Source organism: Ochotona princeps, chromosome 5, assembly GCF_030435755.1.
Source record: "Ochotona princeps isolate mOchPri1 chromosome 5, mOchPri1.hap1, whole genome shotgun sequence".
Classification (NCBI taxonomy): Eukaryota; Metazoa; Chordata; class Mammalia; order Lagomorpha; family Ochotonidae; genus Ochotona; species Ochotona princeps.
Genome location: NC_080836.1, coordinates 59,475,335 through 59,547,423, shown reverse-complemented (window position 1 = coordinate 59,547,423; position 72,089 = coordinate 59,475,335).

Below are 72,089 nucleotides of genomic sequence, written 5' to 3'. Positions count from 1 at the left end.
TTATTTATTTAAAGGAAAGAGAGAGAAGATAGAGTAGCAGAGAAAGAGGAGAGAGAGCTTTTCCACTGGCTGATTCCCAAATGCCTGAAATGGCCAGGGGGTGGGGCCAGGTCATTATGAAGCCAGGCATCTGGAACACAATTCAGATATTCCATGTGGGTAGGAGGTACTCAAGTACGTGCGTTATCATCTGCCTCTCAGGGTATGAATTTTCCGGAAGCAAGAATAAGAACTCAAGTCAGGACCCAAATTCAGGCATTCCAATATGGGATGTTGGCATCTCAAGCAGTGCCAAATGTCTTCTCCCCTTTTTTTAAATCACATTTCTATTGACTTTATTGAAATCATGATTTAAAATAGACACTAATATATTTTATGAAATAATCAAGAATTAAGAACTCCATATATTTGACAATACTAAGGACTTATTCTTATTTAAGAGTAACTTTGGTGAGCCCGGCGGCGTGGCCTAGCGGCTAAAGTCCTCGCCTTGAAAGCCCCGGGATCCCATATGGGCGCCAGTTCTAATCCCGGCAGCTCCACTTCCCATCCAGCTCCCTGCTTGTGGCCTGGGAAAGCAGTTGAGGACGGCCCAATGCATTGGGACACTGCACCCGCGTGGGAGACCCGGAGGAGGTTCCAGGTTCCCGGCTTCGGATCGGCGCGCATCGGCCCGTTGCGGCTCACTTGGGGAGTGAATCATCGGACGGAAGATCTTCCTCTCTGTCTCTCCTCCTCTGTGTATATCTGGCTGTAATAAAATGAATAAATCTTTAAAAAAAAAGAGTAACATTGGTATTGAATATTACATTTTTCTGAAGTTACTTAGTTTTTAAACATAAATACTGAAACACCTGTAGATGAAATAATCTGTTATACAGTTTGGGGATGGAAGGTTGTGAAGATATAAATAAAGCATGATCAGGGTGTACTGTTACTTGTAGTAGATAGGTAGTGTGTGAACAGAAACACCACGATCTTTAATTTTGAAATGCTTAAAATTTTTCAAAATGTTACATTTTTAAAGAAGTTAAAATGGTTATATAACAAAAAAAGGCATGACTCAAATTTGTAATAAAGGGAGTATATAAACTAATGCATACAAGATTAAAAATGTGTACTATGTCTGTTACTGCTGTCCAAAAAATTGGAGTTCAGATGGAAGTGATAATCCTATCCAAACTTTTTTTCTAGAACTATTTGGGGAGAAATAGAGTCATATAAATATTATCATTAAAATTGCATTGTGTTAATTTTATCAAACATTCGAGACATAACTAATCCGTATTCTGCATAAACCATTTTAATGAATAAACAGAAGGAAGCTTTCAGATTCATTTCGCACAATTTCTGTAATCTTAACAATAATTCCAGACCAGGACAGATTACATAAAAAAAGTTCTGAGTCAATTTCACTTTCATATCAATTTTAATATCGCAAAAAAGTCTATCATAATAAAGTGAAACTTATCCTAAATAATCCTAGGAAGTTTTGCCATTTAAACATGTATTATGTGACATACTCATTTTAAAATGATGGAGACATCATCCATATATTTTTTTTTAAAGATTTATTTTATTATTTTATTACAAAGTCAGATATACAGAGAGGAGGAGAGACAGAGAGGAAGATCTTCCGTCCTATGTTTCACTCCCCAAGTGAGCCGCAACGGCCGGTGTGCGCCGATCCGAAGCTGGGAACCTGGAATCTCCTCCGGGTCTCCCACGCGGGTGCAGGGTCCCAGTGCATTTGGCCGTCCTCGACTGCTTTCCCAGGCCACAAGCAGGGAGCTGGATGGGAAGTGGAGCTGCCGGGATTAGAACCGGTGCCTACATGGGATCCGGGGCTTTCAAGGTGAGGACTTTAGCCGCTAGGCCACGCCACCGGGCCCCATCCATATATTTTTTACCTGATTTGGAAAATAGCATTTGATAAAAGTCAACATTCATTCACCATTTAAAAGAGCAGTTGATTAAAAGAGGAGCCGGTGTTGTGCCACATTAGGTGAAGCTACCACCTGCCATGGTTGGCATCCCACACAGGCATTGGTTCATGTCTTGGTTACACCCCCTCTGATCCAGCTCCTTGCCAATGTCCTGGAAAAGCAGTGAAGGAGGTGCATGTGCCTGGGCCCTTGCACGCATGTGGGAGACCACAACGTTTCAGCCTTGCTTAGCGCTGGCCACTTTAGCTATCTGGGGAGTGACCCAGCACATGGAAGATTCCCTTTCTCTTTCTCTAAGTTTGCCTTGCAAAAAATGAATAAACTATTTAAACAAAAAAACAAAAAGGAGTTTCATCTCAAGTTTTGTTTATCCAAAGCTTATTGCAAATAAATTTTTAAATATTCCTACTAAAATGAGACAAAGTTTTCTGCCACATTTTAGGACTGCACTGAAAGTCATGGTTAAGTGAACACAGCAAGTGAATGAAGCAGAACTTCTAGTACAACCTATAAAAGTCAACACTATTCCTCTATATCAGTGATAACCAGAATTGTAGTAGAACAAAGTTCACATTCACAATAGGAAGAAATATCTTTCCGGTTATCTCTATATGCATTCAAATGCACACACAGAGCATGCATCCCATTTAGTAAATGGGATCTATTGCTAATACATGTATCTATTTATTTACTTATTTATTCACTGATCATCAAGTCATAAAGATCTTGAAACATTAGCAAATATAATCACCAATTTTAATGATCTCATAGCATTACATCATAAAGCTTACCAGCCACCACAGCTTCTTCTTATTTAATGTTTAGTTATTTCCCAGATTATCAAAATCTTCAATAGTTGAATACTATTGAATTCAACTATTGAATGTTGAATACTCATAGCATCTATAACCTTTTTTGATTGTCAGAAATCACTTTGAGGTAAATATCTGGATTCAGCAGCAACACTTTTCGTGATCTCATTACACACTTATAGCCATATATCTTTAAATGTTTCGAATTAATTGCCCCTTGGTCCATCACTCTACTAGAAAAAAAGCCTAGTGTCTCTATGCTAAGGCATTCTTTTTAAAATTTTCTAGCATGTTAAGAACCCAGAGATTTTTTCAGTCTTGCTTAATAAATGTTAGGCTTCCACATAACTGAAACTTTTGGTAAAAGCCATTAGCACCTTCTAACCTTTAACTAGTTCTGCCAATCTCTCCCTACTCTTTCTCCATGTACAGTGTCACTGGTGTTCTCAGTTCCTGGAACAAACTGAAGACTCTCATGCCACACAGCATCTGCCATTGCCCCTCGCCATGTCTCATTGTATGGCTAACTCCTAGTTCTCCACTGTTCTCCATTCTCCCCTCACCACATCTCATTGTATGGCTAACTCCTAGTTATTCTTCACACTTTACACCTTAGCCTTTCCCCACCCCCCTTTGGAAAGGCAGATTTACAGAGAGAAGGAGTCATTGGTCCATTCCCCAAGTGGTCACAAATGCTATAACTGAGCTGATACAAAGCCCAGAGCCAGGAGCTTCTTCCAGGTCTCCCACACAGGCGCAAGGTTGCAAGGTTTTGGGCCATCCACAACAGATTTCCCAGGCCACAAACAGGGTGTTGAATGGGAGATGGAGCAGTCAGGACATGAACTGGTGCCCATTTGGCATCCTAGCGAATGCAAGGTTAGGATTTTGGCTTCTGAGCCATTGTGCTGGGTCCCCACACCTTAGTCTTACAATATCTTTCTAAGGGGAGAGTTTGTATGCATTCTCTAGCTTTACAACTTTTAGGTAGAAACAAGCGATCCTGTCCTTCTTGATATGTAAGAGAGCTCTTTATACCACATAGAAAATCTCCTTCCACATACAACTGAAATAATCAGGAATCCATGGGCACTTGGAATTTTATCCTTCCCGCAGCATGTCACTCATAATCCGTATAAAGTCTGACGAATGAAGATCAAAGGAAACAGAAAATGTTCTTGAAATGATAAAGTTCATTTATATCTTGCAATTCTTCCTTGCCAAATTCCTCCTCTCTGATTGAATGTGAGAGTATCCTTTCCCAGAAGAGCAGCATCCACAATTTCAGTTTCCCTCTGTTCCAATTTATTGTTTGGATGTACTCATGAGTTAGCCCTACATATACACTTGCATAAGTTACAAATGGTAGTTAATGATCATTAAACAATGTTGAATAGTTCACATTCATTTTATTTTGCAAACACAGACATTTAAAAAGTAAGCTACAGATTTAAATGTTGGTAATTGGATGGATCCTGAATAGTCTCGAAAAACTTCTGTATGTGATGATATTTAGACACAATCATATGACTACATCAGTAGTGTGGCTAATCAAAATCTGAACCAAAGAGATATACACTATTATGCAACCAAGGTCCTTTACCATTAGTGCTTAATTCTCCAGCTCCTTCTTCTCTTGTTGAAAAGATTGAGGAAGTTTGGTCACATTTGTTTTGCATCTTAAGATGGTGCAGCATACATAAATATTTTAAATCTTCAAGGACAACCCATATTCTTAATTTTTCAAGACCGGGAAATACTTTTTATACTTCAGAGTAAAAAATAACTTGCACTGGGGATGTTTAAAATATACATTATTGTGGATGGTCTTCTTTATGAATTAAAAATAAGTTATAGCAAAGTCAATATGTGATGTGAAGAAAAATACTAAGTAGCTCTAACATGCAGAATAGTGGCTGGCATTGTGACCACAGCTGCCACCTCCATCCCTTGCATACCATATGCATGCTGGCTTCAGACCCGGCTCCTCCCTAGTAAAATTTAGAAGAAGTAGGGAAGATGGCCCAAGCGCTTAGGGCCCCTTTGTACCTGTGGGAGACCCAGAAGAAGCTCTTGACTCCTGCCTTCAGCCTGTCCAGCCATGGCCTTTGTGGATATTCAGGGGGAAAACCAGTGGATCAAAGACATCTCTCTGGTTCTCCCCTTCTCTCTGTACCTCTGCCTTTCAAATAAATAAAGAAATCTTTTAAAAAGTAAATAAATCAAGATAGTTCAAATATATGCATGCACACACATACTTAAAATGTTGCACTCTTAACAGTTTCAATGACATATGCACAGAATTTTTATAATAATCTATAGTCAGTTGCATTAGATTGCAAAGGCTGCTGGGATCAAACACTACATACAGACTAGGTGGCTTTAACAACAGAAATTTGTTGTTTCATATTTAAGAAGCTGGATGTCCTAAATCAAGGTATTGACACACTTGGATCCTCCTGAAGAAAGGCTCTGTTCTTGGCCTTCTCCCCACTTTTCCTGTCTTCTTCCTCTAGCATGTTGCTATGTCTAAACTTTTCCTTTTAATGAAAATCCAGTCACACTGGATTAAAGATATCCCAAGGTAGTGGGTTTACGGCTTCAACATACATATTTTGAGGGGACAAAAATTCAACAAATGGCATTATTCTTTCTATGCATTTATTTATTGAATCAATAATTTGTGCAGAGCCCACTATGCAACAGATACCAAGTTAGAAGTGCAGAACACAATGGTAAAAGCATGCAATTATAGGATGGGTTTTTAGGCACATTGAGTAAGCTGCCACTTGGGGTCCCTACATCTTGTATTAGAGCACCCATTTAGATCCTTGTTTCTACATTTACAAGTCAGTTTACTTCCTATGAGCTTGGGAAGGCAACTCTGGTATTTAGGTTCCTGCTATCCCTTTTGGATAGCCTGGTGATGCTATCGGTTCCCGGTTCTGGTTTGACTCAGGACTACATGTTGGGAGGATAAAGTTGTGGGTAAACCAGTGGCTGGAAGATCTCTTTTTTGCATGCTCTCTCCTTATCACTTCATTATTCTGCATTTTAAATAAGCATATACAATACATACATAATCTTTATAGGTATTTATAGATATGGTATTTGACAATATGTGGTCAAGCAAGATAGATATTAATTAGAAAATAGCACCAACAAATGTAAATTTTTATCAAAAATATTGGGATCAGGAGAGGTTTTCTTGAGAAAAAATACTGGAACTGAGATGTGGAGGACCTCCATAAGAGAGAAAACATTTTCCAGGTAACATTAGCAACATGTGTACATGTTTTGAGATTATTTGGAATACACTGAGTTCAAAGGACTTTTGAGCACCATGTGCAGAAGAAAATGAGACTGGTTATGATGTGAGACAATACCAAAGATAAGGCGGGGGAGAGGAAGACAGTACAATTCCTTATTTGTCACTTTATCCCAGATCTTCGACACCTGCCATCTAGAAAGACTTTTTCTGTTTTCAGTGCCAACAGCTATAAGGGAGGATATGATAAGACCTCAGTCAAGCTGATTGTATTGATCTAGATGACAGTTGTTCTGGCCAAGACTAGATTGATGGCAGTAGAATGGAAATAGAGAGACATTCTGAAACTACAATCAATAGGATTTTGTTGCTTTATTGGAAAGAAATATAAGTAAAAAGTAATGAACTGACATGGCTAATTAGTGTTGTCATTCTCTGGCTTTGGAGAACATATCATCAAGTTAATTTTGAATTTGTTGAATATAAGCTGATTATGATAACTTAAGAAAAGATGCCAAATGGAGAATTGGATATATGACTACAGATTTCAGAGAAATGCATATCATAAGAATGAGGAAAAAAGATAGCCCAGGACTGAAGTTTTACGGACTTAAAATTTTAACGATCTGGAGGAAATCAAGTTGATCTTTTTTTTCCTTAAGGAGAGCAAAGGGAAGAAAAAGCTTCAAGATATAGGGGTTGGAGTAGGGGAAGAGTCAAAATCTTCATGTTACTGGCCCTAGTTCAAAAATGTAGGTGTCACAAACGTGATTTGTTTTGTTCTCTGATAAGTCCCCAAGTGTATATTCCTAGAACATAAGTGGGTACCAATTAAATTAATTATTATGTTGTGATGGTTTTTATGTGTCATTTAGATAGGATGAGGCATGTCCACATATCTTGGTGTGTATGTGAGTGTGTTTCTGGAAGATATTAGCATTTGAATCGGTAGCTGAGTAAAGTCATCAGTGTCAGTTTTTGAGGACTGTTTTATTGAGCACGCTGAATTCTGGTGTTCCCCCAAAAGAAAGCATCTCTCATTTTGATCTGGGACTTCGTCTGGTTTTGCTCGTGAGCAAGGGGGTTTTAGATCCTCAGTGCATTCAACTCCAGAACTCACACAACTGCCCTCTTTAATCTCACCCTGCCCTGGTTCTCAGGTCTCGTATCTCTGGAAGTTATGCCATCAGAATATCTGCCTCTCATGGATTCATGGGTTTACAACACAGGGTTGCATAGCAGTCCAGCTTGCATATTGTGGGACTTTTTGACTTCCACCATTGTGTGGATAAATTCCCTTAATAACCGCCTCCCCCCTCCCCCCGCCGCCCCATCTCTCTCTACCTGCCTCTCCTCTCCCTTCATTTGGCTCCTTTCTCCCTTTCTCCCTCCTGATCCCCAAACTTACTGTTTCTGTTTCTCTGGATAACTCTAATACAAATATTGGATAAAGTAATATGAAGTTCCCTTTGGATTAAACTTTGTGGAGGTTATCAGTAAATTTAGATGTTGCTTTTTGATGAGGCGATGGATTGGAGTCAAGGGAAGGTTTTGAGTTTTGCTTAGTAGTATTTTTATTTCCAGGAAGATAGCCAACAATTTGAAGGAAAACATTAATTGGAGAGTGAGAGTTCAATATTTGATGAAAAGAAGGGAAATCATTCCTGTGGATTCTTCTGAAAATGTAATAGAAAAGATCCAAGTACAGAGGGAAGCATTGGTCTTTGGTAGCTTGAGGAAAGATCTTCAATCGCCAGGAGGTAAGAAACAGAAGAGGTTTTACTTTAGGTAGAATGCATGCTTAAAAATAACTGCATGAGGGTGGGAATTGTCTTAGTAGTTGACATACCAGTTAAGATGCCTGCATTCCATACTGGGGTACCTAGGTTTGAGTACTCAATCAAGCTCTAGATTCCAGCTGCCTGCTCCTGGGATCATGATAAGCACTGGTGGTGGCTCAAAGAGCTGGGTTCCTACCACCCATTTGGGAGATCTAACTGGGCTCCTGGTTAAGAGTGTCTGACCCAGCATGGCTGCGGCCAGTGTGAGCATTTGGGAGTGAAGTAGCCCATCGGATTTTCTCAGTCTGGATCAGTCTCTGCCTTTCAACTTAAAAAAGAGAAAGTAAAAGATAATAAGGGGATGCTACTGATCAAATGTCTCTTTTTCCTCAGTAAACCAGGAGTGAGCTTATTTGTTAAGACAAACAGAGGTGACAGAGGGAGACAAGATGGGTGTTTGAGGAAAATGTGATCAGTTCAATAGTTATTATTAGGAGCAGTGTTGTGGCACAGCCTATGAAGCTACTGCCTGCAACACTGGCATCCAAATATGGGTACTGGCTCGTGTCCTGGTCACCTCAGTACTGATTCAGCTTCCTGCTAATGGCGTGGGAAAAGATGTGGAAGATAGCTCAAGTATTTGAGCCACTACTACCCATGTGGGAGACCCTGATTAAGTCCTGGCCCCTGCCTATGTCCTGCCATTGTGAATATCACAGGAGTAAATCAGCAGATAGAAGAGACCCCACTCTGTCTTTGCCTTTCTTTGTAACTTTGAGTTTTAGAACAAATAAATATTTTTTAAAAGTTATTAAAAGAAAAAAAATGTAACTAAGGATATTGAAATTATCCAAAGCTTTGAGGATTCATGTGAGATTAGCCATTATAAATTTGTAGAAATATGTTTGTTATGTTTTGTAAGGGCAAGAATGGGGCCATCATAAGGGTGTTTACTCCCTCTTCTCTCTCCATTTCCCCCAGATACCAGAAGAAACAAGAAGACTGGAGGCAGTTGTCTCATCCACTTGCCCCATGCTTTCACCCCTTCCACCCCAACTGATGATCCACATGGGCATGCATCCCCCTCAACTGTGTAAATATCATCAAAATAAAACTAATTTCTCATTTAAAAAGTTTACTGTATAGCTACAAGACAAACCCAATGGAAAACACCAGATAAACCATTTTTTTCCTGAGTATAAAAAGAATAGACTTGTTTGCTTGTATTTCCTTAGAGACTTAGCATGTTTCCCAAGGCAAAAAAGGCAATTTATTTCATTTGAGAAGGAATTTTAAGTGTTCAAAGGCCTCTTAAAACTTATTTATAGTACATGTATATATGTATATGTTTATTATCGTCATGATATTTGGAAAATTGCATTTTATTTGACCATATGTTTGTGTGAGTTTTATTTTATTGGTGCTAAAAGTAAATATGAATTCAAAAGAACAAAATGCTTTTGTTCTTGTCAATATAACCTTTCTTTATTAAGTGTTTATATTCCAATATGATGAAGTGGAATTGATTTGGAAAACTGACATATTAAAGATTAAGTTACTACTAATCAATCTGTGGTCTTTAAACAAAACTTAGATCCACAGTGGACAAAAAAATCACACTAGTTATTCATTATTTGTTATCTGATAGGTAATAATCACTTCAATTAACTTATCACCTTTTACTTTTGAGCAAGGTAACTGACAATGCTCAGCTACATCTGCAAAATAATGGTTAACATAATGGAACAATTGTTTGATTTTTTTTGTTATTTGTATATTGATTATTTAAAAAACAAATCTTTTTCTTTTATTATTTATTTATTTATTTATTGGAAAGGCAGATATACAAACAGGAGGAGAGACAGGGAAAAGGATCTTCCCTCCGATGGTTCATTCCCCAAGTGGCCACAACGGCTGGAGCTGAGCCAATCCCGAAGCCAGGAGCCAGGAGCTTCCTCCAGGTTACCCATGTGGGTGCAGGGTCCCAAGGCTTTGGGCCATCCTCAATTGCCTTCCAGGCCACAAGCAGGGAGCTGGATGGGAATTGGGGCTGCCGGGATTAGAACCGGCGCCTATATGGTATCCTGGCACATTCAAGGAGAGTATTTTAACAGCTATGCTATTGCGCCGGGCCCCCAAAATAAATCTTGAGCACTATAATATTTTGATTATAAAGCAACATGAAATATTGAAATAATATAATCATAATCATAATTATATGATTATAATAATACAATCATAATCAATTTTTTACATAGCTGATTTTTACATTTTGAAGTCACCTTTGGATTCATTAAATGTTAAGAAATAAATGTGTTTTAAAAAGGGAAATTATATTTAAATTACGCTTTTTATTCTTCAAGGAAATATCTCTTCCAGGGGAATTTTTTCCAGTAACAATTAGATTGAAGGTAATTAACAAATGTTTACTGATTAAATAATTTCTAATAAGTACTAATTAAATAATTGACAAGTTGGGTCATTATTAGATTTAATGAGATCTCCTAATTATTATTTATGTGTGTGGTAGTTTTGGGGGATTTTAAATACTATATAAGCAAGAATAAATTAAGAAATAAATAATATGATAACAATGTGGAAGTAGCCATAATTTAGCTTATGTCTGTAGTTGTTTTCCTTAATTATTCACTTATTATTCAATGCTAATGATTAGATGTCACAAGATAATGGCCAATCATGATAAAATTTCAACTTATAGCATGTTATGCTAGGAGGGAGTGAGGGGGGTGATAATTTTAGAGACTTATTGGTTAGACAGTACTGATCCAGTTAGCATTCAGGGTTCAAAAATCATATGAAATGAGTAAGTTGCTCATTTTAAAAAAAGTAAATATTTCTTCTTGAAGAAATAAGGAATATTGTTAGTCCCGAAAACTGTATGCTGCTACACTGCAAGTACAGAAGAAGGTGACCATGACACTTGGCGTGAATACTTACTGCTGAAGTTGTGAGTGTAAGAAACAGGAAACACAAAACCATACAATCATTACAATGATACAAAGTTTCATTAAAGAACAAAAGGTAACGGCCAAAACAATGCTCTAAATGCAAGCATCATCAACTTAAAAGCCTTCATGATTTTACCCATTACAGTAACATTGTGTAAGAACATCCAGGCTCTCTTCCTCCCTACTCTAGTATGTAGAGTGCCCATTCTCCCCCAACCAGGATAGAAGTGGAATTTTCTCTGCTTCTTCACACTGATTCTAATCTATGCATGTTCCTCTCCATCTCATACCTAAATGCTTACCAGGCAATAAGTTATTCTCTTTGAAATATGTTTCCTTACTCACCTCCTACATTAGCACATTGCTCCTGACTCCTGTTTTCCTGCCTTCCTGGTTTTTTATTCCTTTACTTTTGAGAATTTGCCAATGTATTTTTTTTCTTTGTAGCAACACCCTTCACCATTGCTTTCATATCAGGCTCTCTCACTTCCATAAGTATCTGTGCTCAACTTTATTACAGCAGTTCACTTCGTCTTGTAGTTGTTTACTAAAACATTCTGTCATTGCATTATGGACTTACAGATAACAATAATTCTTCCCTGTTTTTTCTTTCCAGTCCCAGGGTTTTCCATGTTGCCTCTCTGCATATTAATATCTTTTTCTACATAAGAGATATCTGTGATAAAGAATGCAAAGACACCTTAATCATTCATTAGAATGCTTTGTATACTAAAAATATTGTCCCCAATCTTTCATTCATCTTTTACCTATTTTATGGTGCCTTTTGCTGTACTGAAAATGTCAATATTCATGAAGTCAAATGAATCAATATTTTCCATATTGGATTTTGTCTTATTTCCCATTCCGAAAGTGGGCTCTATATGAAATTTAAGAAAATGTTTTTTGGCACCTTTTTTTCAAGACTTTTTTTTCTTAAGAAAATCTTCTGAGAACCACACATTCAGTCAGTGTCTTTTTCAATTAAACTAATATGGGGAATTTTATAGTTATTTTATAGTTACTACTATTTAGCAACTACTTGAGGGAAGAGAAGCTAGAAACTGTTGTGGGTTTTTGGTGAGTTAGAGCTTCCTGAGGAATGAGAGCTTAGTGAATGGATAAGGCTATATGACATGGACTACTCTTGAATTGTGAAATATTTCCCCAAAATGTAGGATCCTAACAGTCAAAAACATAGAGTTCTTATACAGGAAATAATATTTAATATTTTTATCACTGGGTTTTAATGACTTTTAGTATTATTGAAATGCTCTTGCTTTAAAATTTATAACTTCTAGTTGTTTCTGGTTTGTAGGATGTATTTGTTTTTGCTACGACTGCCTTAACTCAGCTACAGACTATGTCCTGAAAGCAGACAACTGATTTTTCCTTAACTCTGGTGGCTAAAAGTCTTAACATCAAGGTGTTAGAAGACTGATTTCTTTTTAGACCTTTCTCCCTCCTTGGCTATAGTAGACTAACTTCTCACTATTTTCTTTATGTGATGTCCTATCATCTTTATCTTTTTATAAAGATACCTTGTCATATTGTATCACTTATGCCAATGACCCAATTTTAAGTTAATTATATCTTTAAGGATCCTATTTCCAAGTACAGTCATTTGTGGGAATGGACATTAGGGCTTCAACAGGGAAATCTGAGAGAACTAAATCAACTAATTACGTATGAATATGGAAGTGAGTTTGTTACACTTATTAAATTCTAGCTCCATTCTGCTTTTCCAGTGCTTTTCTAGCTGGCTTTCTTGCTGTCTTTTCTGAAATGCTTAATACTTGGACAGTTGTTTAGAGGAAGAAATAACTGAGAATTAGACTTGTTGCTCTGTCTTCCATCTCATGTGCATCCAAGCCCTGTAATCATGGAATCTTCACCTCTGACATTTGTCTCTGAAGTCCTGTGAGACTGCATCCTGCTTGCATTTCCATCTCTTCACCATGGCCTCATTCTTGAATCCACAGTTACTGAATTGGAGCCAACTTTTTCAGGGTGGTTATATGGCTCTTTTTTGGAAATCATAGTTTTGCAATTTGTGGTGCCTACAGACTCTACATACATTTATGAAATCTGAATAAGCTGGTGATTTTGCACAAAAGCATTTTACCCCCATTCAATTCTAGTTTGAAGCTAAATCTTCTATAAGTGATCCCATTTAACTCTAAAAACTTTCTACTGTTTAAAATATCACCTCTCAATTACCCTAAAAACATCAACTTCCCAACGCTTGTAGGACAAGAAACTAAGATTCACATACTTGAATAACTGTCAGCTCAAACATATTATTCTTAAGAGATTTTTTTTGTTTGCATCATTGTAGGGAAACATGAGACTCTTATCTGATTTAAAAGGAAATCAGAAATTCCTGTTCTTAAATAATTATTTAATATATTTTTTAGACTTTATTTTATTATGCTATGATAGAGTTCCACAGGTTTTAGAATTTCCCTTCCTCACTCACCAAATCCCTGCTGCCCACCCTCGACTAATTTCCTCTGTGTCATTATAATAGGATAGTCCTTCACAATCAGTCCTAAATCCATCATTCTGCTATTTAAGTGTATCCTGACATTGTAGGCATGGACAATGACAGAGAGTATGCATCCCATTGTCAAGATACATTCAACAGTTTCATTGGGGGGTCCATCTTTGATTTGGAAATAATTTTTTTGAACAAAAGGTATAAAGAGGAAGCAAAATTAAGACCTTTTCCCTGCAAATAGGAAAATATGTAGAATACAATTAAATAATTTCTGTAATAATGTCCATTTATAATAAGTGCCATAAAGTTTTTAGGCGAGGGTATTAACTATATCCAGAACAAATTTAGTTATAACACTCAGCCCTTTTATCATCATATAATGAGCCTAATAAGATTTAAAAAACTATGCCTATTATGCCTAAAAGAGTTTTTCAATGTAATGTTTGACATAATCTTTACTGAGTAACAGAAGACACCAATTTTGTTTGCTTATTAATAGGAGTCACCAATTTCATTTTACTAGCCATTATTGACACTGATTAATGATGATTATTAACATAATTGAATTTATGTGTGAAACTAAGTTTCCCAGCAACATTTGGCCTTTGGCCAGTCACATCACATAATTTTGAGGTTAACCAGTCACATTTATATCGGTAAATTACCATATTTGAAATCAGACAAGTAGGCAACATTTATTTGAAATGGTCTATTTTATACTAAGTACATATTTTCTTTTTATTTTCTTCCTTAAAAATGTTTTTTAACAGGTGAGATTAAATTGAGCTAAGAAGCTTCCATACTGTAACAGAAACAGTCAATAGTGGACAGCCAACCACCAGAATGGGAGAAAATATTCACAAATTATACAGCAGATGGAGGACTAGAATCCAAATTTACAAAGAACTCCTGAAACTTAACAGCAGTAAAACAAGCAACACAGTTTCAAAACAGGCAAAGAACATAAACAGATATTTTCCAAATGATGAAATTCAAAGGGTTAAAAGACTCATGAGAAAACTCCCAGGTTCTCAACTATCAGGGAAATGCAAATAAAAACTACCATGAGGTTCCACCTGACTCTAGTGAGAATGTCCTACATAGAGAAATCAACAAACAGTAAGTGCTCAAGAGGATGCAGTGCGGAGTGGGGCGTGGTGGAAAAGATACCTTAATCGTTTGTTGGTAGGGATGTAACCTAGGGCAACCACTATAGAAGTCACTACAGAGACTCCTCAGATAACTAAAAATACATCTACCATATGACTCACTCATAGAACTCCTGGGAATATATCCAAACAAAATGAAATCTGCATACGAGATAGAGGTACCTGCAACCCTATGTTTGCAGCAGCTCAAGTCACAATATCTAATAGATGGAAACAGCTCAGATGCTTATGTACAGAGGTGAATGAAAACAAAGTGTGGTACATATGCTCCATGGAATAGTAGTCAACCATAAAAAGAATGAAATCTTATTGTTTGCAACAAAATGGACTCAGTTGGAAACCATTATGCTCAATGAAATAAGCCAGTCCTATGAGAAATATTATATGTGCCATAAATATAAGTCAACTTATATACAGAACACACACACACACACACACACACACACACACAATGTGAACTCTGCAATGGAGATTAGCATACTGGGAAATAATAGATGTATACCACATGTGCTTTTACTCCCAAATGATAGTGGGATTCCCATTATTATTTTAAGATTGATTTATTTTTATGCAAAGTCAGATATACAGAGAGGAGGAGGGACAGAGAGGAAGATCTTCTATCTGCTGGTTCACTCTCCAAGCAGCCACAATGGCCGGAGCTGAGCCAATCTGAAGCCAGAAGCCTAGAGCCTCTTCTGGGTCTCCAACACAGGTGCAGGGTCCCAAGGCTTTGGGCTATCCTCGACTGCTTTACCAGGCCACAAGAAGGGAGCTGTATGGGAAGCGGGGCTGCTGGGGTTAGAATCGGTGCCATATGGGATCCCGGTGCATTCAAGGTGAGGATTTTAGCCACTAGGCCACCACGCCAGCCCCCCCCATTATTATTTTATTTATATTTGTATGCTGTTACTTTATGTTCTTTCTTTCCCTATAGTTGTCACAATACATTTCAATATCAGAAAGTCAAGTTTATAACGGTGAAATATGACTGTGCCATTGTAATAACTTGGGGACAAATAATAGGAGGGGGTACAAGGAGGGAGGAAGGGGAGAGATGATGCCTTATGCACATAAGTCAGTATTATGGTAAATAAACAATAAATGTTTGATATTTGACTTGGGCAAGTTACTTCACATTTCTGTCTCAGTTACTTGGTCTATGAGATTAAGGTATAAACATTACTCATTACTACTCAATGGCTTGTGTGATCTAGTACCCCCTTGGCATTTCAAGTAGTGCCTGGTATCTAGTAAACTCATTATAATGGCTAGCTACTACAGTTCTTTTATGGATGAGATTAAATTAAAGCTTCCTGGTATAGTCTGAAAAGTGAGATCACTCTCTTGAGAGGAGATTAGAATCCTGGACTTAGATGTGGAAATGAATTTCACTTAGACTAGATCATTTGGCCTAATATTTAACCACCTTAGTAAGTTCACAGAGCTAATATATGGGTACTTCAAAAACTCATATAATAATCAAAACATGATACACAGTGTCCATAAACATTTAAAAATCATTTATGTTTTTGACAAATGGTTCCGTATTCCCTTACATTTCTTGTTATCTGTGTCGTACTGTTCCAAATAACATTTTACCATCTCCTATCCCTGTTCCCCTATCTTCCATGAGTTGCTTACAGTCTCAATGTTTTCTTTAATTTAAAATTAAAGCAACCAAAAAGATATTTCTAGTAGCATCTTAGACATTATCCTCAATTAATACTTTTACAACCAAACTTAACCAAAATGTTGCCTCCTTGCCTGATCCCTCTCTCTCTCTCTCTCTCTCTCTTTCTCTTTCTCTCTCTCGCTCTCTCTCTCTCTCTCTCTCACACACACACACACACACACACGTCATGGTGAAAAACTTTAAGTCAGAATGGCAGAAAATGTATGAAATGACAGAGGAGGAGATAACGTGCATATTCCTAGAGCATCAGTTTTGCTCAGTGACATAATCAAAGCACTGTTCATGATGCTGTAGTAAAACAAATGCCTGTGTTATACAGTAGAGTGTGCATAGTTATGTGACTATTTTAGATTAAAAAAATTAAGAAAGTACCTGAAATTTCTTTTCCAGATCCCCAGAGGATCATACCTATTTTCCTTTTCTCTATGTGTTTTTTTCTCCCACTTTTAAAGATTCTATTCATTTACTGGAGAGTGAAAGAGCACTGCCGGTTCACTTTCCAAATGCCTGCAATTTGATCTTTAAACTATGTGGCAGGAAACCAATTAATTGAACCATTACCTGCTACCTCCCAGAGTTTGCAGTAGCAGAAACCTCATATTGGGAAATGGAGTTAGGAATCAAACCCAGGAGCTCTGATATGGGTCGTGTTTACCTTAATGGCCAGGCCAAATGCCTGGTCCCAGTGTTAACTTGTTTTGAATGACAGGCTTAGGGGCTGGGGAGAGATAAATGCATATGCTTTCAAGCTATTATGCCATAAATTTATCTTCATATTATTTCATTTTATCCCTCATAATTAACGTACATCTTTATACAATCCTACATATATTTGGTCAACAGCTATGTATTGAATTTACTGGCACAAGAGCTGTGCAAGATAGTAGTCTAAGAAGAGCTGGATCTTCATGAAATAACCTTACAGTTAAATTGTAACAATCACAATGTAAAAGTCCTCAAGAGAAACAATAATTTTATTAATAAAATTTCATTTGAATTGAGAACTGAAATACAAGAAGTAAACACGTTGAGAGCGAAGGAAGTACAAAACACTGTAGCCTGGGGAGAAGTAAATACACATGATCCATAATGCAGGAAGGAGAATGGCTTATGGATAGCCTGAATGAAATCTTCACTCAAATAGTGAGAAAGAGTCCACGTTAAGATCAAGTTGGAGAATTAAATAGGGAGATCATAAAAGATCTTGAACACATAGTAATAAGTATGTGCTCAAGAGGTCCTGCAAAAGTTATAAGCTAAAAGTTACTTATTAAGATTTGGTTCGCAGAAATAATTTAAGTTGTAGTGTGTAGAATGATTTGGAAGAAAGTAAAAATTGAAAATGGGAAATAATGTTTTGGTGACATCAGGTGGCCATTTCTCATCCCTGGGCACTGATGCACTTAGCATTCCAGGTGCGGCTTCTCCCACTCTCTCTCCTCTTCCCCCAGATAAAGAAAGAAGAAAAAGAAAATTGCAAACAATGGTCTCATCCACTTTCTCCTATTCCTCAACCCTTCCCATTCTAATCAGTGGTCCACATGGGCATGCATCCTTAACTATGTAAACATCATCAAAAATAAAATTTTTAAATTGCCAAAAAGTTTGATGAATCATCAAAAGGAAACTGGATATATTGAAGTGTTTTAAGAAATTAAAGTTAGATTATTGGACTGGATTGCTAATTGATTATGGCATATTGTAAGAGGTAGGCAGTCAAGACTCGTCCTATATTTAAGATTTTTCAGACTAGATATTGGCAACATCCATTAAAGTAGGGAATACAGACGGAGCCCATATAGTGAGAAAAAGTTATGATCAAAAGTTATAAGTTTTGATCTAGATAGTTTTACCTTGCTGAATGAAATACAGAGAAGGCACCTGAAACATTAGAACAGAATAAAGTTCTAGGTTCGAGGGCATAGATCACAGGATGATAATAAAAGCCGCAAGTATGGATTCTATTGCCTTCAAAGGGAGGAGAAAGTGAAGAGGAAAAAAGAATGACTGGTCTTTTTGGAAAAAGGCTCACAAAGAAAGCATGTAACTCAGCCAACGTTAGGGCTAGCTAAGAAGGAAACTGCCTTTAAATTTCCAGCCTCTACTACAGAGCCTGGAACAAAGTAAAATCTTGTAATTGAGCAACATTATAAATGGCAGTGAAAACTCACTGTACAAGTCTGCATATTCTCTGTCGTCTCTTTGCTTGCAAAGCATTATGATCATCAGCTTCTTTTCCTACCTGAATCCTATCAAAATATTATAAATAATTAAATAATGCAACTGTTATATTCTGTTAGAAACGGTTACATGTGTTTCGAATCCATTGCACCTTATTGGTATCTCTGCCATGATACTTATTTGTTAGTCTATTTTAGTAATACATGTGCATGTCTTGTATCTGTTTCTGTACTATAGATTCCTTGAAATCAAGAGCAAAGCGTTTTTATACTTTGTATTCCATAGAACATCTGTTTAGCACCAAGGCTGACATGTACTAGATTGCTGATCTCTGTTTATATAGCATGTGTCATCATGCTCAGACATCAGTTGCAGTAAAAATCCATTTGCAAAATCCTAGGTCTCAGGACAATAGCTCTGTCATATTCTGGGGGCAGTGATGCACAAACTTTGGCAAAAGCTCATGCTCCTTTGGGTGTCTGCAACTACACTGTCTATGATAGCCTATGACAATTTATACCTAAAAGATACATGCATGCACTGCCTTTCAAATTGGATTACCCTTAATTAGCATAAGCCCAAATCAGATTTTATTTTATTTAAATATTAAGCAAAACTAGAAGACAAAGAAACAATTAGAGCTGTTGTTTATTTTGTGGTCTCCAAAATATTCTGGGCTGTTATTTTTTGAGTATTATTTTGATGATATTCAAAGATACAAGCCCCACAATGTTCTGCAGGACATCATTTAATGCTTACCACTTTTTGATTAGTAAGTTCCTGATGCTGGAACTAATGCTCTTGATGTAATGTGATCAAATCCATGGAGAATGCATGAAATTGTCTATCAGCACTTTTCTTATATTTAAATTATTTGAAGACAAGGAAGTATGTAACTTCCAGTTAACTTATCTGAAGATTACATAGCTTCACATTTTCTCATCTGCATCTTATTTTCCATTTTATTAGTTAAAATGTCTACTGTTGATCATTTGCAGTTTTTGCCTATACACACCCATTTGCTTTAGGGTATTATTACAGTGAGTTAAATTAAACATACTTTATTATAGTGAGTTAAATGTTATATATAATCAGTACTATCTTGTGATTTCCTTTAAAATTTTCCAATAATATTCAATAAGTTACAAAATTTATAAATTATAAAAGACAATATTTTCTCTGCTAAAATGATTTTTGAATGCTTTCCCTTCTTTAGTCCAAAATAGATACATTAATGTGAAGGGAACTATTATACAAATACTACAATTTTTTTAAAACCTCTCAAATAACATCTATGGTAGGGGTTAATTAAAACTGCATTCTTTTCCCTTAGCTATCAACAACTAGTTTTGGCATAGATTATTGGATTTATAATTAGATGTAATTTGACTTAATTAGTTGGATATAGCTCTTAATTATGGTGTATACCTTTTCCCATTATGGCCCCTGTAACGGTAGCTTAGGATAAACATTGACGATCCCCCTTGCCAGTGGGAGCAACTTTATCCCTTGGGTTATTTGTGTGATAATGAGAATGGGATTTCAGGATCGTGCCAGACGGTCTAGGCATGAAAAACTGTTCTGGCACAGTTCCCTTCCCTGCTTTTTGAAAATGGCAGTTAATTCCACCAAAAGAAATTTTTCCGTGAAATATTATTGTTTTTGTTGCTTTTTTTTTAAAATTAGAAAGTGTCAAAGGACACTAGGGCAAAATTGAGAAGGCCAATTTTTTGTTAAAAATTTGTTGAGAACTTAGATGTGAACATAAGAGCTTCATGAATCTACTTTGCTGAATAAATTAAGTCACAGATACAATGAATCCCTTTGAGGCTTCCACAATGTTGTTTCATCTTTGCTTTCAAAATTTATTCTTAAAAGGGGTACTGTGAAATAATGTAGGATATCTTGAAGCTAAAAGAAAGCATTATTGTACAGTATTTCCCATGAATAAAGTGGAAACAATGCCAATTTTCAAAGAAAAATTATTTGAGGAGGTTAAATAAAAGTCCTTTGCAGGTGAACACCCGCATATGTTAGATACGGTGGCAATGACTCTACATGCCACAAAAATATTTTGGTGTTGAAAATAAATATACTTACCAAGATTATATTATGGTAATTTTGTATAGCTTTTTATTCCAAGTAATTCTTAGTCCATTTCATAATAGGCAATTACAGGTTACTTACAGGATGTGGATCATGCAAATCAGCTCATATTTCACTGCATGATTGTTTCTCATGTGTTTTGAGCTATTATCTTCATTACAGTGCAGCCCATGAATCCAACTCATCCGTACTGTAATTGCTATAAATCAAGCATTCGTTTGCCATTATTTATGGCTGACTATAAAGAGTTTTAATAATATTTAGAGGGCAGTGCAATAAAAGCAATCATTTATTGTGTCTGCTTACTGGGTCACTCAAGGTTTTCAACAAAACCCAATGTCATTTCCTAATCTTTTAATATTCATAAGGTAACATCACTCACAAATGATACATTGTGATTTATAAACATTTCCTGGCCAGGAACATAAAAGCATAATTATAATTCCTCCTACAAAAAGCTGTCAGATTCTGTGGGACAAATAGCAACCTAAAGTGCCAGAGCCCTGTGTTCTAAACCTAATCTTGTTCATTGTGTGCCTTGATCGTAGCACTCAAGACTCAGTCTTTGCCTATAGATCATGGAGTGCTTGTCACAGTCCATCCTCAAGGGAGGAGCTGCAGAGCCAATTAAAAATCTGCCTGTGTTTTTCCTTGTCCTTTCAGTACTAACAGGCATAGCATGGTGTGGTGGGGAAGACAATGTTGGGTAGGAAAATAGAAAAACCTGGGGTCAGGTTCTGTTTCCATTAATTACTACAGTGTTGCCTATGCCAGATCAGTTAATCTCCATAAGTAGCTATCTTTCATCTGCTTACTCAAATAATCCCTGCAAGAATTATGTAGAAAACACCTATCAGGTATGTGTGATTTTCTTTCAGAATACTTCTTGTTAAAATTTTGTCTTACAAAGACAAGGAATATATGACTTTGCCTTCATCTAGAAGAATCTTAGCATCTCACTTATTGAATGCATTTGTCAACTACACATACTATTGCTACGTTTTTTGTACTGCAGCCGCAACCTCTGCACTTCTAATGATCAGAACTCACCATTTTTGACATGTTAAATCAGACTTTCTTTCAGTGGTTTGTTTTATTTGAAGATTAAACACAGTAAGCTCAATGTCTCTGTCTTACTGATATTTGAATAAATGTACCATGGTTCCCAAGTTTCATGATTTTATATGAAATATTTCCAATTTTTAGCAATTTTTATTAAATATGATTTTGATTTATTGGTCTATCTAGGCCAATGTATGCTGAACATGACTCAATTTGATTAAACTTTCATGAATTCTTTGAGAAAGTACTGATAGAGACTTGCTAGGTGCCAGAGATAAGAACTGAACAATGTATCAGTGCCCTCAGGGAGCTCATTTTCAACCAAGCCAAGCTTTATATTTTTAACTAGCAATGATACAACACATTCAACTCAAATGTGTTGCATTACATTGTATTCAACCATTTGCCAAAGGCTGTGCAACCAGCAGCAAACCAAACAGGAATGGTTTCTGCCTTCACAGGTAGAGCTTCCATTTTTGTGAAGAATAAACACAAGAAAGATGTCTCCCTTTTACTTGGTTGATTAGGACAGTGCTATGGTGTGAGTTTTTGCTTCTCCCCAAATTAACTAAGATGAAATAGAATCAGCAATGTGGTGGAATAAGGCGAAGACGCTGCTGGATCACAGGAGCAGCCTGCTCATGACTGGCCCCAGTACCCCAGAGCTGCCTCAAGCCTTGCTGCTGCCCAAGGTTCAGCAAAGAGAGATCTGCCTAGTAAGCAGACTTCTACTAGACATCCATCTGCCAGCACCCGGATCTCTTTTAAAGATGTATTTATTTTTATTGTAAAGTCAGATATACAGAGAGGAGGAGAGACAGAAGATCTTCTGCCCGATGGTTCACTCCCCAAGTGATCACAACGGCTGGTGCTGTGCTGATCTGAAACCAGGAGCCAGGAGCTCTTCAGGGTCTCCCAAGTGGGTGCAGGGTCCCAAGGCTTTGGGCCATCCTTGACTACTTTCCCAGGCCACAAGCAGGGAGCTGGATGGGAAGTGGAGCTACAGGGATTAGAAATGGTGCGCATATGGGATTCCGGTGAGTCCAAGGTGAGGACTTTAGCTGCTAGGCTACCGCATCAGGCCCAGCACTGTGATCTTGAACTTCACAGACAGAATTCTGAACAGGAAAAAATTTTTTTCCTGTTGTTTATAAATGCCCAGTGTGTAAGACTTTGCTATAGTAGCCTAAATGAGCTAAAGCAAAAGCAGGAGACTATTTCCCAAAGATGAAAAAGCCTGAGTCCATGAGTGCAGAGGCCATATTTACCTAGTTCACTCTCACATTTCCACTGTTCGTTGTGCATGTTTAGTAAATATCCTAACAGTAGCAGGAGCGGCAATCAGTTAGGAATACCCTGGGCCAGCACTGTAGTGTAGCAGTTTAAGTTGCCTCTTGGAACACAGATATTCCCTATGGGCACCAGTTTGTGTGCCAGCTGCTCCACTTCCAATCCAGCTTTCTGCCAATGTACCTGGGAAAGTGGTGGATGATGCCACACATGCCTGGGTTCCTGCCACCCCTATGGGAGACCCAAACGCAGTTCAAGGCTCCAAGCTTTGCTGGCCTGGCTCTCAATGCTGTGGCCACTTGGCAAGTGAACCAATGCAGGGAAGATCTCTGTCTCTTCCCTCTGTAATTGAAATTTCAAATAAGTACAGAGATCTTGAAAAAATAAAGAATTTCTAGAGCATGTAGCACAAACAGGAAATAAGGTTTGGGAAATAAGAGACCTGCAGCAAATTCTACAAGGGTCTGGCCCATGTTCATGTAGGCACAACTTTAAATTATCATCTGAGTTTCTCTGCTTGAATCATTTCCAGGCAAGCAGTATTGAAACCATTTTGTCTGTCTTTGAAGTAGAACAGCACTGCTAAGATGGGAACCTTTCTTTCAGCTTGGTGCCATCTTTACTCAACTAAAGACTGGTGAGAGTTGACCCATAAGTGTCCCATTATTGTTGATCCCTGGTAGGACACTTCTGTAATGTGTATGCTACAATGATTCCTAGATTTCTCCTCAGTGAGTTCATCATCATTTAGCTCAACTGAAATAATCCCTTGTAGGCCTACTGCTCTTTTGCACCTCATTTCTCCACTTTGGATATGTGAAAGTGTAGAAGATCATCAGAGAGGGGGAGAGAGAGACTGGAGAATATGGCCAAAGGCCAAAGTTGCATAAAAACATGCATGTGGTTGTATTATGTGTTGTGCCCTGTGGAAGTCACACAGGAGCTGAGTCTCTGTTGTGAGTGTATCAAGAGGGAGGAAACAATCTATCCAGAATATTTAAGAGGCCTTTGAGAGATAACTGGGATTAGCTAAGGTCCTCTGTGTGGAACTCTCATGACTGAATACATGACTTTATTAAAAAAAAAAAAGCTGGGGGGAGATGGACACACTCTCTGCATTTGACAGTGCAGATGCAGCTCTGCCATGGTATTCTACAAGCAAGGTCATCACCAAGACGCGGTGGCTCCACCTTTACCTGATCCCTGAGCCCCAATCAAACTCTTTTCTTTTTGAACTCATTCAGTTTTGTATTAAAAACAGAAGATGAATTAGGACACATGCTCATTTTCCAATGAAGGGACAGCATTTAGGAATATGTAATGTTGCATTGTTAGTTGCTCTCCATTCTCTGGAACAACAACTTGTTCCAAGATCCCCTTGGCCAAGGCCGATAGACCATTCTGTTCAGTATGGAGGTAATAACAAAATACTGCAGTCATAAATGGAGGTGGCTCTGACTTACACAGACAAGAATCCTTACTTCATTTTCCAATTATTATGGGATCATGGAATGTTACTAACTAAACAGGATTTCTGAGTTAACGTTTATCAATTGCTTGAAAGTTAGCAGTTATTATTTATGGAATACTAAACATGTGCTAGGCAGTATTCTAAGCTGGGTGAAGCTGCAACCTCTTCTGTTTATAATCTTAATGTGCCTCAAGTGAGAAGACTGTAGCGCCTTAAGGATAAAAATGACATGCCTGAGGTCACAGAGAATTGAAGATGATGGAGCTGGGATTTAAACCAAGTGCGGTAATCCTAGAGCATTTGTGTTACCCACCCCTTCACATTACTCCTCAGAGTCTGGTTAGGAGTTTCAGAATCCTGGGCAAGGTAACGTTTATTAATGTGTAGAGATGTGCCCAGTATTTTTTTTTTTGTTTTATCTTTTTTGTTGTTGAATTTATTCTGTATTTCAGAAAATTGTTCATGAAGTGATCAAGAGATTTGACCAAGATCTTAAAGGATGCATACCATATTCCCTTTTTATTTTCCTGACCAACCAAAGAATTGCATGAAACAAACATATGGCACTTGATATATCTTATTTTCTACTATTAAAATTGATCTTTGATCCTGTTTCATTTGGGGATTTTATTTAACCAAACTCATCTGTCCTTTTTAGGTTTTGATGTGTACATTTATTAAAGTAGAGTAACAAGTTTCGTTTCATTTGTTTTCCATAGCAAGATCAGCAGGAAAAACATCCTTGATTTCAGTGAATGAGGAAACTATCACACAGAAAATAAATTCCTGGACCATGACAAACTGTCTAACAAGGCAAGAAATAGAATTAAAAGTAGAATTCCTTACCTCCTTAGGTTGACTTCTTAAAACCTAACTTTTCACGGTGACCTACTTATATATTTGTAGAAATAAGGATAAAATACAGTATGCAGCCAAATATTTTTGCTACACATATGCAATATAGATTTATAAAGTCATAATCTAGTCAAATTTCCTAGATATAAAGTATGACATATTTAAAAAGAAAAATATATTTCTGTTTTTAGTCAGATACTTTGATCCCATTCACAAAAGTGAATAATTAGGAAATATAACATTAAAATTTTCCACATTAAATTTCTATAGCTAAAATAACCAGATCTCTAAACAAACTGAAAAAAACACATGCTTGGATATGAAATATTAAAGGCCAAACATCACATTAAATACTCACTTTAATGACAAATGACAGTAATCTCCCCATCTATGACACTTCTGTTCAACTAAAATCTAAAAATTTTTAAAAGTCTCACACAAACATAGTAAAACCATAAGCAAATCTGTATAAAAAATAGACTGTCCATGTCTGGAAAGCAACTTAATAGCTGACAAATAGGTTCTATTAGTCCCTATCTTAATTGGTACTTGAACTTTTTGCCTTAAGCTGGTTTGGCTTGTATAATCCTTTCTGTCTTATCAGCTGAAATGGCTGACTCCCTTAAAACTTAATACAGTATTGAATGGACATGTTTCACATGTTTCTGTATCAGTCTTTTGGACATTTTCTGTAATTGATTTTGGCATTGACGGTGTCATTTATCACAAATGAACTAGCTTTAAAAATCTCGATGAATCAAGAAGTCCTGTTTTTTTTCATTCTTAACATCCACTTAAATCTGATAAAACCCAGCCAACTTGACAACCAGCCAACAAACCAACCAGAGTGTGATATTCATATATAAAATTTTCTTATAATAGATGCTGGTAGTTTGAGGATAGTCTTCCAACAGCTCTCAAAAATCAAACACTGATTTTATCTAAGTTGCGAACTACTAATGGTTTACAAAAAAGGGTTAAGGACTTCTATTTCTTTGCATTCTCAAGCATTTTCAGTTAATAAAGTGCTATTTATATTTACAATTGAGGATGCCAGACAGCAGCCAATCACAGACTCCCTCCTGGTCATTACATCACTTTCTTCTTCAGCTAGATGGCCCCTGTCTTCCCTACTCAGGACCACTGTTCTGTTCTCTACTGTTTTTTCCCTGTAGACTGAATGACAGTTTCTTTGATTTTCCTGCCTTCAGAGGCATCCATCATGGCCTCCATTATCTACTCTAACATATCTACACACTCTGTGCTCAGCTGATTGGAGTTGGTCAACAGTTTACATGACACTAGCCCTCAGTCTAGAGTTGGGGATTATGGTGAACTACCAGGTCACACAAGCAAGAAGCACATACTGAAAGAACCCTAAGGACTGAGCACATGAGTCCACACAGCAGGAAGCTGTATCAGGGAAACTTTGAGCTCCTGGGTTCTGAGTTTATGAACTGCTTATTTCAGAATTCGTCAATTCAGGAAATTCACCTCAACTTGGAAGAAAAATAACAGGCTATTACTTTTTTTTTTCCTATGACCCTCATAGAAGAAAATATTTAGTTGATTGGGTTAATCTACTCAATCAGCATCATATTGAGTTTATTGAAATAGTGCTACATTTTAAGTCACTAAAATCATCAGTGAAAAATACAAAAGTTACACACACATTCATGTGTATATAGGTATACACATTCCTACATATTATATATGTGCATGTAGTTCATGAAAACCCTTCAGTTTTATTTAAACCTTCAGTTGTTGAGAGAGTCTTTTGATAATTTTGATATTAAAAAATCATATTTTATTTAAAAATCCTAATCATCCCCTCCTCTACTTCAGACTCAACAAAGATTAAACTTTAATATGTTTTGGTTATCAAATGATGAAAACAAGATCATACTGAATTTAATAAAAATAAAAAGAATGGGGTGATCAAGCATTTCTACCCCATTAAGTAAAAATATATTTAAATTAGTTAAATACTCCAGTGAAGCCTGTGGTGAGCATATTTATGTATGCTTCATATATAGTTTTTTTCCCAAGTCCATTTTAAATTTTGTACTACCTAACACTTGTAATACATGACTTTCCCATGCAACAATAATTTAACGATACTTTATTCTTTGTTGAAAAGCAGAAGAAATACTATCAGGCAGTACTATAACAGGCTAAACCAATTACCTTCAAAACTGAGTTTAATGTAGGCAAAATACAAAAGTCTTCATTTCAGCATGGTGAGATTTAAGAGCATAATTTAGTTGTGAACCAGGCTTCTCCTTTAGCATCCCACTGAGTTTCAGCTAATATTTTGAAAGTTTTATTTTACTTTGTAAAATTTTAAAATGTCAGAACCTAGCAGATTTTGTGTAAGAAAACTAATAATATCTTACAAGCCATTTGGTTGTAGCTGTCATATACTCACATTTGTATTCAAGGCATACACTGAAAATGATATTGCTAAATGTAGCAGGCCCCTCAAATGGTTTTTAAAAAATTGCTCCTATATCCATATTTCAGAAAAAGTGAAGACAAAGTTAAACCAATATAAATTCCAGACATACTGATAAATTCTGAAAGCCCAAATATTAATATGCTATGCAAAGACTTGCCAGTGTTACACCACACTAGACATTCTTGCACACAGGTATGAATATATGTTGAAAATCATATATTTAGTTTGTTGGCTCTAAGGATTAAAATAGGTTTTGTCCTTACAATCTGTACATCAACAACCACTGTAATAAAATGATTATTTTTCCTTGCCATTGACTTATGTGTTAGATTTAGGCATACTATCCTACCTGGGAAATAAAAGAGAGCGAAAGTATTTCTTCTTCAACCATTTTTATCCTTTCTTCTTTAATGGAGTTAGCATCTTTGTCTTTTACCATAATTTTGAGATTGGACACCAATTTGTCAGGAAAATTTGAAAGAGTTGGAGAAATACTTTTAATGTAAATAAACTAAGACTATCTCTTTTTAAAAATTGAACTTTTCAGGCCCAGTGCTGTGACATTGTGGGGTAAGTTATTGCCTGGAATGCTGGCAACTCCTGTGGGCACCAGCTCATGTCTCAGCTGCTATGCTTCCAACCCGGTTCTCTGCTAATGTGCCTGGGAAAGTAGCAGAAGAGAATGAGTCTGGCGCAGCTCTGGACAATACAGCCAAATGGGGAGTTCACTAGTGGATGAAACATATCTCTCCAAGTCAGTTCTTCTCTCTATAACTCAACATTTCAAAGAAACACATCTCTTTGTTAATGTCATTTCCTTCCTTCCCATGTATTTGTTTAATGAGGCATTCAGAGTACAATACAAAATATACAACAAAATGTTATTGCTCAGAATAAAATGCTGTATTATTGATTTAATAGTAAATCTGTAATAAGACAGCAAAAATGCTTACAATGTAACATTTGAGGAAAATTCATTTTCAGTTATAAAAATAAAGTCTTTAATTATTTCTGGCCTGTTCCAAATTCTAATAGCATGCATAAGTGCTATTTTCACAACTGATATTAGACACCATTGTGCTAATGATTGTTCTCAGCAAAAATATATTGTAGCATCAAACACATAAGAAGCTTGATGCCAGGATAACACCTCTGTATAGAATTTGGCATCGCAGTCTCAAGGATGTTACTTAAATATTTTGGAAATAATTGCACCACCATCACACAGGTTCATTTCTCCTTGTTTCTGTCCCCCCAAATTGTGAAATACTGTTATTAATTGGTTTTGACATGAGGAAACTCAGAATTGCATTAATGACTTTAAAGTTGTATAGTCATAACTCCAAAATGAGTGCTGCAAACCAGTTCATCCCTTTTTTCTCCCTACTATAGACACTAAGCAAATCAGGGCACGTATCGTAGTAGCTGTAGCATACCTAGTAGCTAGAGTCACAGACTGTGGAACAAGGCTGCCTGGGATCATGCTCAGCAAGTAAGTACTTATTCTCCTTTCGCCCTGGGCCAAAATATTGACCCATATCTCCCAAAACTGTGGCAAAGATTAATAAGGCAGCATGTGTGAACTGCTTAGAACATCCCTGGCATACAGATATGCTCAGTAAACTAGGTTGTTACACATCTATTCATTCCCTAATCACCAACCCATCTCTCAAGTTGAGCCAGGTTCCCACAGCTTGTGAGAGTGGGTGACAGTCTGTGTTCTCTTAGATATTAGAACTAACAAAGAGACTTACATATGATCAAATGTCAATAGTGGCTATAAATCTTTTGCCAAAGGATTTAAAGGACAGACCAGAGGATACTTGGTGGGTAAGGTGTGGTTAGACATTACTTGAAGAAAGGCTATATTTTTAAGAGGCTGAAAATAAATTTTCAGAAGTAATTTTGTGAGTTAGAACAGGGAAACAAAACTTAAATATTCTTTTTTTAAAAAAATGTAAGGGCTTTCACTCTTTGAGTGTAACTTCAATTCCCTTTCCCTGGACAGACATACACAAAATATTTCTAGATACAAAAGGCCAGTGACAAGAGAAAACTCCTAAAGAAGAAAATTGAAACCAGGTACTTCAGTGTCCTTATCGCCCACAAATAGCAGTTTTCACAGTTAATTTTTTATGAAGCAACACAATAATGAATTCATTTCATAAGAAGTATAGGAAGAAAACCAAAAGCTGTAGTCTGACCTGGATAGGATTTCACTTGAGGAGGCACACTCTCTCCAGCGGTGTGAATGTCATCCATCCTTACCTTATCTCCAGAAAGCCATGTCTCTGCCTCTCTGTTCACTTGGACTTGTCTGTCAGATCAGTAATCTGCAGAGAATAATGAATGGATTGCCAGACTGAGCTTGCACAAATCATTTCATCCTACTCCCCCCCAAACAGCTGCTCATTCACCCTTCTCTTTCTCAATCTGGCCAGATCAGAAATCTATGTCATCAACATCTTCCATTTGCTTGTCTTATTAGAGCTGGGCTTTGAGAGTAAAATTCCAAAATGTCTCAAATATCAGTGACTTCAACCCCTGTTACTCCGTCACTGGATTTACAGTTATTTGCAGTTGATCGCCCTGTTTTCTTTTTCTGTTTTGTTTTTTGTCTTTTTTACAATTCATCCTAAATGGTTTCCAGAAAGAAAGAAAAATAAATAAAAACTAAGGAAGAACATTTTGTCTGCTGGATCATGTTCAGTCTCTACAGAATCAGGGTTATACTGGGCCTGTCTTTCAAGGCTTTCTTGGACCAAATCCCAACCTGCCTTTCTCTCACACTTGGCCTTTTACTGCCTTTTTCTTGAGAATATAGCTGTTAAAGAACAAAGTGATAGTCTATTGAACAAGTTTCCTCTTACCCAAATGCCACCCTCCTCAAAATCTTCCTATTGGAATTCTATATAGTTTTGTGAATGGACCTCAATGACTACATCTCTGAACCTCACTAGAAATCCCTCTTTTTACAAAATCATTCTATTCCTTTATATATCCCCTTGGAGGGTATTCAGCACATCCTAAATTACATTAAAATCACATGTGTAGCATTCTCAAAATGAACCATTTATATTTTTAGGAACATAGTCACAGCTCAGTTTCCATTCCCTTCCACCCCACTACATTAGTGTTCTCAGTAAAAAGTCCAAGAGGTAAATATCAAATGAGTGGACAATGCATACACCAAGGAAAGTTCAGAATAAGGATAAGGAACACAGGGATTTTCTATGTGCAAAAACTGGATTTCCAAATGATTTCACTGATGTAGTATAGATCTGAACTTGCAGTCTTCTGTAACTATATGTGAAGGCCACTGCTCTAGAAAGCAGGAAGGCAACAAACAGGAACATGGTTGCTAAGGCACTGAAATCCAGAAATCAGCATTTTCAGCGAATAAGTCTTTGGATAATTCAACATCATTAGATTTATCTCTATGTAAATGTATCAATAAATATGTACTTATCAATACAAATAATATTTTCATATTTAAATAAATTCAAAATTTATAACGCAGTGTGTACTGGTAGTAGGCTACAAAAGACACAGGGTTTATAAAATATAAAAACAGATGGAAGGATCTGCTTAAATTTTTATAGCTTATAATGAATGCTTCTCTCCCATCTATAGAGAGGTGTCTATAATTGTGTGTGGCAATTAGTTTAAAGCTTAGAGTTCAAAGATTTTGTGGTCTCAAGTGATTCTAGGTTCTTCCAGCTTACAGAATTTCAAAGTCACCCTTGAACTTGAATGAGCTATATAAATTTGAAAGAAAGGTATTAGAGGGATCATGCCACTCTTGTGCTGACGAACGCTCATTCATGGCATGACCCTATGGCACACACCTACGGATTCTAAGGTTGCTGAAGCTAAGGGACAGAAGAGATGGAATCATACCATTTCATTGCATTTTAAGGAATTATTTGGAATTTAAATCAAAGCTAACTGTAATAAACTGAGCTAACTCTGGATGAAAATGTTGCCTTTCACTTCAAATTTCAAAGCTGATTATACATGTATACATGCCATTTGCAAATATAAAATTCAACTGGTCACACAGTGAACACTCTATTTTGGAAGTTAGTATTATAGCCACTAAAACTATTTTTTTTCTGATACAATAAAAAGACGTAATAAAAGCTCATTAACACAAATGTTTTTCTAACAAGATTTGACAGTTACTTGGTTAGGCATTGTATACTCATAGGATTTAGGATATAGAATTTGAAAGTGAAAGCAGCTGTGCTTTAAAGTGATAGTATAGATTCCACCTAACTCCAGTGAGATTAGCCTATATTTGGAAATCTATTAACCACACCTGCTGATGTGAATGTGTCGGGGGTGGGGGGAAGGTACCCTGCGTCACTACTGGTGGAAGTCAATATGAAGAATGTTAAGACAACTGAAAAGTGGTCTACAATATGCCCCAGCTTTCCCACTCTTGAAAATACATCCAAAGGAAATGAAATCTGCATATGAGAAAGTGACCTGCAACCCTATATTTACAGCAGTACAATATGGAATAATAAAGTCAATGAAACAACCCAGAGGCACTTCAAAAGAGAAAGGGATAAAGGAACTGGTACATCTACTCCATGGAATACTACTCAGTCATTAGAAAGAAAGAATGAAATTGTACCATTTGCAACAAAGTGGTCTCAACTGGAGGCCATTATGCTCAGTGAAATAAGTCAATAGTAAAAAGAAAAATATCATGTTCTCTCTGATACAAGGCAACATTCATGTAAAATGCAAAACAAGCGAATATGGGGTAATCATGTAAATACATACACTCTCATAAATGAACTATGTAATGGAGACTAGCATACTGGGAAGGCAGATATGTTGCAGTATGCATCTCTACTCTTGAATAAATGGAGGATTCCCAATGAAACTGTTAAATATACATTGACAATATGATATTAGATTTCCATGATCACCAAGACCTAAAATGCCATAATACACTTAAGTAGCAAAAGGTTTTACTTGTGACTGTTGCTGAAGAATTATACTATCGTAATTATATGGGGGGAAATGGTAATCATGGGGATAATAAGGAAGGAGGAAAGGGAGATGGCTGGGGAATCCCTATACGTACCAGACCACATCATGGAAAACTGGTAACAATTAAAAATACAAAGAAAACAAAACAAAATCAGAAAAAAGGGAAAATAAAGTGACAGTGTAAAGAAATCCATAGCTTTTTCCAGGTGACTTACGCAAATCATGACCTTTGAGGTCCTTATAAGTACTGGTCCCTGGCTCACTGTATACTTCATCTTGACCACTCTCCTTTCTTGTCACTCTGTCTAGCCCCTTTGGGGTCATTTCTCCATTCCGAGCTTGTACACTGAGCCCTCTCTTGGGCTAGGCTCACCCTACAGGTCTGTTGTGTGCTGTGTAGGATCTATCAGCTATGTGCCCTCTTGAGCACTTAAAATGTTGCTATGCTTATTCAGGCTGTGCTATGGTAAATGCACAGCATGTTCTAAAATTTAGTGTATTTAATGAAATAACTTCATTAAATGCCTCAGGTTAAATCAAATATAATATTATAATTAATTTTACCTGTTTCTTTTTACTTTCATAATTTAGACATTAGAAAATTTACAATCGTTTATATGATTTGGATTTGTGACTTGTTTTATATTTTTACTAGTCAATGCTATTTTGTGCATTAACTTACAAATTACTGTACAAAGTTTAATTTTCCAGTAGGAATATGTTTGTCTACTTTCTCTATTTTATGCATTACTGTATCCATACCACTTACAATATACGTAAGACATGAAATAATGTTTGTAGAGTCAATGAAGGCCTTGTTATACATGCAGTGATTCTGGGTCTGGGCTCTGGAAAAAAGCTGCCTGTATTTAAATTCCAGTTCAGCTCTAACTTAAACAGCTCAGACAAGCTACTTACTCTCTCACAGAGTGACTGTCAACATTAAATGAATTCTTACACCTGAACAACTTGTCACTGCTTGATACATAGTAATTGCTCAGTAAATGAGCAAGTCCTGAGACACACACTGTTCCTCCATGTTGCAGATAAGAATGAAAGACACAAAAGCCCATTATTCATTTGCTGAGATGATAAAATATCAGGACACAATGTGATTCCTGTACTATTACTATGAATTAGATTCTGAGATTCATTTTTTATTAAACACGCACAAATCAATACTTTCTATAAAATAAAAACCTGGCTTCTATTTTAAGTGACTTCAGAATGTTAGGAGATACATGAGTCATGCTAGGCCATCCTAAATGACGTCAGACTTCAGACTCCAAATTGAGTATTTCTGTTAAAATGATGATATGGGTTAGCAATGATCCCATTCACTAATGGTAACTTAGTTTATTTGCAACAGGCACTGTTTTACATTACACGGGTTCACATACTTAAGGCTTTGCAACAACAACAACAAAAGGATGGGTTGAGACTCAGTCTTGTAGAAGCTGTGATTAATTCAGAGATATGAATTAGATATTGATATTTATTAGTGGCATAAGAAAGTTTGTTTTCCTGACTCAGAAAGTGGAATGGACCATCTCAAAGTAAATTTTCCTTCTAAGAGCTGTCTTCATAACTCATATAAACCTTGCAGAGGCCACGGAAACTGCTGTTATAAGGACCATTCTCCCTTAATTGGGCTTATAAAGAAAGGATAAATTATCCAGCATGTCATATCACATCAGGCCCAATCAAGTTCAGTAAGTGATTCAGAAGCACAGCAGAATAGATCCCATGCTGATGGAACTTCCCATATTTAAACAAATAAAGCCAGATCAAATTTGTGATTGAAGAAGCCAGAAGCCATCACCTTTCATTAGAATGAGAAAACAAATTTTCAGTATGGGGTGACTAACATGTTTGAATGGTTCAATTCATTTTCTCGCAGGTCACGGCCAATATCCACTACAGAGCAGCCTTGTTGAAAACAGTCATCTTAAAGGATCTACTTTTGTCTTGATGACAAAGAAGTGTGTTCTTCCCCTGACAAGGAAAGGTATTGGAGCAGGAAAAAAGAAGAAAACCCTAAGCCCAGGAAGCACTTTTATATTTCAAGGCTTTAGTCCTGCAACATTCCATCCTGTGTGAGAGAAGATGGGAAGCAAGGGATAAGAAAAAGGACAGGTCGTTATCAGAAAGCATGCTATTCCATAGAAGAAGTCACTGAAACTGGAAAACACCTGCAGGCAGAGGCAGTCTAGAAAAAGGAAGACATCAGAATGGGAGGCAGAGATTTATTCCCTGCCTCTGTGTATGTGAACATCTCAAAGATATTCTCCAGGTATTATTTATAACATGATAGGATTTTACTAGATCATAACCTCATTTTTAACTTCTCCAAGATCTTTTTAAAAGTCTGTTGCATATATCATTGACATAAGGGAATTCCAATGGTCATTTTCTTGTTAGAATGTAGGGGTCATGAGAAGGCGCCCCCATCTGCTTTCAGTCACTGGGGGAGTTAACTGGGAAATGCATATGATCTGGTGATGGAAGGTCTTGGGAATGCTCAAACTCAGGAGTGTGTAGACAGAGTGAAAGATGCTTAAATATATCAAAACCTGTCTATTTTGTCCTTTTTTTTTTCAGAAGGACAAGATGTTCTGTAAAGAGGGTCCATAGTAGGCCTAGAAAACAGAAACGAAAAGATCAAATGGATTTATGATGTTTGCAGTTATGAGTCAGGGAGGGAGATGACACATCCCTGTGGGAAGGGGCACACCTGTGTGCAGCTGGGTACTATCTGCCTTTCCCTGCTCCTACTTTTGGCAGACATCTTTCAGCTAACACAGAGAGGAGAGTCCACTGTGTGTATAGTTGTATTTTTTTAATTGAAGATAAGTAAGTGTGTATTCTGATGACCTTCCTAATGGAAACAAGTGCCATGGAGTATATTTACCAATTGGCTAGCTCAGGTATTCCAGGTTACTTTCATAACTATACCTCTGGTTCTAAATTAATTAGCTAACTGTGGTTAAAACATATCCATCCGAGTGAGCTTGATGAATGTGACTGTGTGATCTTTTATAAGGGTGTTGGCAAAATGAGACTTAAAAATATATATATTCAAGTGTTGCAGACTTTGGATTCACTTTTTCTCTCCCAATGGAAATAGCTATAGTCCAAATATCTACCCTGCTTGATTACTAGTGAAGCCCATTTTTTTTCTCCCTTGGGGGTATTGCTTGGTTTCCTAGGTGTTGTAGTTGTAATGTCTATATCCCTATAAAATTCATTTTGGCATTTTAACCCAATTTACCAGAATTAAGAGATGGAGCTTTTTTTGGGTTAAGATTTAGTTTTATTGTAAATTCAGATATACAGAAAGGAGGAGAGACAGAGAGGATGATCCTCTGTCTGCTGATTCACTCCATAAGTGGCTGCAATGGCAGGAGCTGAGCCGTTCCAAACCCACGAGCCAGGAGCATCCTCCGGATTTCCCACACAGGTGTAGGATCCCAAAGCCTTGGGCTGTCCTTAACTGCTTTCCCAGGCCACAAGCAGGGAGCTGGATGGGAAGTGGGGTCACTGGGATTAGAACCATTGCCTATATGGGATCCTGGCATGTGCAAGGCGAGAACTTTAGCTGCTAGACTATCCTGCCAGGCCCCTCAAGTGGAGCCCTTAAGTGATAATTAAATCAGAAAGATGAAGCAATTATGATGGGATTAGTCGTTTTGTGAGAGAGCTGGAGGGAATTACCTGGTTCTTTCCCTCTTCCTTCCCTTCCTCCCCATCATGTGAGGACACACAGTGTTCCTTCTCTCGAGAGGATACTGCAGGAGGGTGCCACCTGGGAATCACAGAGTGGCCCTCACCAGAGCCTGCCACTGTTGCTTTGGTCTGGGACTTCTCAATTCCAAGAACCGTGAGAAATGAACTTCTGCTCATTATAATTTACTTGTTCTCAGGCATCTTGTAGCACTAGGGATAGATTAAGGCATTAACATTAATTACAGGGCCTGAAAATCCGTCCTGGCTGCCATTCATTGTCTCACTCATTCATCTTCCGGCCTGCCAGATTTCTTTGCTGGCTGCTCTTTATACTTCTTAACCAGCATGGCCAAATTCTGTGGTGTCTTTCCTATTCAGTGTCCATACAAGCCCAATACCAGCCTGAGAACAAATGCAGTTCATATCGCTCATGCATGATTAGGGGTGATAAAACAGAAAAACAACTACAAAGTATGGGGAGGGGAGTCAAAATTGGAGAAAACTATTGCTATGAGTTGAACTCAGTCTTTCCCAAAAATCACGTACGTTCCCAATCCCACCAACTCAGAATGTGGACCTATGTGGCACAGGACTATTGCAGGTATGATTAGCAAAGATGAAGGATGAAACCCTATTCCAGTATGAATGCTGTCTTAAAAAGGAAAATATGAACACAGAGACACATACAGGCAGGATGCCATGGGAAGGCTGGAGTTATGCTACTATGAGGCAAGGAATGAGCAGAAGTGAGGGAAGCTGGAAACAGATTGTATCCTAAAGTTTTAATTGGGAGCATGGCTTTGTTGACAAATTGACTTTAGACTTCTGCGCTGACCTATAGAATAAAAACATGGTAAATTTTATTTCAGCCATGCAGCTTGTGGATTTTGTTAACAGCAGTCCTTGCCAACTAATATAGTTGTGATGTCTCTTTCAGTCTTCAGAGAAATCTCAATCCCATGGCTTGCCCATCACAGACTTCACCTATGGCCACACTCAGGGGCCAGATCACCTGAAGATAAGCATGGAGGTTTCTGTAGCTTCCTACAGAGGCCCCATGACCAACCTTCTTTCACCCCCCCATTAGAGATTAAACAAATTGAAACATTCTTTCTCTATATAAAGTCCATTCTATGTCTAAAGTTCATAACAAATTCTGAGCTACAATTGTCTCAGAGGTCACCATATGTGGATTTACATAAGCATAACGAAAGAGGCCACTGAGATATCCACTCAAAACTTCAAGACAAAATTCTTTTGCAAAGACTGAATTCTGCTATCACTTCAAACAAGAGTTGTAAAACAACAGCTTGTGTTCTCTTGAGCAGTATATGCTTCAGAGTTATCAGCATAAGGCATCCTGTTCCCTGGCTTAGGCATTTTAAGACTGATGAATTCAGATGGACATTCTGGGAATGCATAGCTACAGGAACGTCTCCTGGCTGGTATCTTCCATGTGTGGTAGCTGCAGACAATGCCTAAACAGCACCCCCATGTTCCACAAGCACCCTGAATTCTCTCCTACTAAGGACTTTTTACAGCAAGCACCAACTGAGGTTTTGTTGTTTTGGTTTATTCCCACCTCAGTGTGCTTGGTCTACTCATACAGCAGGCTAGATTGCTAGAGGAACTGACAGCTCTCAACTAACTCCAAAACAGGAGGTGATATATAATGGCCAGTGAAAATCATTGCTAGGAGTGGAACTGTTACTTTTCCACAAAAGGTAAACTGAAGTCCCAGCTTCTTGGATCCAGGAATGTGACTTCATTTTAAATAAGATTGTATTGGATTTGTGTGGATCCCAATCTAATATAATTGATAATTTTTGTAAGAAGAGGAACTCTTTACATAGACATTGGGGGGAACTGTCATTGAAATCAGAAACACACATTGAAGTTATGTAGCCACCCAAGGGTTGCCTGGGGCTACCAGAAGGTGTGAGAGACAAGGAACTATCCACCTTCATAGGATTTGGAGGAAGTACAATCCTGCCAATTCTTTGATTTCAAATTTCCAACTTATAGAAACAGGTGATATTAGCAAAATGTCTGATGGATGTAGTTGACTTTTGATAAAGGATATTATCATCACTAAGATAGTGAGCCTCATCTAATCAGGGCAAAACTGTAAGAGTAAGCACTGATGATTCTCAAAGTAGTTCGGCTCCCACAGAGCAGCAGCATCAACCCGTGACTTAGTTTTCAGCCTGCAGGTTGTTTTCACAGATTTTGAACTCACCAGCCCTACAACCACCTGAGCCAATTCTCTCTTGTCTCTGTGGGGAAGGGGCATCCAGCAAGGAAGGTCAACCTCTGTCCGATGTCCAATCACAAATAGAGGTGTTGCATCTGACAGTCCCCAGAGAAGCGCATACTGCCAACAAGCACATTAGCTTGGCAGCAGGGAGCCCTAGCTAAGCCTCAGATGAGATAGATTTCCACACAACATTTTGCAGCCTTTGAGATCTGGAAGCATGCTGGTAAGTGTGTTCACTACACTTTTGGAAGGATTCCTTATATTTCATTATACAGCCTTAACCACACTGTGAACATTGCAGAGTTATCATTTCCCTCATGTCTGATAATGTTTAACTGGCATTTCCTGTGATGGTGCACTAAATGGAAAATACTTAACTACAGCTTGCATAATCAGAATACTAATTCCAGGATATTTTCCCTTTAACCCAATATATTCCTCAGGTGGCTCCAGGACTTGAACACTGCTTACAAACCTCTGGTGCCATAGAAAGGTTCCAATTAGTGTTCATATAAGAGAGTGCATTTCACTGTGGGTGTGGTGTCTGTCTGCTATATCTGGCAAGTAATGATTTATTTATTAATACTCATTCCTATTTCCAATTCAAAAAGTAACTTGACAATAATAAGTCTCAAAGGTAATCATTTCATACCAGAAAATAGAGGGTTATTCAGCCATTAGCACTCAAGTAAATTCACCCTCTCAGCCTCCAGCTTCCTGAATCACATTGATTCATTTGGAAAACTGAAATGATGTGGCTGTTTCGCCTCCACCTGAAACAGAACTTGTGTGTGTGGTTGTGTCTCAATATCACACCTATTAGTAGTTTTCATAATTACCATGAATTTCTGGGAAAGCATGAAGGGGAATCCTATACTGGACTCTGGCATGCTAGAAGATACTAGCAATCAACTAAATCAATGCATAGGATACACCTTTTAGCCACTTCCTCTCACTCATTTTCTTGAGGCTATAATATGATTTATTATGTAAGCACTGATTTATAACTACAATGTGGAAGAAAAGTATAATATTTAAAAAACAAGTTACCTCTCAGAAGTATTTAAAGGATAGCATACCCATTAAATTGCTGTAAATTGGAAAAAGAACCTGAAATCCAGGCATGCTTCCCTCCCAGGAGAAACTTGCTGTATGTAAACATAGGAATGATTCTAGAACACACTCTGCAGGGATATAAAATCCCACAGATGTCTAAGCCTTTCATGTAAAATGGTATATGTGTAGGAGTTTGGCACAATTGTGAAGATACCAGCATCCTCTATCAGAGTGCCAGTCTTGCCTCCTTCATTTCTGATCATGCGTCCTGCTAAGGTACAGCCCTGAGAGACAGTAACTGATGATGGTCGAGGTAGTGAGTCCTGGCTAGCTCCCTGGGTTGGAGACATGGGTGGTGTTCTGGCTCCTGGCTCCAGCCTGGCTCAACCCTGGCTTTTGCTAGCATTTGGGAAGTGAATCTGCAAATGGAAGATCTCTCATTTTTTCTCCTTCCCTTGATAACCTGCTTTAAAAAATAAAAAAGGGGAGGGATGCAAACAAATAATACTTATAACAATTGAGGATGTATATTTTCCAATGCTTCAGTTAGAAAGGAAAAAAAGGGATTGAATTTAACCTACCTACATCGTTCTGTATATAATTCAAGTCATCTCTATCTTATCATAATGTTTAATACAATGTAAATGCTATACAAATAGTTATTTTATGAAAATGTCTAGGGAATCCTGTCAAGATAAAAAAGGGACCATGTTTTGCACTGACAAATTTGCTTTTCAAATATTTCAATCTGGCATTGTCTGGCTCCATAGATACAGAGCCTATAGTTACAGGGCGTTGACAGGCTCCATTTTAAAAAAATTCCAGAAGGAAAAGTAGGTGAACATACTTTGTGTCTCAATTCATATGTGGGGCCAAGAATATTTTAAAAAAAACCTCTTCTAATAAAAAATTATTCTCACATTAGATTAAAATCTAATATTCAATTAGTTGTCATAAAGGAATATGTAAACAAAATTTAAAAGTAAAAAATGATAGCATAAACATGCCTGGAAAATATTAACCAAAAATCAAGATAAACACACAAAACATAATATTTAAGATTTGCATGAATATTAAACCAGTTTGGACTCATACAGGGATAAAAGGTTAAATGATTAAAGGAGGAATATATCATAACAACAATGTAATTAGTGGTACAACCCATGGTATAGACAATTTAGCTTCAGAAGAGCTACAGAAGCCAGAAGAGAGCTCACAGTGCCTCCTTTTAGAATAATAAGAAAAGTGACATTAAAGGAAAGAGTTGCATGCGTCACTATTCCTAAGCTTCCTCTTCCAAGTAGCAGGATGTGGAGATAGATACCTCTTACTGGTAGAGCGGGAGGGAACTGAATCTCCATAGCAAGCACATGGTGATGAAATGAAGATTCAGACGGAACTCTGACCTCCCCCCAAACTCCACATGCGCAACCTTCACAGTCGGACAGCTTGTGCCATCCCTCTGCTAATCATCAACATTAAGTGGGGCAGGAATTGAAGATAACAGGACAGGATAGGACAGGTGTGACTAGAGTAAAAGGATGAATTTTGGTTGCAATTAACTTTCACTAGTGGTGCAGGGAGGAAGATCTCAGAAATCAAAAGTTTTGATAGGGTTCAAATTTATTTCAATGATAATTATCTAATTATAAAATTTGTACCTTTTATGTAGTTCTTGATTTTATAAAGAATTTTCCACATGTATCTCATTTTAATGGTAGAGGCGTTTTTAACAAAAGCAGTGTGGATCACAGCAGTTCATACGTGGCTAAGGACATGAGAGCTAATCAGTGACTAGACTTAGGTCAAAGCTCCTTTCTGCATCATTGGACACAATGATGCGGGGAACCATTCTTATCATGAGTTATCCGGGCAGGGTCTCAGTCTCAGCCTGAAATTCCATTCCATCAACCATGGGTGTTTCTTATCCCCCTAAGCCTGGGACTGTGTCAGGTGATAAGATGAATGAAAAGAAACATTACACATGATCCTCACCACCAATGAGGTCACCAACTCCAAAGTCAGACTGTTCTTTCTTGCCATGTTTCATATTTACTTAATTCACTGTGCCACTGCCTCGAGGCCTCATCCTTATGATCACTGACAAATCCTGTACTGGGTGAGAGATAACTCAGGGATTCACTCCTCCCCAACCTCTAGCATAGAGTAATTATTTTGAAACAGTACAAGGGACTTACTCTGTATATAAACCAACATGCTTGTATCAAAGTCAGTGAGTCCATCTGAATGAGGAACACTTCCCATTTTTCATTGTGACACCAATATGTGTCCACAGAAAGCAGGTCTATATTTTCTAGACTAACCGACTGTTTCAAATGGAAATCTCTCCTGATTAGGTGACTTGCTTCTGTTCTGAAGAGCTGCACCACACAGAGCAGAGATGGGCATTATCCCCCAGTGCTGCTGTTCCCAGTTGGAGATGCCTGCTGAGTATTGCCAGAGCACATATTACTGCTCTGCTTACTTGGCAACTGAAAGGTTTAGTGTAGGAAAAGAGTGCCTTTAACAATGAGTGCTTTAATTATGATAACAATGTTAGTATCTGTAATTGCTAACTTTAAAATATTATTCATATTTTGCTTTACATTGTAGCACTATAGGTATACAAAAGTTTCTCCAACCTCATTTACATGCACTTTAATCATGCAGGTTGGTGACTGCAACTGTGTGCTTTATAAGAGGCCAAGCAGCTTGGTCAGGGCACCATGTCTGGGATTACATTTCCTGAGTTTGAACTGAGATGATTCCAAATATTTTCTCTGTGTACTTAGGCAAGTTAACCTAATCTCATTGTAATTTAGCTCACTCATCTATAAAACAGACACAGTAACAGGAAGGAGTTCATGGTGCCATTAAGAGGATTAAAAATATCACATATCCATTGCGTGTATGACAATACCTAGTATATACAAAGCACCACATTTGTATTAGCCATTATACATTTTGCTTCTGGATGTGACGTGCAAGCATCTTCTCTGAATATGAGTACAGGATTTCCATTCACTTGATGTGATCATTCAGTCTTTCCCACAGAAAAGAACAACACAGTAGAAACAGAACTAAACAAGAAATTAGGAGATACATGCTGGTAGTTTTAATTTTCCTCTAAATTATCCTTGGGATTTCAGATGAAATTCTTAGATTTTTCCCCTGACATATGCTTTCTCATTTGAAAAAAAAAACTGTTAGAGTAGCTAATCTCAATATTCCTTTCTCAAGTTGAAGCTACAAAGATTGTGAGTTTTTACTTAGAATTCTGTTTGGTATGAGAAATTGAAGTTTGACATGACTGATAATAGTTCATAATTGCATGCATAATCATTATATTTGAAGATGAAAGAAAAATACATTTTAAATAGTTTTAACTAATAGCCAAGAACTGTTCTTTAGCATAGTCTATCCCAACTGTCAGGTGCTTTTATCACTGGACAGAGTCAACTACATTAGCACTAACTGGATCCCTTATAAAACCTACTCAAAAATACCCCTAGGAATCTGACACAGAAATGGTGGGGACACTTCTGTAACGATTTCACAGCTGTGGAATCCAGTGCATGGCTGGAGCAGTCCAGCCACGGGAGGCTGAATCTTCGCCAACAGCTCATTATCCCGCAGAGGAGGAAGCACTGGACTGAAATAATGTGCTGCTCAATGAACTCCCACATGGCTTATTCTGCAGATGTTTTAGTATGTGTGGTAACTGACTGTGGTTGTAGATCTATGAAATCGAGGCTGACATATCAGAATAAAAGTGTTAAAAATGTGCCATCCACTGTTTTCAGTAAATGATGGAAGGTGAAAAGTCTTATCAAAGTGAGAGATGGAAGAGGCCGTGTCTGTGATGTGGTTTCTGGTGCTCGTGGTGCATGCATCCTGGGCTTTCTACCCTCTGGACCCCCAAAAGTTAATGTTTTCCATAGTCTTAGAATGCAGGCAATCAAGCTGTCTGGGGGCTGTGAGAGATACCCATAGAAAAGTTTGAATTCTGGAACCCCACCTTATACACTCTTCATTTTAAAAGCTATGAAAGAGGGAATGAAGAATCTTCTTATAGAAAAACATAGAACGAAAGAGCATGGGCTCTGGAATCATACTGCCTTACCTTGATTTTTAGTTCCAGCCTTCGCTACATGCTAAACCTTGTGGAGCTCACAAGACATCTCTGTGCTTCCATTTTTCCCCCAGGAGATGAGATAATCATGGTTCTTAACTCAGGACTTGCTAAGAAAACAATCTAGCAGATAGGTACTTAACAGAGTGCCTGTTGCCTACATGAACTATCTTCCCAATCTGTATTAACGAACAACTTGGGTGATGCATAAACATCCAAAGGGTTGAAAGCTTAATTCTGAGGAAAATAGTGAAAACAACAATAAAGTAGGGATCCCAGACAGTGTGATAATAGTTCCTCTCCTGGGTCTGTCCTCAGTTATGCAATAAATGGTCATATCTGTCTAGAAAAAGGGATAGTGAAAATAAATCTGAAAGTCCATTATGAGTCATGTGCAGTTGGATTGTTGTACTTCTAAAAGAAAAGTACAGATTGTAGTTCCCAAACGGATGACATGCTGAGGGGCAATATCACACCAGCGCAGGTAACAACAATCAAGGCCATTACAGAAGAAGGGAAGAGTGATATTTGCATATACCACAGTAAGAGTTTCAAGTAACACTGTCTTATGTCTCAGGCTACAACGTCTTCTCATTTAAAAATCACACGCTGGGAGAACTTGCCCCGCGGTTCTGCCGAACCAGTTGCACAACGAAGTTAATTGTTGCTAAGGGTATGTTGGAGCCTTTAATTGAGCGGGCTGATAATCTGATGGTTCTGCCCTCGGACCGGACAGGGTCTCCCCAAGAAGCTGAGGAACTAGACTGGACTATAAGATGTTGGACTCTATGTTTAGTTTATGCTTGCAAAGAGGGAATTTCAACAGTACTTGATCAGTGGATATGCAACAAGGTGGAATATTCCACATGGGGGGAGGGCGGGGGGAAGGGTGGGGTGATTCCCAGTTCCAACGAAACTGTATCACATAATATAATGTAATTAATGAATTAAAAAAAGAAACTGTATTATAAAATAATAACAATAATAAAATGTATTTAAAAAAGAAAAACAAAACAAAACAAAAGAACAAAACAAAAAACATCACACACACCTGCCTATCAGACCAGCCCTTTCCCTTGTCAGTGAGTTGTAGCGAAAAATTTGCTGGTCACCATTCTGCCAACTAGGTAGTGGATCTCACTATCAATTTATGCTGCAAATGAGAAGTTCCTAGCCTCTGGAAGAGATGAGAAGATGAAGTCATTTTGCTCCTGACACCTTCAGGGTCAGTTACTTATTGTGGGACAACTCAAGATTCAAGTTCTGTGCCTTTGGCAAGAAAACATTTTCTACAAGCTACTGGCTAACAAATCACAATGGAGTTTTATTTAAGATACATGGGCATCCAAAAACCCAAAACCCAATAAATCGACATTTTCCAGAAAACACAAAATATCTCAAAGCTAAAGCTGGCAGACTTCTTTTCTTACAGCATTATAAATATCTACCTACTGTTTAAAATTTCATTTTAAAGTAGCATATAGTAAATTTTGATATTGACCAGTCTTCTCAGTTTGTCAAACAAATATGTAAAATTACCCTTCACTTTACTTATACAGTATCTAGTGCTCTATTTCTGTGAAAGAAACTATGCATTCTTTCTTAAGCCACCTGCATGCCTATATTTCTAGAGCATAATCCACACAGTAAAGTCATGGAAACAACACAGAAGCACTTCAAAAGAGGAAGGGATAAAGAAACTGGTACATCTACTCCATGGAATACTACTCAGTTATTAGAAAGAATGAAATTGTACCATTTGCAACAAAGTGGTCTCAACTGGAGATCATTATGCTCAGTGAAATAAGCCAATCCCCAAAAGGATAAATATCCTATGTTCTCTCAACAAAAATGCAAAACAAATTGATACATAGGTAAACAAGTACATACATGAATTCTCATTGATGACCTGTATAACAGAGACAAGTATACTGGGAAGTAAATATGATACAGTATACATCTCTACTTTTAAATAAAAGGAAAACCTTTAAATAAAAACTTTTAATAAAACTATTAAATATATCTTGATAGTTCAGTATTAGTTTTTCTACCATCACTTATACCTACAATGCCATGTTACACTTAAACAGCAAAACGTTAAAATTTTGACTGCTAAATAACTATATTATTGTAATAATATTGGGGGAAATGATGGGAGGGAAAAATGGGGATGGAGAAAGTAGAGGAGAAGAGCTGAATCACAGAAAATAATAACAGTTTAAAAAAGAGTCCTTTTAAGATATGAATATAACCTATCAAGAACATAACAGGTAACTTACAGACAACAGACTTGAATCAGCATTAGACAATAGTAAAACTACAAAGACATACAGGAGGAATCAAGAGCGATCCTGACAACCTCTTAACAGGACGTCATATGCACAGAGCAGAGCGAGGGGGACACCAGAGTGGAGCAGGTGCACAGGAGGAGGCTTGTATCCCAACCTTGAAGACTCTTGGATCCTCACCAAGGACTATCAGTACGGGCACCAAGGACTACATCTCAACAGCCAAGGAAACCACGGGGAATTGGAGTGCCTTTGGAGGCCGAGAACTCTGAGGTCACCCAGCACCTTTTGGATCTACCACATGGGATGGAAGAAGCCCAAATCCTTCTTCACGGGATCCAAGGTCATCTGAACAACACCCAGGAGCCCTGAGTGATCTGCAGGAACAGAAGAACAGTAAACTTCCTTCGGGACTAGGGAGAGGAGCCTTTTCTGGTCCTTACTTAGTTCCAACTTTGGATCCCCACCGTCTCTTGCAATGACCATTAGGGTCGCTCCGGAGCCCCCCACTCAAAAAAATTAGAATAGATAGACAGAGAAATACAAGGAAAGTGTAGAACCAGACAGGAAACAGTCAGTATGGATCCACATATACCTTACTAGGTAAGACACAAAGATTAGTTATTCTTCACTAGGGTATTGAAGCTATCTCTGTACACTCCTCCTAAAACTGTTCTGCACCTCAACTGTTGACAAATGCCTTGTTAGATTCATAAGCCAGGTTAGACTATCCTAAAATTTGCCAAGTTCAGCAAAATTATGTCTCAACACTATAAATGGCTAAATACTATAATGAAAATAGACATGAGACAGCTGAATAGTACCCTATAGTCACTTTAAGGTGTATAGCAGCCAGTTCTGTGTATAAACAAAAGATGAAATGCCAATGAAGTATTCACAGGAGGTGGTTAAGAACTTCTGTGGTTTTAACATATTGATTATTCAATACCATGTCAATTAACTCCATAATATTGTAAATTGTTGTTGTTGGTATTGTGCTGGGGCTTCTAATTGATCGGGATGATATTCTGCCAGCTCTACTTTTAGACCAGAGATGGTCTCCCCAAGAAACTGTTGAATTTATCTGGACAATAAGATGCTGGTCTCTATGCTTGGTATATGTTTGCAAAGAAAGAACTTGGACTTAATTTGATCTGTAATACTGCAGCAAGGTGGAGAAATCCACCATGGGGGTAGGGCATAGGGAGGGGATGGGGGAATCCCAGAGCCTATGAAACTGTGTCACATAATAATAGTAATAAAAGAGTCCTTTTTGTCTGTCATTCAACTATTTTTTTATAATGAAATACAACTGTACTTTAGTACTTGCTTCTGAAGAACAAAGATCACTTTAATCACCTAACATAATTATCTCTTTGCAGAAACCAGTTCAGTTCAGGCTTCCCTGGGGTATGGGTCATGTAGCTAGAAAGAGGGCAAAGAAAATTGAATAGCTACTCTAATAGATTCTGGTAATAGACAATAGGTTCAGTTGAACGCACAAGAAAGCCAAATTGACAACTCCTCAAGTTGTACATACTCTAGGCATTTAAAGCCCACCACTGAAGATATTGCTCTTTATCTTTTTTTTATACCAGGTTGAAATTCAGCCTGAAGAGGAATTTTTTTTTCAACACAATTGGCAGCTAACTTCCATTGCTTGACATTTGGACTATAAAAACCTAATTGAACAAGTTTATGGAGAAAGGTTCTTTTCTCTACTTTCATCATATCTTCAAAGTAACCCATCTACTATTGCCGAAGGAAAAGAAATGTCAGCACTTAAGAAAAACAGAACTTAAAAAAATCTATCAATTATTGACTTTTGAACTTTCAATAGTGGAGTAAAGGCAGAATGAGGGTCATTTAAGAAATTATCAGAGTTAAACTACTATACAATATATATATATTTACATTATTGGCTTACTTTATTACAAATGTCTAGTGCAGGTTTGACTTCTTCCAAAATAGTTCTTCATCTTATAGGGACTCAGGAGCACCACCAGGAAGCTAATTCAACGATGAATTCAATCTCTACTAAAATTTACTCTGTGCCCCAATGAAAAGTTTGAACACAGTTCCTACGATATGTTTGGACATTATAAAGTTCATCCATGAATACATAGAGCACAACTAATTTAAACCAAACATTAAATTATGAGAAGCCAGAAGGAAGACTTAAGACTATGACAGCTTAAATTTGCACCTTGTCTCTGTTTCAGGCTATTGAGGTACATTGTCTAGACTTCATTTCTTTCTTCTGCAAAGCAAAGATAATAAAAGTATCCATTTCATAGAGTTTTCTGTGAGGATTAAAAGATATAATGAATGTAAAATCATTTAGTATTGCATAAGTATATAATCGTGTGCAATGTACATTGGCACTATTTTTCCCAGAGCCTATGGATTAAGGATTAAGACCATGTAGCTGAAAAATGAGACAGAAGCAAACATTTGTAAATAACAACTAAATAGGCATTCTTGGTGTGAAAAATGTGTAAATTTAAATGCATAATTTTTACCTTGGATAAATAACTAAAGGAATGTAGCCAAGAAAATGAAACAGTACTAGAAAGAGGGTTGGAAAATTTCCCAAAAGGTATGTGTAAAGAAGAAAAAAGTGAAAATATCAACAGTTATGAAGTCAGTAATAGAGAAATCAAAATATTTTTAAAAGAAGTGCCATTAAGAAATAAATAACTATGTAGATCCTGGAGAGAAAATAAATGACATTCAAGAGATTTCTTAATTGAAAATGATAAAACTTCACATTGAAAGGGATTCAGAGTACAACAGAATAGAGAATGAGAAATTTAAACTTAGAAGTATTATGGTAAAATATATGGCTACTGAAGATAAAGAAGAAATTTTAAACCACCATTAAAGGAAAAGAAATCATATTGTCGTTAGAGTTAAAAAAAAAAGTGAAAGTAGAATAGGGTGGAGCAGTATTTTCAAAATGTTTAAAGATACAGCCTCCTGATTTTAAACAAAAATCTAAGTCCAATAATAAGTTACAATATGTAATCATTAACAGACAAGTGTTTCTTTTAAAAATTGCCAAACATATTAAAATCTATGCAGAAGAATAAGTTAACTTTTTAAGAAACAATTCACATACTGGAGAACCTGAGGGAGAAATACATGGAGAGCCCCTGCCTGCAGTTCTCCTCCCAGATGTCTGCAAAGGCTGCATCAGCTACAGTGCTAGCTGGGGCTCGAAGAGCTCAAAGTTGGGAGCTGACAATGAAACTCAGCTCCCCTGCATGGCAGCAGCCCATGTATTTTGTCATCACCTTCTGCCTCTTAGGATAAAGCTAGCATCACGGGCAGAATCAGAACTCAAACCCAGGCATGTCAATCTAGGATGTAGCCATCCCAAGTGATGTGTTAACCATGAGGCCAAATACCGATCGTAATTTTCGGTTTTGCTAAGGAAAATTAAAAGCTGTCTGGAATAAGTGGGAGGAAAAAGATGTTTATTACCAAACATTAAGGCATAACCAAGGCTGCAGTAATAACATCAGTATTAACCTGGGAAAGACAGTAAAACAAGTGGATGAAACTAGAGTTTAGAATAAAATATGGCACTAAAAATTACAGGAAAAAAAGAGATATAAAATGTATTCAATAAACAGTCATGTTTAAAAAAATAGTTAAACTTGTATATTACCATATCATAAACAGTAGGTGGAAAACATGTATGCTAAATAAGAATTAAAATGTAAACAAATTCATTGGAATCTAGGCATATCAAAGACTTCTAAATGAAATCTAAGAACATAAATTGTAAGACAAAAAATTGGTTAATGGTCTCTATTAGATCAAAATTTAATATCTCTATCTAATATACCACAATCATAAAAACCCAAAAAAGCAGGTATAATATGAAAGATAGTTTTAAATTAATAAAAAAATGGGCTTCTCAATAGGAAATGGGAAAGCTAGATGGATAAACAGTTTATGCCAAGAAAACATAATAATAAACAGCAATATATATATATATATATATATATATATATATATATGAAACAATCCTCAACTCTACCAGTAATCAAATAAAGGAAAATTTAGACAAGGATCTGTCATGCTACAACAGAATAGCAAAAATTTGGTAGTTATAGCAGGAAGCAGAAAACAACCTCGGTTATTGGTGACCAAGGAAAAGTAAAATATAGACCGTGTAGATAATGGAATTGATCTACCAGGAGACAGGGAAGTGAAGGGAGTGATAAACCTGGGGAGACAGAGTGAGAGCAGCATGTGAATCTCAGAATGGAAAAACTGCAAAGGTATTAAGTACAGAAAGTAGCAAACAGACAAATTAGCAGGAAAATATACTACCTATGAGTAAAAAAAAAAAACACCCACTCAAGTCTCAATAATAAAATGATAACTTTTCAGCCCTGTATCGCAAATGGATAATACTGATGCATCTAAATGGTACGGAGGCAAGTATCAGAAGATGAAAAATAATACTAGATTAGTTTAAGACCTTGAACTGACCAATGATGATTGGCCTGTGAAAGGAGCTGAGGACAGCCCAAAGCCATGGGATCCTGCACCCATGTGGGAGACCAGGAAGAAACTTTGGATCAGCTCAGTTCCGGCCTTTCTGGACACTTGGGGAATGAATCAGCAGACAGAAGATCTTTCTCTTTGCATCTCCTTCTCTCTGTATATATGCCTTTCAAATAAAAAATAAATTGAATATTTGAAAAAATATACAACAAACAGGAGAATTCTAAGTAAGTTCTGCATTTGAGATCAACATAATGGGACTGGCATAGTAGCATAGCAGCTTGTTACTGATTGTAGCACTGGCATCTCATACAGAGATGTTGGTTTGAGTCCCAGATGTTCTACAGTCAATCCATCTTCCTGCCAATGCATCTTAAAGCAGCAGATGATGGCCTCAAGTCCCATACTCCTGTCACCTCTGTGGGATACCAGAAGGGGTCCTGATTTCTGGCATCATCCTGGTCTAGCCTTGGTTGATGCAACCATTTTGATAGTGAAGAAGCGCATGAAAGAGCTCTTTTTCTCCTATCTCTGTCACTGTGCATTTCAAATAAATAAATAAATATTTTTAAATAAATGAATATTTTAAAAGAAATATCAACTTAAAATTAAAAGCAAACACAGATCTTTAAAACATAAAACAAGCCGGGCCCGGCGGCCTGGCCTAGCGGCTAAAGTCCTCGCCTTGAACGCCCCGGGATCCCATATGGGCGCCGGTTCTAGTCCCGGCAGCTCCACTTCCCATCCAGCTCCCTGCTTGTGGCCTGGGAAAGCAGTTGAGGATGGCCCAAAGCTTTGGGACCCTGCACCCGCGTGGGAGACCCGGAAGAGGTTCCTGGTTCCCGGCTTCGGATCGGGGTGCACTGGCCCGTTGCGGCTCACTTGGGGAGTGAATCATCGGACGGAAGATCTTCCTCACTGTCTCTCCTCCTCTCTGTATATCCGGCTTTCTAATAATAATAAAATCTTTAAAAACAAAACAAAACAAAACAAAACAAAAACCAAAAACATAAAACAAGCCAATTACATGAGGATTATAGGTTAAATGGGAAATATTAGAGACCAAGAAGTCTAAATACATTTGGACAGGTTTAAAAAGTATCTTTGTGTGTAAAATAGGTTAACAAGTATTTCCCATAATATAATTTAATATTCCAGGTTAGAGATAATTTTTTCTTGAATATACCCTGCTGCTTGTTCTTTATTTCCTAAGTATCTCATTTATCTCGTGTGATAATAAAATGGTAAGTGAAAGATAATAGAACTCTTCAGACCTAAAAATATAGGCCTTAGGAGTTGACAAATCACCTGATATTTAGTAATAATGATATAAATAATAATAACACTGATGTCTTCACTTAATATACCCTCTTACTTCTTAGGTGATCAAAGAACTGTGACTGCAGCTCACACAACGTCTGACATGGACATTAGGCTGTCATCAGTTTTCACAGGTTATTACTCTGATTCAGTGCAATGAAATCTGGTGGTGCCCCATCCTCTCTGTCAGCAGCAAGGATTTGTGGTCACATTCCCATAATGAAAGTAAAGATAAGCTCTTACAACTAGCCTATGGCATGAATTTCTATGACAGGAATGAGGCAAGCAGGAAGAGAGGGAGGTAGAAAAGAAATGACTAAAGACATAGGATAAAAATAGCTTCAGAAATGGAAGAAAATACCACAGGAATCTCTAGATCCACATTTTAGGGACATATCTTTGCTGTATCCATACGCCTCATATACACTGCTCACTTAACTTTAATTTCCCTTGTCTGACGCCATTCCAGCATATAATAGAAAATCTCTGCCCTTTTCTGTGAATGTAGTTACATATTTGGTCAGCTCAGTTTTAATATCTGTCTGACCGTGACTAATTTAAACATCTTGAAATATTGGCACTTTCATGGTCTCCTCCAAAATCTCTATCTCAATGATCCTTTAATATTTATTAATCCATGAATCTGCACATTCACATATTCTTTCTGTTATATTGTTAAATGGACGTTGTGGTGAAACTTCTTAAAATAAGTAAACTTTCTTCTTTAAAGAGGCCTGATCACATGCCTCTTTTAGTGGTGTTCTGAAAAAATTACCCCTTTAACTTTCAAAATTAGTTCTTTATTAGGATTTTGGTGCCTTGAGCATGCAAATGATTTTTGCAAGCATATGTTGCTATAGAATTATGCAACTATAATTTTTCATAGAATTACAAAACTAAACATCATTACCCAGCTTGGCAACACCACAATTTTGTGGATGCACTTATTCAGAGTATTTCCTTCTCTCCAGCACACAACTGACATTAAGGGTTCGACACTGCAGCCAAACTTAACAAAAATAGTCATGAAACAAATAAATTTCAAATGTGACAGTTACCTAGAACTCCATGCTTTCTCTTCTTAACTGAGACGTAACGAAGGAAATCTCACTCATTTGATGACAGGGTAATAAATTACATCAGGTTCACTTGCTAAGAACCAAAACAAAGTGCCTGAGAGTTCATGCAATAACTTACACTGTTGAATAACTGCTATTGTTTTCATTAGGTAAATACATACCAGGCCTTTGAAAGAGTGAAAGAAAAGATAGTATACTTTAGACTTAGTAGAATATTAAGAAATTCCTCACAGAGGGATATAAGATACTTTCATTATGTCATCAACAAATGTAACCTATTCTTGGAAAATTTAGCTAGTTATGGAAAATACACATGCTATTTAACTAGCATGTATTCTCTGCTGCCTCAAGCTTTCTGCTTGAAAATAAACGTATATGATGCCCTCAAAAACCACAGACGTTAAGTAAAAGTTAATTACTTTATTTTGTAGAAAGTTTAAATGTATTTGCTAAATTTCTGCTAATTTCCCCCATAATTTTCATAATTAAAAGATCATTTTTAATTATGACCTGGATAAATCATTAAGGAAGTAGAGCACCAAGGATAGTATTTACTGCTCCCTTGCAAATGCTTGACAGAAATGCTTACTTTGTAACAGAAAAATCACTCATATATCTTAACTCTGAGAGAGAGAGAGAGAGAAATGGTGCTATTTGCACTCCTCCTGGAAGATCTCAAGGTGAGGTGACAGAAGTCCTGTGGAAGACCACTGGATTAAGTAGACGATCAGCAGTCTAACAACCGATCCACCTGTTGAATCTAACAGTGAACCTTATATATAGGGTGATAAACAAGAGGCCCAGAGCATTAGTAACAGTAACCTAATTGGTCCCCCCAACTCCCATAGCCACCTATCAACTTAAATCAGTTTTAGATACAAGAGCAATCTGCATGCCTGACTTGACTGCAAGGGCTCCTAATTGGTTCCTTCATTTCCCCACTTCAAGGTGGAGACCTTCTAAACAGAGGAAAACAGGATATGTATGTCTGGTCCCAGTCCACCTGTCAGTCATCAGGTCCAAGTGCGGTCTCAGCTTCCCAAGCCCCCTGCCAGTTTCCCAGGGGTACCCTCATTGGACTCAAGGCCCAGACACATGGACTCACGAGAGAGGGAAATAAGAGGTACTTCTGGTTCTGACACTTCTCAAACATTTAGTCTAAAAAATTAAATTACTAGAAATCATTTTGTAGAGATAACCAGTCCTCAAAATCAGTTTCTTCTCATGACTTTCTAACTTCACTTTATTAGAAACATACCTTTATATGTGAGTTTCTGGGCTCGGTTACAAAAGTCATAAACACAAGGAAAATAAATCCAGAGAATGACTCATTTCAAGAGCTTATGCATGAAATATCTAAGTTTAAGAGGATGTTGAATTTTATTGGGATGAAGATAACATGCCATAATACTACTTTAAAGTATAGAATTTAGTGGGTTTTAGTCTATTCCAAAGTTATGCAAGTATTACCTCTAATTATAGAACATTTTCAATGCTCCCAGAAGAAATCCCATATCCATCGGGAATCAGGACCCTTACCCCGCTCCTGCAAGCCCTTGTAAACCACTAATGTATTTAAGGTCTATATAGGCTTACCTATTTTGGATATTTCCTATAAATTGAATTATAGACTATTTGTCATTTTGTGTCTAATCTCTTTCATTTATTATAGTGTTTTCAAAGTTTATCCCTGCTATAGTATAAAACCAGTGATTCATCCCTTGAAACTGAATAATATTCCATTGTAAAATTATAGTACATCTTCTATGCTAGTTCATGGACATTGTGGTTATTTCTACTTTTTGGCTGTTTATACATGTGTTTTGGCTGCAATCAAATCTAGCAAGTGTAAGTTCTTATGTGGACATTCACTTTTGATTCTCTTGTATGTATACAGAATAGTGGAATTCCTAACTCTAGGTTTAATCTTTTAAGGAGACTATTTTCCCGAATTACCTAGACCAATTTATATTCCCACAAGCAATGGATGAGAGTTTTAGTTTTTCCATGTAGTCCCCAAGAAGCTTGTTTATTTTATTACAGCCAGCCTAGTGTGTGCAAATAATAATAATAATATTTCTTTTTTGATTTAGTTATTTGTAATTAATTGAAAGACAGAGTCAGAGAGAGAAGCCAAGTCAAAGAAAGGTCTTCAATTCACCATCACTGGTTCATTCTCCGAATGTCCACATGGCCATGACTGGACCATTATGAATCTTGGAGCCAGGAACTCCACTGGGGTGTCAGTTGGGTGAAAAAGATCCAAGAACTTAGGTCAACTTTTGCTGAATTTCAAGCCATTCTGAGAGCGCTGGATTGAAAGTGCAGCATATGGGAATCTATCCAGTGTCCACATGGGATGCCGCTGCAGCAGTCAGTGGCACAAAGCACTGCACCACAAAGCTGGTCTTGGAAGATGAAATTGTAAAAAAAAAATATTCGAAAAATGTTTTGCCAAAGAATATCTTTAAATTACTAGGTTCCTTTTTCATTTAAGTTGTGTCAATTTATTATAAAAATCAATTTTGATGAAACTTAAGATTTCTTAGCTGTAACAAGATGTTTTAAATTCATTAAGTAAATTATATAACTAAAAAAGTATTCAAACATGTGAGGGAGAGCTAAAATTACTAGTTGAAAGGTTGGTACAATCATAGTACCAACATATATATCTAACATAATTAGGAGATAGTACGACCTCATTAGTGGATTTATCAGACATCTCACCTTTTTATTACACAGTCCTTTTAAATCATTTCTGGGAGAATCCTTTGTTAAAGTACCTCTTAGACACTGTAGAGAAGATTGAGATATTCTTGATGACCAGGGATTATGCCTTGAATATCTATCACAGCACCAGGTTTAAGTCCTGTGAAACAATATTGGGCTTTTCTAAGATTCACACAGCTGTTTGCCACTGCCATACACTCCTGTGCACTTTGAAATCATTTTATTGTTTTATAGATCACATTCTTTTATTTTTCCAACTCTTCTTTTGCTAACAGTCCACATTTCTTCACACTGTCAAGAAATTTCAAAAATACTGACACTATTGTTTACACATATCTATGGAATACAGTATGATACTTCAGGGATAGATGCTGTGGGGCGGTGGTGAGGCTCTTGTTTGAGATACTTGAATTTCGTGTCAGAGTGCATCAGACACACTTCTAATTCCAGCTTCCTGCTAATTGTACCCCCTGGGAGGAAACAGGTAATGGCTCAACTACATGAGTCCCTTTCACCCAGGTGGGAGATACTGATTGAGTCCCAAGGTGCTGGATTTGGCCTAGACCATATCCAGCATTTGAAAGCATTTAAGGAGTAAACCAATGGACAGAGAATTTTCTCTCCCTGTTGCATTGTGTTTCATAACTGAAACAAACTAAAAATCAGTGTGATTTTTTTAGTACATGCATAGGATGCATAATGATAATACAAGGGAAAGATTTATTTGTTTTTAGTAGCAAGGCAGAGCCACAGACAGAGGGGGGAGAGAGAGAGACGCAGAGAGAGAAAGAGAGTCTTCCATCCAATGGTTCACTCCCCAAATGGCCACAAAAGCTGGAGCTAAACCTATCTGAAGCCAGGGGATAGGAATTTCTTCCAGGTCTCCCATCTGAGTGCAGTGGCCCAAGGAATGGAGCTATCCTCCACTGCTTTCCCACACCATTAGCAGGGAGCTGGATTGGTTGTGGAGCAGCTGGACATGAAGTGGCGCCCATATGTGATGCCACTGCTACAGACAGACTTTAGCTTTCTATGCCATGATGCTGTAAATGCTATTTTTCTGCATCTATTGACATGACCATGATTTTTATCCTGCATTCTGTTAATGTCATGTATTTTGTTTATTGGTTTGTTTATATTTAACCATAGCTGTGTCCCAGGGAAAAATTCCACTTGTAAATGATGTAAGGTCTTTTAGGTGCATTGTTATTTGCTAGTGTTTTGTTGAGACTTTCCACATTCATTTTCATCAGGGATTGACCCATTGTTTTCCTTTTCTATTACATACTTTCCTGATTTGGAAGCAAGATAATGTTGATATTGTAAAATGAGTTCATTTCAGAAAACCAACACTTCGTTTCATTGGTTTTCTGTATTTTGAAGTTTGTGCTTCATTTATTCCTACTCTGATATATATTATTTCTTATCTTTTGAAAACCTTGGGATTTTTTTCCGTATATTTTAAACGTTCTTGGTTAGGCTATTTGATATCTTGCTATTTTGTAAATGTTGGCACTTACTGCTGCAAACTTCCCTGTTAGCACATCTCTTGCTGTATCCCATAAGTTTCGGTGTGTTTTCTTTCCATTTTTATTAGTTTTAAGGAATTTTTAATTTTCTGAATCGCTTTCTTCAATGACCTGCTATTCAATTAAAAACGTATAATTTAGTCTCCATATACTTATAAGATTTCTAGAATTTCTCTTGTTGATTTCTGATTTTATTACACTGACATCAGATAAGATACAGGATAGAATTTCAGTTTTTTGACATCTTTTTATTTCTTTTATGACCTAATGTATGGTCTATCCTAAAGAATGTTCCAAATGATGAAAAGAATGTATATTCTGCAGCTACTGGAAGAAATGCTCTGTCAAAGTTGGCCAGTTCCATTTAATCTGTGGTAAAGCTTAATTCTGACATTCCTTTGTGATTTTCCTTTGCGTAGTATATCTATCAATGAAAGTATTGACATCCCCATTAATGTTGTATTGTAGTCTGTCTCTCCAGTAAAATTTGATATTGTTTCTTTTATAAAATTAAGTGCAATGGCAGGGTTCATGTGTTTTGGTTGAATAGGTCCCTTGGTCATTATAAAATGACCTTCATTTCACTGTTTTGTCCATTGTGTTAGATATGCCTATTTTGTGTGATACAAATATAGTTACTTCTGCTCACTTTCCTCTCCACTGTTTTTGAACAGCTTTTTCAATTTTTCCTTTCACATACTTTAATCAGTTACTCTTCCTTCTAGATCAAAAATAAATGGTCCAGGTACATGCTGTGCATTCAGTATATTTATTCAGGCAGAGGAAGCTCAAGTCCTGTTTATAGGACACACTATTTCTATTTCCAAGGCTGTGCTATACAGTCATCATTGAAACGATGTTAAACAAGCAGCTAGTATCCATACTTGCAAAGTGTGTACAATTCTGACTCGTAGAGAATGTTTCCCAACAGGAAACAATAGTCAGTAAACTAGAGGGAATTTAAGGTAAAAGTGGCAGATCGGTTCTGTTAATGGCTGTTTTGATGACCTGTATTAGACATACTATACTGGTGAATGAATCAACCCTGATTAGTAAGGGTAAAAGGGAAGAATTGAAAGTGAGAAAAGTGGAGATAACACGCATAGATGGTGAGTATTAGGCAAAGATAGAAGAACTGGGTTTGAGAAAGTTTTATAATTAGTGTACAATGATAGGGATGATCTGGGTGAGAGAAACTGATGCAGGAGACAATGGAAAGGCTTTAAGGAAAAAACAAAAACCGTTAACATCTGCAACACACCTGCCATATCCATATCTGATGTAATCACTTGGTGCTTGTTCACTATGTGCTCCTGTTCACTGTGAGCCAAGGACCACTTTTATTCTCAAGTTTTGGATGAAAAGACTAGGCATACAGACACTGAGAAACTTACTTTCACTCTTAATAGCTGCATTGTGTTATTCTGGAGAACTGAAATGAGGATTATTCCATAACATTAGAATGCTAGAAATGAGTAGAGACATGATTTCTTTTTCAATGAAAATCAGATATAGGAGTGGGGTGGTTGGTCAATTTGATTTCATAAAGAGAAAGTGATTCAGATTCTAAGAATAATTATTTTTTCTAAGTATGAGAAAACACCCTTGCTTGAGATGGTGCCAAGTCCTAGAAACTCAGAGAGAAAACAAGTCAATCTGAGTTATTACACAGACTAAGGAAAGCAATTTGTTAGAGAGGTACAATATAATTTCCTGGCAATGCATAAGTGGTCATTAAAATTCACTGATGTGGGCACAGAGTAAGAGAATGTTTTTGATTCACAGATGCAAGGCAGTACAATGGAAATAGAATATTTATTCTTATAGACTTAGAATCTGAGCTGGCTAAGGAAGGACTTGGAGTTACAGAGGTGAGTATCAGTGAAAACAGTACATGAATTGGAATTCCTGATGTCTCCAGAGTGGGGAAGATGTTTAAAATGGAGATTTTTTTTTAAACTACAAGGTAGTACAGTCTAGGAGAGAAAAAGGTAAGCCAAAACACTGAGATGCCAGGTTGTGCAGATTCTGTCTGTGGATAGCAAATCACTAGAATGTAGACTATAATGAGCTAAACATTGATGTGCACAGCAACCACAGGATCCAAGCAAGACAGACAGTTGCCAGGAGCTGTTAGATGGTACTGAAAGGGAAGGGAATGGCTGATAAAATATAATTCATTAAATTCAAGAATGAATAAAAAATGGTTTAGAAGCGAGAGTGTGAAAAAGGAAGATATCCATTCTACTTAATAACAATATTTTGCCTCCTATAAGTAGAAAGTTAAATTTACTGATACCCATGCCCTGATAACAATAAATCAAAGCATGGACTACAGAAACCAAGTATGCTTTTTACAAACTGATTTATAATAAGTCAGACAGCTTTGTTAGTCATGTAAGGGGAATCACTGTGTGTGTATTATATGGCAAATATATAGAAAAGAATCATAAGTTTTTCACTTATAATCTGACAGCCTTTGCCCATAATCCCGAGGAGCACCATATTTTCCTACTTATCATTCACTGAATTTTTATGTGGTGGAAAGGTAAGCTTGTGATTATAAAATGTGCTAGAATTATGCTGTTGAAAAATTGAAAAAAACTAAGGAAAGGAAGAGAGAGGGTGGAGAATGAGTTGGAGGGAGGATAGAGTGACGTGGGAAGTGTCAAAATCTTGAATCTGTACATATGAAATAAAATTTATTCACCTTATGTAAGTAAAGATTTATTTTGAAAAAAATGAATTACTACTCCTATATGGAAGATGTGAGACAATTTAGTTGACCAATGTGCTTCCACGCAGGTACATACTAACTGTGGAATTGGCAGACTGGCAGGAAATAGAACCTGTGCGTAATAAATTGTTAGAGCTTTTGTGGTTTTGCACTTCTACTAATGCTGGAAATAAACCTAATGAATAGTCACATAGGTTGTGCTGCATTAAATAGTCAATCAACTAATTAATCAGTTGGTGGCAAAGATGGAAATTTAAATCTTATGTTTAATTGCCACATTTTAAGAATATACATTTAGCTGATTATATCTAAAAATAAATAATACTAAAAGATCATGAAAGCATTTCATAGCAACCAGCAGGCTTTTATCTGTGTTTACTGCATATCAAAGACACTAATGATCATTTTGGAAAAATTAATAAAGCTCTCATTTTTCAAAATTTTAGTATCACAGATGTGAAATATTCGTTTGAGGTAGCCCCGGATTCTTAGAACTATACTTGTTGGAATTTGTGCTTTAGAATTATTTAGTTTTAAACAGTTTAACACCAAATTCTATTTCCCAGCAGCACAAAACTCTAGTATTGTAAACTGAGCAGTTCACCAAAGACTCACTTGGCATGTCCACTATTCCATTCTTACTCTAACAGTCCCTTAGACCCACACATATGCAAGAACTAGTCAGTTTGAAGCTCCTTTTTGGAATTCTCCTTTGTGTTAAACATTATTTGTTCTATGTCCAGCATGAAAAGGAAAAAACCTACAAACGATTAAGCCCTTAATATTATAAAGTATGTGGATATTAGGACACTTTTTTCTAGGTAATATGAGGCAATATAAATGGAAAAAAGATAAATGCAGGTAAATTGAAAGAAAGGAAGTAGGTAGATTCTAAAAATAGAATTTACTGTTTTTATCTTTCCATATTGTTTTTTTGCATACAAGTTTGGCTATGCTGTGGGGGTCAGATTAACAATACTTGGAATTATTTCTGTCGTGGCATAAAAAAATGCTTTTTACATGTTTGTAAAACAGATAGCAGCTGGGGGTTGGGTGGGGAGAGGATTGGTACGATGGCTCAATGGCAATGCTTACATTGCATGCACTGGGATGCCCTAGGGGTGCTGGTTTGTGTCCTGGCTGCTCCAGTTCCCATCCAGCTCCCTGCTTATGGCCTAAGAAAGAAGAGGAGGATGGCCCAAAGCAATCGGACCCTACACCTCTGTGGGAGACCGTAAGAAGCTACTGACTTTCGGCTTTAGATCAGCTCAGCTCTGGCTGTTGCAGCTATAAAATCTTTCTCTCTGTCTCTCCTTCTCTTCATAAATCTGATCTGCCTTTCAAAAAAAGGTAAATCTTTACAAAACTATGCAGGGACAAATAAAATAACAACATCAATCCAGAGCTGAAATTCCTATAGTGGCTCACAAAGCCTGGCCTGGCCTGTATCTTCTGTCTTAATCTGGTACTCTCTGCATGGTTCTCTGTGTGGCCTCCCTGGCAGGTTCTTATTTAGGAGCCTCAGTTTCCTTTTTAATCTTGTTTGGAACTCTATTTACTTAGATATTCACATGGCTAAATGCTTCATCGCTGTGTCATGACCTCCTTAAAGAAGAATTGCCCTGCTTATATCATTTAAGATTTCTATAAGCCCTCTAAACTTCTGACTATTGCTTCACACTGTTTCTGTTTTTTAAACCACTGTATGCTTAAAACCATGTTGAGGCAATAATTTACTTTTGGATTATGTATATATTTAAACTCCATCTATTAAATGTTCATTAAAACAGACTTGTTTTTGGTCTAATATATTCTAAGATATTAAAAGAAGATCAGCACTAATTAAATATTTCTTACATAAATGAATAGAAGAGGACACAGAGCAAGATAGAGGCTGAATAAGACACTAAGATGACCACCTCCTCAGAAAAACACAAATTTGAATTACTATTTATACATAAATTCATGTCACAGGAGTTACAGAAGCCAGGTTTTAGTATAATAGCAAGAAAAGACACACTGAACAGAACAGAAAAGAAAGGTCGCCTACTTCTCTTCTCTGGTAGCTCCAAGTTGTACAGCAGGGAGAGGCATGCTCACACACACACACACACACACACACACACACACACACACACAGAGAGAGAGAGAGAGAGAGAGAGAGAGAGAGAGAGAGAGGAGAGAGAGGGAATCTAGTACTAGATATACCAGATGAAAATCAGTGTCTAATGGGATTCTGAAGCCTCTGGATGACACCTGCAGATTGAGATTTTATACTCTAGCTAGTGCCAAGAAACTGACACCTCCATCATAACATGTGGCAGACAGTGGAACAAGATTCCAAACACTGGCAAGTGGGACAGTAAGGGGAAGTTAGGACCTGGGGCTCAATTGTGGGGTCCAATGCTAATAAACCCCAAAAGCCTTTCCTCCAAGTCTAGTGTTTCCAGTGGGATCTCTAATTTCACTTTGCAGGATGGGCATATTTTAGTACATATCACCAATCCATGCTTCATTTGGGCCTGGCATGCAGCTGTAAGGTTTTTCAGGGCATAGCAAATGTGAACCAGCCTAGTGCCACACTGGTTGATTTTATTGCCCTTTCTGCACTGTTGGGAACACAATAGACACAAGAGGACTATATGTTGGGATTCAGTACTAGGCAGAAAAGTTTACATAGGCTGACATTGATTATCTCTGTCTCTAGATCAGTGTGTACAGGTGGAGACTCTGGACAAGCCTCAATGCCAAGTGGAGCCCTGTGTTACCAGTTTGGTGGATATTCATTCCAACCAGTATCATCTATGGCTGCCCTCCAGTTTCTTCCCAGCCACAGCTTCCTCTGTCCCTGCATTTGTCTTTCCAAGACTTACCTGTTGCATGTATTTTAGACTACATGAGTGACTGGGAGAAATGTCTGCCTTTCAAAATAAATCAATCAATTTACTGTTGATTAAAAGAAACTCACCACATCTCTAAGGTTACATTTAGACTTAAAACTGAAAAAATAGTGTAAGAAAAGCCAGCTAAACGAAAGTTGAAAAAAAGCAATAATAGCTATACTTACATCAAACAAAATAGGTTTTAAATCAAAAGCAGTACAAACAGATGAGGACAGTGGTGGCATAGCAGCTTAATTCTTCACCTGTGATGCTGCCATCCCATAGGGCATAGATTCTACTTCTGGCTGGTCCACTTTCCATCCAACTGTGAGAGCAGCAGTGGACGGTCCAGTGCTTTGGTATCCTGCACCATATGGGTGACACAGAGAAACTCTTGTCTGACAGCTTTAAATTAGCCCAGTTCTGGTTACTGCAATAATTTGGAGACAATACCAGCAGGTAGCAGATCCTCTCTCTGTCTCTCTCTCTCTCTGATCTCTGACTTTCAAGAAAAAGAAATAATATGTATTTTTTAAAAAGACAAGTAAGGTCATTATATAAAATATTCAATCCAGCAAGAGGAAACAACACTCACATGTGCATCCAACAGTGGGACACCCAGACACATGAAGCAAGTATTAATAAACCTTAATGGAGACATAGACTACAATATGATAGCAGGAGTTTTTAACACCCCACTTCCAGAACTGTAAAGATCATTTAGACAAAAAAAATCAATAAAATAATAGTCAAGTTCAATTGCACTTTGGATCAGTTAGATGAATCAGATATCTACAGAGTGTTTCATACAACAGCTGTGAAATATACATTCTTGTGAATAGCACATGGAAACTTCTCCATGATAAATCATATAACAGGCTGAAACTAACAGCAAATTTGAAAGGACAGATGTGACACATTGAGTATATTTTTAGATCACAATAAAATAAAATTAGAAACCAATAACAAGAAAAATGCTGGAAACTAGATGAATGGGAATGAAATAATTTACTCTTGAACAATCAATGGAACAGGGAAGAATTAAAAATGAATTCTAAAAATTTCAAGAAATAAATAAAAAGGGAAACACAACAAATCAAGTCTATGTGATAGTGCAAAGGTAGACAAACAAGACATATAGTACAATCAACACCTGCATCAAAACCAGACAAATTTAAACAAACAACTTATCATTGCTTCTTAAGCAATTATAAACACAAGAACAAGTTTAACTCAAAATTGGTAGGAAGAAATTATAATTAAAATTTGATAATCTAGGAGGAATGAAAAATTCCTGGAAAATTAAGAGCTTGTCAAGACTGAATCACAAAGAAGTGGAGTATCAGAACATATCAATAAAAAACAGCAAGACTTGATCAGCAATTCAAAGCTTGTCATTAGCCTCTTAAAGGAGGTCATGTGCACAGAGCAGGAGGGGATCCCAGAGCAGGCCAGAAGGATAAGAGGAGGTCTGTATCCTAGTTCCAGTGAGACCCCTGGAGGCCTCCAATGGGTTTTCACTACAGACGCAGTGGATACTTCGAGTATTGTCAGTATGGGCACCAAGGGTCATATCCCGACTGCCAAGGAGTTCACAGGGAATTTGAGTATCCTTACAAGCCGAAAACTCTGAGGTCACTCATTTCCTATTGGATTTCCCACATGGGATTGAAGCAGCGAAGTAATTTTCTTATAGGGTCTGGTGACATTGACATTGGAACAACAGCCAGGTGGTTCTCAGAGTTAAAAGAACTGTAAATTTCCTTCTGGACTCAGCAGAGGAGCTTTCTCTAGTCCTTACTTAGTTCCAGGTTTGGCTTCCCATCCTCTCTTGCACTGACCATCATGATGGCTCACGAGCCCCAAAATTAACTCAGATAGACAAAGGGAAGCTAATATAGAAAGTTTTGAACAGACAGGGAAAAAGTCAGGTGGCCTATAATTGCTTAGCCTGTACCTTTCTGGTCATGCTAGCAATGTTGCCTTTCCTAGACCTCATTAGGTAGGATAAAGAGTTCAGTTCTTCCTCGCTTGCTAAGTTATTGGGAATTTCTCTGCTCACTTGCCTAAGACTTTTCTACTCTTCAATTGTTAATATATGGCTTGTTAGAGTTACAACACTGTTTTGATTACACTAAAATGATGAAATTCTATAAAATCTTTCTTGAATACTATAAACTAAGTTTAAATTAAAAATGCTTGTCATTAAGAAAAGCCCAAATTTATTACTAAATTATATCAAAGTATTGATGTCAATTCTTTCAAATTATTGCAAAAATAGAAGAATGGAGAATTCTCCTGAACATTTTTATGAGTCCAACATTACCTTGAAAACAAAATCATACCAATAATAAGTGGAGAAAGCCAATTTCAGCTGGCAACAACCAACACATTTGACAGAGAAAGCTACAGGCAATACAACACAGTCTCTTGGAAATATATTTTAATTCTAAATAAATATGATTATTTGTTATTCCAAATCGGTGTGGTTATCAGAAAGAAATTCTATATGGTGTTCTAATTTTTAAAAGATGCTTCATTAGTTCAGTGCACAGCATTCCCTGAGATCTCTTCCTTTCAATTAAAATTAAATGACAAATGAGATGTAACACTCATTAAATTATGCTATTTATCATAGCATTAACATTTAATAGGTTAAATCACATTTACCAATTCTCTTTAACTCATGATAGTGAGTTTTATACTGCAATGGGTGTGGATTTTGTATGAGATCATTGATTTATCAATATACTGCAAGAATAATATCCCAAACCATCTTTTCTAATTTTTTACTCTTACTTCTCTTATCATAATGCATCATTTTATATACAACTTAAGTAATATCTCATGAATATATATGAGGCATTTTTATCCTCATTCAATCATAACCATTCTGTAATTTCACTTGTGACTCTCTGTTTATTTAGAAGTATTCTGATTTCCTGATTTCCAGATATTTTTCAAATGAATCATCATCAATTTTTTTTCTCTCTCTAGTGAGCAAAATTTACAGCACAGCAGTCAGGAGGGGGCTCCAAGGAAGGACGCTTGGACACACTTGCCATTGTGGGGTCCCTTGTGCTCAGCTCAGAGAAGCAGAATAACAGCTAACAAAGGACAAGGAGAAAACCCTTCAGAGGGCTCTGTAGTCTGTTCATGATCAAACAAAAATTTCAACAGAAGCGTGAGTTTTGTAATTTCATCATGCTATTCTCACAGTAAAATTAGATTCTAATGGGGGGGATAGAATTGGTAATTTGTTCTTGCTAAAGGCAACCTCTGGGGAAAAAAAACTTTGTCTGCTCTTAAAGGAACTTAGCACTTTTCCTCATTCTAACAGGTGCCTGACTTAACTGTCCCTTAGCTCACCAAATTCTCACATTTTGCACCTCCTTCCTGGGGAGGGAGAAGGGAGACCCCAGTACCACATAAATTGTACCAACTGTATCAACTAAACTGTATCAACTAATAAAAAAAAGCTCTGAAACTTAAAAAAAAGAATTTTGGAGCAATTTTTAATTTATTTATGTTATGGTTAGTAAAGGAGAATATATATGAGCTAAGCTATGTTTAAAATTGTTAATATTTGCTTTATGTGTCAGAACATGCTCTATTCTGCCAAATGCTTTATGAGAACTTGAAATACATGTGTGTTACACTGTTGTTGGATGCACTGTTCTATACATATTAGTTCATTGATGTGTTGTTGAAGTTTTCAAGCTCCTCTTCTCCACCAGTTCTACTGAGGAGTGGGAGAGGAGAACTTCTTTCACAAATTGTGTATTTGTTTGTTTCTTTTTAATTGTGTAAATTTTTTTCTCATATAATTTGAGTTTTTCTTGTTAAATGCAAGTAATTTAGGAGTGTTATGTTTTATTGTTCAGTTAAACTAAATAATATGAAATGTTATTCTTTCAGGAAAGCATTAATTGATATGAAGTCCATTTGTCTTACATTAGGTAGTCATTCCAGGTTTCTTTTAATGAATGTTGGCACAGTTCTTTGCATTCTTTTACTTTAAATACACATTTGTCTTTTTTTTATTAATTATTTTGCATTCTGTGACAGTTTCATAGGCTCTGGGAATCCCCCCACCCCTCCCCACGCCCCTCCCCCCTGGTGGATTCCTCCACCTTGATGCAGTATTACAGTTCAAATTCAATCAAGATTCTTTCCTTGCAAACGTATACCAAGCATAGAGTCCAGCTACTTATTGTCCAGATGGGTTGAACAGTTTCTTGGGGAGACCATTTCTGGTCCGAAGTTAGAGCTGGCAGAATATCGTCCCAGTCAATTAAGAGTCCCAATATAACATCAACAGCAATTTGCAACATTATGGAATTGACATGGTTTTGAGTAACCAGTATACACATTTGTCTTTACATTTAAGGTGGTTTCACCTTGACAAAGTAACATTGCTTTCTATACAGCTGATAATCTCTTTAATTAGTGAATTTAAACATTTTAGTGCTGCATAAATATTTATATAGTTGCGCTAAAATCTACCCTCTTGCTATTTGTTTTTCATTTGTTCCATCTGTTCTTTACTTCTTTTTCTCTTTATTTCTTGCCTAATCATTGCTCAGCAATTTGCATGATTATATTTCATCTCCCCAATTAGCTCATTAAAAATATACCTTTTAAAATGTAGTGTTTGCCAGAGTTTTATGTGTACACCATTAATAAAAGTGTATTTCCAAATATTATGCTGCTTCATTTAAAACCCCAGAACAGTACCTTAGCAATTCCTCATTTCTACCTATCTGCTATCAATTCATCTATTTTATATTTATGCATGAAGTGAAGCCCATATACATTGCCACCAGTTTTACCTAGATACTTAGCTATTTTCCAGAACAATCAAAACAAAAAGGATATCTTTAATATTTATTACAATTTTAGCTGTTTCTAGAGATTTTCATCATTGTGCATATGTACAAATGTATAATAAAGCTTATGCCTAGTATCAGTCCTTTTACTTAAAAATCTATTTTTATTAATGTTTGATATGACTCATGCCTGCTGATAAGTTGTTTTCAATATGTGTTCCATATAAGCATGTATTCTTCAGTCTCCAAAACTATTTCACTTTTATTTTTAAAATAAATTCTATCATTACTTTTTTGGTAGTTAATTTCATTACTGATATACTAAGTACATTTATCCATTAAGTTTTGTAAGAGAATGTACAATTTTCTGCAATTTTAAAGTTTTAAAATCTTTGAGATAATGTATTTTTAATTTACATTAAAAACATTAATGCTCTTCAAAATAAAGAGTTCAAGTAAAAAGTCAGAAGACTGTTCAGAAGGAATATAGGGAAGAGCTATAACAATAAAATGATGTCAAATGTCAATCTCATATAGTACATATAAAATCATCAAAGATCAGTAAAACAATAGTAATATATCATTCTTAACCAAGATAAAAGACAAAGTTTGACAAAAATATATTTTCAGCAGTGCTAAATTTATTCAGAAGCAAGAGAGTAACAAATGCTAGCTTGGATTTGGAGAAGGAGTATTCATATACTGTTGGTGGGAATGTCAATTTGTGCAGCTACTGTGGAAAACAGTATGGAGATTTCTCTAAAGGCTAGAAATGAACCTGCCATATAATCCAGCAACCCAACTACTGGATATATACCCAAAATATATGAATGTGTTATATCAAACTATGCTTACAGCAGCATGTTAACAAGAGTCAGAAATTGAATTCAATCAAGATGTGAGCATCAAAAGAATGGAAAAAGAAAATGTGGTATATATACACCACAGAATTTTATTCAGCTATATAAAATAATTAAATTTCCATTTGCTGAAAAATTAATCAAATTGGAGGCACCATGTTGAATGAACTAAGCTGTACACAGAAAGACAAATATCATGTGTTTTCCCTTATGTGGGAGCTAAAGTAATGATATATTACTTTATTATACACATATACATCTATATACAATTTATAATATATATACAGATATAAAGAAATATATAAAATATATATATAGATATATATAAAGAAATGGCTGAGTCTATTAGTATTGTTAACATTTCTTCTTCACCCTGTGACAGAGGAAAAGAGTGACTGAGTGGGATCTTCCACACCCTAGTAAACATCTCAGTTAGCTACAATGCCCAGGATTAGCTGAGAAACCTGGAACTCCATCTGGGTCTTTCATGTGGCAACAGTCACAAGTCCTTGGTTTATCATCCACTGCTTTCCCAGGCACTTTAACAGGAAACTGGTTCTGAAACAGAATAATCAGGGCTCAAACCCATGATCTGATGTGCGATGCCAGCGTTACAGGCGACAGAACCTATGGTACCACAATGTCAACTTTTTACTTATTTTTAAAAAGATGTAGTTATTTATTTGAAATTCGGAGAGAGAGAAAGAATCTTCTGTCTGCTGGTTCACTCCCTAAATGGCTGAAACAGCTGAGACAGCCTGAAGCCAGGAGCTTCTTCTGGGTCTCCCAAGTCCCATCGTCCACTACTTGTTTGCTATTGTTGTTGTTTGCTTGATTTTTTGGTTTTTTTTTTTTTAAGATTTATTTATTTTTATTACAAAGTCAGATATACAGAGAGAGGAGGAGAGACAGAGAAGATCTTCCGTCCGATGATTCACTCCCCAAGTGAGCCACAACGGGCCAGTACGCGCCGATCCAAAGCCGCGAACCAGGAACCTCTTCCAGGTCTCCCACGCGGGTGCAGTGCCCCAATGCATTGGGCCGTCCTCGACTGCTTTCCCAGGCCACAAGCAGGGAGCTGGATGGGAAGTGGAGCTGCCGGGATTAGAACCGGCGCCCATATGGGATCCCGGGGCATTCAAGGCGAGGACTTTAGCCACTAGGCCAGGCCGCCAGGCCCCTGTTTGCTTGCTTTTTAAGATCTATTTATTTTTATTGGAAAAGCAGATTTATAGAGAGAAAAAGATACAGATACAGCTTCAACTGGCCGCAATGGCTGGACCTGAGCTGGAGCCAGGAGCTTCTTCCGAGTCTTCCACATGGGTGCAAGATGTCAACACTTTGTGGCATTCTCAGCTGCTTTCCCAGGTCATCAGCAAGGAGCTGCATGGGAAGTGGAGTAGTCAGGACACGAACTGGTGCCCATATGGAATACTGGTGCATGCAAGGTGAGGATTAAGCCACTAGGTCATCACACTGGGCCCCATCTTCCACTACTTTCCCAGGCACATTAGCAGGGAGCTGGATCAGAAATGGAACAGCTGGAATTTGAACTGTGGCTCATTGGAGATGCTGGTGTGCAGGTGGTGACTTTACTTGCTTAACCATGGTGGCAGCCCATCTTTAACTGTTTCATCTGCTGCAATGGATCTTCATCAACTCTGGCAGTGATAGACTTGTCTTTTTTTTTTTTTTCAAAAAGTTAAAATTGAAAGCTAAAGGTGATTTTTGAAGGGATTTGTTGCTTGCATTGGTGGCCTTTGTGTTCCTCTGAGACTTAGCCCTAGATTTTGATTGTTTTCCTGCCCTGGCAGTACAATTTCTCATGAGCACCTACCAAATTTGCACAGAAAAGAAGCTAAGTGGTTATAAATTCCCTCTTTGTTTATCACTCTTATAGATAATGCTGTTTCACTCCCACCTACAAGCAGCTTTCAGCAAATCATTAAATATTTAAGATATTGACTTGACTTTCTCTCACGCTTTGAACTTTTGCGATAAGTGTCTATTTCATCTTCTGTTGGAGCTGTTTATTTTTATTAGATTTTAGGCCACTTGGAAATCCTATGACCTTGGTTTTCTACATCTAATGAAATCACGGTTTTGCAGTTGGTTCAGCTTTTTTGTGTGGTAGAAACAATGCTTTGTCCAGCTTTCAACACCCTCAGACAAGGAGACTTGAGGATACCTTTGAAAGTAGAAAGTGATCCTGTGTTCTAAACTGGAGCAGGCATTCTGCCAAGCTTACCAGGAAGTGAGTCTATTCTATGCATGGGGTCTTTTTTACTGTGTGTCTGAGATGCCACTTAACTTTTAGGTGAAATGCCCCAGCTCTATTGGTGAAAATCGTCTTTTAATGCTACTGCTTCTGAATTGATTCTCTAGTCTGGTTTGACAAACCTTATCTACAATTTTTTACTTCAATATTTATATGTGATATTGATCTGATCTCCCTCTTATCCTTGTAGCTGTGGTTTATTTTCATGACTTAAAAAATAAACTAGTAAGTTTTTTTCTGCTTTGCATATATTCAACATCTGTAGATAAAGCATTATTTTAATAAATTTACATATATATATATATATAAAGATACATTTATTTGAAAAGCACAATAATATACACAGGAAGGGAGAATGAGAGAGCCAGAGGGAGAGGGGTAGACAGGGGGAGAAACACACAAGAGGGAGAGAATCCCTCCAAATGGCTAAAACAGCCAGGAGTGGGCCAGGCCAAAGCCAAGAAACAGAAACATCCAGACCTCCCGTGTGGGTGGCAGACACAAAAGTATCTGTTGTTCAGGTACATGAGTAGGAAGCCTAATTGGAAGGATGGAGTATCTGGGAAGCAAACTAGAACACAGATAAGGAAAACAAGTAGCAGCTTAATCCACTATGTTACAACATTCACCCCCCAAAACGTACACACTATACAATACATATAACACATCACAACATATACAATGACTATCTGGCAATAAAAATAAACTTAAAAAAAGAATTGGTAATTGATCTATGAGTCCTTGAGAAAATGGAAAGGAACAAGATCACTGCTTGCTATTATATTTGTGTATTTATTTTTTCATGTATGTATTTATTTAAAAAGCACAGTTAGAGAACAGATAGAAAAATAGAGGGAGAGATCTCCCATTCATCGTTTCATGCTCCTCATGCCCACAACAGCTAGGGCTAGCCAGGAACTCCATGTGGGCTTACTGCTTGGGCCGTGTCTGCTGCCTGCCCGCCCAGATGCACCGGCCAGAACCTGGAGCAAGCACTCAGCCTGGATGTGAGCAGCTCAGACAGCAGCTCAACTCACGCTGCCACGTTATCCCCACCACAGTTTTGCTAGCTGTGACTGGTTCCTCAGTTTCAGCATTTTAAATCCAAATGTTTAACACACATTTTCTTATTTGTTTTACTAATCCAGGAAAAAAGTGCTTTAGTAAGAAAGTAATTATAAATTATATTGTTTTGGTATATATTCTATTGATGCCTGTTTTAATCCCAATTAACTCTGCTGGGTTTAGGTACGTTCCTTTTTTTTCAATATTCTTGACTTGTTAGTCTTGGTTGATTTAT